The 72,089-nt window shown below is 36.7% G+C and overlaps 1 long non-coding RNA gene across 1 annotated transcript; it reads left to right on the top strand.

Moving 5' to 3' along the window:
* The first annotated feature begins 849 nt into the window (after positions 1–849).
* On the top strand, positions 850–18,879 carry LOC148185084 (uncharacterized). Its single transcript, XR_015774651.1, has 3 exons — positions 850–950; positions 17,526–17,643; positions 18,605–18,879. It is a non-coding gene; the product is annotated as an uncharacterized LOC148185084 (long non-coding RNA).
* The last annotated feature ends 53,210 nt before the right edge of the window (positions 18,880–72,089 follow it).

Below are 72,089 nucleotides of genomic sequence, written 5' to 3' on the forward strand. Positions count from 1 at the left end.
CTGCTGTGGAGTCTTCTAGACAACCACTAACAAGGATCCACCATGGAGCTATGAAAGAAAGCTTTTATAGACCTTGAATCCCCTTAAAGAAACCTGCTTCCCCCTGCAAACCTGTAAAAGAAGTCAGGTAACCTTTTACTCTTCATGAATGCTTTCCTAAAGGAGCAGAATGAGAGCAGCTGTTGTAAGAGGCACTGCCAGTCTTCAGCAGGGTTTAATTGTTATGGCAGATGTTACCAGGTAATGCTATCTAACATATGTCTGCTCAGCCACTCACGGGCAGACTTGTGCCCTGAGTCTACCAGAAGCCGTACAGCCACCTACATATGGCACACAGCCACTAGACATGACTTTTTATCACAGATTATTGGCCAGTTCAGGGCTGTATTAACCATAGTCACAGGGCTGATAGTTACTGAGAGAGTAAACAGGAAAAGCTTCTTTCTGCTTGCATACTCTCCTCTCCAAAACAGCAAAAAAGCAAAGAGCACTAGCAAAAAGAAAAACCCGTTCCCCATTGTCTTTCATAATTACTTTTGTTGTGAGTGAGACTTAAGGATGTTGATAGATAATTTCAGTCATGCAGGGTTTGGGGTAGGGAATGCTGTACAAGCAGAATCTAAGAGTTTAATCTCTATAATTGGAAGGGTTTTTTGTTTTGTTTTGTTTTAGCTAAACAACAAGACTCTTGAAAGAGAATGTTGCTGTACTATTTAACTGCCTTTGTGGCAGTACTGGTGGCTGGGAAATGAAAACAGGCAGTGCTTTGAAAATAGACAGATGTCACATTACTTAACTCTCCCACAGAAGCCTACGCTTCCAGGTTGTGTGTGTTTTTCAGGCCTGAAGGAAGGATAATCATCTTAATGTTTTTCATGAACAGAGTTGTCGCTGGGGGCACAAACCTGTGCCAGGCTGGAATGCTGGAAGTCGTCATGGACTGCTCTCAGGTTTGCGTGGTTTACATGTGCTGATTTTGAATTTTCAAAAATGGAGAAAGCATTGATTAGTAAGGATAGTTATGCAACTGTGAATGATTTAGTCTATAACCTTGCATATGTATTTTCTTTTGAAATGGACTACTATAAATAAGGTTTCGGGTATTGTTTTGAAAATATGAAAGCTTCTGCATTTTGGCATTGATATCTCTGTTTAAAATAGCTTCTACTACTTACTCCTGATTAAAATAAACTTGTTAAAAAGGCTATGAACAGCATAATAGCATACAGGTTATGTGCAGTGCTATTGTTTGTTCAAATCCTACCACTGTAATTTGGTGGCTGGAGAGATAACTAAATCTATTTTCCATGTTTTAACAAAAATTCTTACCACAAAAAACTGTTCCTTTCATTAGTGTTTATATCAAACATGGTCCTTCTAATCTAAATTTAGCCCAGTGTTTTAACAATTAAAAAAATAAGCTTAACACATTTCTATTTTTTTATATTAGTTGAAATACAATCTATTTCATACCACACCTCATATTTTCTTCAACAGGTGCAAAAAACACAGTCATGTACTCTTGAAATGTAGCCAATTCAAACACTTTTAAAAAGGCATTTTTTCATAATAGTTAACATAGGATATGCTGCAAAAGGGAGCAATTGGTCAGAATGATCCTGCTGTTTCTGTATTCAATTTTCTTCAGCTGATCTGCTAACCCCTGTTCCCAGTTCTCTTAGAGTTAGCAGTTGTAGGTGTTTCTCTTTAGTGTGTCACTGCCTGGGTCTTAAAGCTGAAGTCCAAGGAATGGAAATCAACTCTCTAGAGACACCAAAAACAGTTCCCTGATAGCTGGTTTAATAAGATATTTACAGGAAATACAGGGAACCTCATGATCTAAGTTTCCTCAAGTAAGGATAAAGGGCAGCTTGATGAAGCTATAGTAGTTGAAAAAGCTGGTAGGAGTGGGCAAATTAAACTTAGGGGTAGCTTTACCTTCATTGCAGGGTTTATGTTGTGACATAAAAGTTTATTTGGAGTCTTGGTTCATCCTTTAAATCTTAGACTTGTTGAAGTTATGTTCATATGTGTTATGTACTGAATCTTTTAATATAATGAAGCTAGTCCCAAGGTCTTAGAGCTAGGCTGTTCAGGTCTTGAGCTGAAAAAAATTATATATTTTTCATCTCCACTCTCAAGTAATAGAACACATCTGCTCACCACAGGGAATAATGATAATATGACTAATTCAGTAAATGATGGTGTGTCATCTAAGAAATAGACCATGCTGCAGGCTCTGAGCTTTACACTTCTGCATATGCCCTTTAGGCAAAGATAACCTCTCTGTTCCCAGGGCTTTAGTGAAGAGGTTTTCCTTTTCTGCTTCCCTTTCTTATAACGCTCCACCAATTTCTGAAATTATAGAATTAGCAGTAATTATAGGTGGGCTGGAATAATGAAGAGATGTTTTTAGATGATTGTCTTAAAATTTTCTCTTCTAAATGGCAATAGATCAACAGATTTGTATCATTTAAAGAAGGATACAGAACAATGCTGTCACCCCCTTCTACAAGCAATTAATTTATCATTTTAGGAAGCTGATAAAATTAAAGAGAATAAAAGAAAAAAAAAATGAAAATTATTTTTTTTCTAGCCATATTTTTAATAGTGAGAGAATGGAAAATGGCTATTATGACAATTACTTTTGTTAACTTTATCATCATACAAGGTGAGTAAAATATAAATATCACTAAAACAAATATCCAACTTTTCCATCTAGTCAGCTGAAAAGGAGTGCTTGTGCAATTTTTAAATTTATGTTCATAGTTTAGAAGTTTTAAAATGTATTTTCAAGCCTTAGAGATCTTTTTGAGCCTTTGAGCACTGAATGACAATTGCTGACAGTTGTCTGCTTTTTTATCTCCAAGAGAGACGTAATACTCTCTTCACATAAAAACAGCAATAGAGAGATTTCTAGCTACATATTCACCCAGGTTCAATATACAATCTTTTAATATTTTCAGTGAAATTTTATGTGTGAATATTAAACATATATATATATGCAGACATAAATGTCTACTCCTAAATACCTAAATACAAGATGACACACACCATCCTGACACCCTGTCTTCAGCCAGAATCACTAGTGCAGACAGAATTCCACACACATTATCCATGTAAGGTATGATTCTCTCAAATCCCTTTATCTTTGGTAGAGCCAAGGAGTGGCATGACTCTTGACTGCATTTAAAAGGCATTTGTAGGATTGGCTGTTGCTGCCATATGCCCCAGACACCAATTGTCCCTGACAGTCCACCAGAGCCATAGCATCAGTCACGATCTTGTATCTGCTATCAGCGATTGGGTGAGCTGCTATCTGCTCATCATTTCTACTGCCTCAATAAAGCTTTGTTTTATGATTTGTCTTGTAAGATTCTATTACTGTTCAGCCCACAGAAGGCCATGTATTTCAATATTCTTCGCATTATGTAAGAAATTCATAGATGTGGTGGGTACAAGATGGTTAGAAAATTCATTCTTATTTCAAAATCAAGTAATGTTTCCTTTCTGACATCTCACTTCCATGTATTCTGAGTTCCTAGTACAGGGCCTGAGGCAGTTAAAAGCTCTGTAGTCATGTTCATTACTTCATACAAACTGTTAGAACATATGAAGGTGAGTGGTTCACTCTGTGGTTTTGTTAACCTGCCAGTCATATATCATCCTGCTTTAAGTCCTGCCTTGTATGAAAAAAAAAGGGCAGCAATGTGTCCGTGCAGCAAAACAGTGCTCTGCACTTTTTATGGACATTACTGGATGTTATTTTCATGTAGATACAGGGAATGTCTTTTCAGCTACTAAGCCCTTAAAAGTGACAGCTTGTACTCTCAAAATGCTCATTTAAACAGTAAAGATCTTGAATACAGTGTCACTATAAACTTTTCACTGGATGACATTAACAGAGATCAGGTTAGTCCTAAGTGATTTGGTAAAAAACCCAACCCTTCCTCAACAGCTTTCTTGTGATAAAAATTATCACAGGTTTAATAGGTATGCAAATATATACTTTATTCAATTGCAGAATAAGGACATAGCTATCAAGTACTGGGAACAAGGGCTTTATTTATAAATAAGGCAAAGTGGAAGGTGGTTTGAGAGTCTCTATAAATACTAATGTTCTCCATGTTCCAGACTCATGATCCAGGATCTGGCGTGTTATGTACATATGCCTCTGAAAGGCCTCATTGACAAAAATGCAACTGATGTAGAATTTGGTGTAATTCAATTGAAATTGAGCTGAATTATTTAGATGCCTAGAGTTTGCTAGTAGTACACAAAAAGAGACCTTTCTGTTCTATGAAGCCCCTTTTTGGGAGGAAAATGCTCTAGCCAGAATAGTTTGCAGGCTACTGGTTTGGGTTTTGTGCTGGAAGAAGGAATATACTTTCAGTAATTACCATCAGACTTCAGAGGGCAGAGAGTCAGATGAAAAAATCTGGAATGTACTACATTGAGCAATGACCATATAATTGTCAATAAAATAACTCAGATGCCTAGCCTGCCTAGCCTGCCTAGCAAGGGACCTGATACTGCACATCAGGTGGCTGCTTTTTGGTTTTAGGCACATAAAGCTTTGAGGTTTCAAGACCCTGTGCTGTTCAATACCCTGTCCTGTGCTGCCTAGCAGTTGCCAGCATGTTGCCATACAGGGTGACAGATGAGTCTCCGAGATCTGAAAATCTCTTAGATCTGAACTATGTCCCTGGCTCACACAACAAATATAAATGTTTTAAGGTTTTTCATGTCAGATTAACCTACCTAACTATTTTCTTGAGCAGTATAGTCCTTTAGAAGTAGTTTTAAATCAACTATGCGACAAATAAAGAGACCTTACATACTTAGGAAACCCCAAGACAGACTTTTTCATTTACCAATAACTATTTGACTTATAGCAGCTACACCCTTTAATCTAATTAAAGGATTACTAATTACTAATTGCCTTGGTACCTAGCTTAAGAATTCCTGACACAGCTCTCCAGAAGTTAACAAGGTCAATATTTTATAGAGCTGTTGGATTTCAGCTACTTCACAGGGAATTAAAATATTTGTAATATATGAAAATGTCTCCTGTAAGGTTCCCTAGATTCCATAAAATCAGCAGTTATGATGACTTCCAAGGCTCTCAAGAAACTGCTAAAAGGAATTGAATGGAACAATCAAGTTTTCAGAAAACTGACTTACTAAAAATTATGGTTCAATGACATGAGATTATTGGAGATCAGCTGTATTCTGGGCCAGCCTTGGGAGTCTTTATTTTGTTGGGTGGTGTTTTTTTTTGTTTTTTTGGTTTTTTTTTTGTTTTTTTTAAATTTAGTGGGGCCAGTTCATGACAAAAGGAGTTACAGCTACTAAGTCACTGTCATGGGGTAGCTTTAAGACAGCTTGGAAAGAGGAGAAGTTGAAGCTGCTGGTGTCTGATGGGAGTTTTTCCTCCTGACCAATTATCAGTCATTTCCAAGAATTGACAGCAGATCTGACCATTAAAAAGTGAATTCAACTTGTAAACACCCCCTTAAGAAGTACAGACAGAGTTCTCTTGCCCTCTTTGGTTTCCGGCTTCTGAGGAGGTAACAGGGCTCTGTGGTAGCCTCTTTCACTCTGCCCCCCCCCCCCCCACCACCTTCTCTCTCGGCCGAAGAAAAGAAGGCCGCAGAGGACGAGAGGGAAGGGGGGGGAGGAAAGGAAAGCAGCCTGGTTTAGTTTTCAGTTTCTGCTGCTAGACTGAAACCTGACACCATGAACGCTTGCATCTTTCCTAAAGCTTTTAATTCTTTTACTACCTAGATAAACATACAGATTACTCCTTTTCTCAGAAAAACAATTAACATAGAGAAGACATCATAGAACCACCAAAAACATTGAAGAAAAGAGTTAAGTTTAAATAAGAAAGAAGGAATAAGGAGATGCTCTACAGCTGAAATATCTTTCTGTTAAAGCTATGGAGATGGGCAATAGTAGTTTAAAAAACTCCTTTAATTCACGACTAGAGTACGGGAGGAATAGAGTGTTCAAAGTGTGGACTTCTGAGAGAAAGAGTGGTTGTGATACTGTGAGTTGCTGGAAATGAGTAAAGTGAAGATTTTGAAGCCTTGGAAGGGGCAAGAGAAAAGCTGTTTTTCCAAGAAAGCTCGCAGAGACAGATGAAGAAGACTTCTGCCTTTGAATAACTCATCCTTAAAAATGATATCCCTAGACTCAGTAACCCATGCGCACCTCAGAGTGATGTGGAAATGGGAGGAGTGAACTCTAAAAACTCCATAAATTAGCAGAAAGAGACTTCTGTTTCTCTACATAGACTGAAGAAAAGACTCTTTCAAAAATTGTGACTGTTTTTGACCACCAAAGTTCTAAAGTTTTTTTGTCTCTATGTTATCATGTGTACAAAGAAATAGTCAAGTAGTGAAAGATAAAAGAGTTTCCTGAAAGTTTATTCTAGTGTTCTTATTCTTGTAGTTTGTTAATAAACTGCCTTTATTCCTTTTAAATTTTAAGCCTGTTTTGCTCTTATTCTAATCCATATCTCACAGCAAGAAATAAGTAATTTTTTTAATTACTAGTTTAAAACCACGACAGTCACCAAGGACTGGATTGTCTCTCTGAGTTCTTTCAACTCCTAGTCACTAGTGGACTATTTAACTTAATTTGATCTCATAGCTACTGTGAGTTGAAAGTCAGCCGAATTTCTGTCAAGGCACTCTTCTATTTTTCCTCTAACTCCGTGTACACAGGGCACTTAAAGAGATTACTGCCATCTTTTTCTTCACACTTCTTGCTCCAGTCAATCCCTTTTTTGGAATGCACATTTTACCTTAGGAATGCAGGCTGATAAGGTAGAATGGATAACCTCAGAATGTAGCACTGTGTGTCCCAGTTTGACCTGGAAAAGAGTTAATCTTCTCAGTAGCTGGTAAAGTGCTCTGTTTTAGATTGAGTATGAGAATAATAATAAAACATTAAGGGTTTTGGTTGCTTAGGTTGAGCTTACCCAAAGTGAAGGACTTTCCAGTTTTCCTAGCTCTGCCTGTGAACGGGTGCTCAAGAGGCTGTGGAGGAGCACAGCCAGGACAGCTGACCTGAACTGGCCAAAGGAATATTCCATACCCTAGAGCATCATACTCTGTGTAAACTGGTAGGAATTGGCTGAGGGATGGGTTGGGAATTCATATGCTGGTGGTGAGCAGTTTTGTTTCTCTTGGGTATTGTTATTATTTTAAACTGTGATTATCTCAACCTGCAAGTTTTACTTTTTTTCACTTCTCCACCTCATCCCACCTGCAGGGTTGGGAGGAAGTGAACAAACAGCTGTGTGGAACTTAGTTGCTGTCTGGGGTTAAACCACAATACTCCCTTTTCCAAAGTTCTCTCCAGAGTTCCAGTCCCAGAACTCTATCCTGGCCAAAACCAGGATTCTGTGATTATAATTTAATGATCTATTAAGCCTTGGACCTCAAGGAAGCAGGTGCTTTGAACACCTTAGAGAAATAATATATGAATCCAAAATATAAAACATAATGACATTGTGGAACATAAAAGGGAATTTGCAGCCTGATAAAGACATATTTTTTTCTGTCAAATTTCAGTGCACAAAAAAAAGGATCATGTTAGGCTAGCCATCACCGAATGTGGTCGTTAACTTCATCTGATCAATATCTTACTGCAAATGTCTTCTTTCCCAGTCTTAACACACTGATGATATTGACAAATCCAGAATTATGTCATTCTTCAGTGAAATTACTCCAATAATTTTTATCAGATGCATTTTATCTCAATGCAAATCTACCTCAGGTTTTCCTTCCCTGTTGATGGCTTGCAATCACTTCCATATGGTATGAGATTAAAATGGGCTGCTCAAGGGAATGAAAATAAGAGATATGGCAATTATGTCCAATAATGAATGTTTAAAGAAGATAAATCAAGACATCCTCTGTAGTCATTTACCATTGAACAAAGGAAGGTCAAATATGTTATGCATATTTTTTAGGTAAAACACAGCTTAGTGGAAAGCCAGAGTCATCCTAAAATTCACAGAGAGGTTTTCTCTATATAGATGCACTTAAAAAAAAATTAAAAAAAAAAAAATTAAAAAATGCACTTAGCAGAAAAATCAAAGTAAAGTTTATTGCCTGGCTGTTCATTCAAAGTTACTTGTGACAAACATCATCAGCCACAAATAATATACAGAAAATCTCACATTTCTGTGTAAAGACATCTCTGATGTTGGGTTGATGCAGCAAAACTTTGGATTGTATCTATTTCCTCTGTCATCAGCCTGATAATTATAAGATAAAACTGATTTAGGCAGCTGGGGTGATGACTTCCAACAGAGCTTATCTGATACTGCTTCAGGAATAGTCTGGAGACTTCTGTCTTTGGATTTATATCACTAAATAATCCCATCTTGAAGTTTGTTATCTAAGTCGAGCTGACCTATTGGTCATGAAACCAAACGTCAAATAAGAACAGAGAATATACTGCGCATTTGATTGATTAGTCCACCAGTTTATTTTTTAGTATATAAATTATTCAGATTCACTCCCATTCTCTGACCCTTTTGAACTGAATTTCTCCTTGTAGAAGAAAGATCCTGATGGAGAAGTAATTGAGTATTCCAGGATGGGTCTCTCTGAGTTCCTTTTGTGAGAAGTGTTGTGGCTTACATAAATAAATGAGAGCTTTATCCTCTAGCATAACTTTTCAAGTGTTATGATATGGTTGTTTGTCCTCATTGCCTCCACAGACATGCACAGCATTAACTCTCTCTGGGTTTCATTGAATTACCTGCAAACACAGGTGTAGCCTTCCAAGACATAAGTCAGGTCCTTTGTATGGAAATAAGCCTCTGGTCACCTGATGTGAAATCCAGCATCACTTACCACTTCAGCGCCTAGATTAGCTGACCAATCTGCCACAACTGGTTGCTCATAGCCATCACCTGGCATAGGAAAAGAAAAAAAAAAAAATCAGCTTTCAGTATTCATTATAAAATCACCCTTGGGGCATGATCCCACTGGAAAGCATTATTTTTTATAAAGAAAGACACTTTTATATTTCACCCCTTTACAAATGGTAGGTGATTCCGCCTCTAAGCCAATAGTCCTTCTAGAAGTGAAATTAAATTTAAAGGATTGTGACAACACGCGAAAGTTGAAAATTAATGAAGGATTTAAGGAATTCTTCATCTGCATGTGACAAATAGAGTAGCTGAAAAAAAGTCAAAGCCTCGAGTGCTCAAAGACATTTAAAAGTTTAACTGTACTATTAATCTAGGCCATCATCTGCAACAGCCCCAAATTGCTATTAATTCCATTGAATTTTGTCTTTGAAATGGTTAAATTTTAGGCAGTTCAGAGAGGAGAGAAAGCAAGGGTTTTATGTAGCATTAGGTCTGTGAAAGGAATGATGGTGTGGATAAGGTGAAACACTGATACAAGTTTCACACTTGGAACAGAAGTGGGTTTCATTTACCAGAAACAGGTAAAGCACTGGTTTAATGCTGCGTATAAACAATGCATCAATCATGATCAGTATGGAAAGTCAGTAAACTTATGGGAAAGTGAAGTGACATGCACTGAAACTGATGTTTAATCTGCAGAGAGAGGCGTTAATGTTTGATCAGTCATAATGTTATAAACTGTGGTTCATTTTTATTAAGAGATCCTCTGTGAAATAGAGCACTTCAGTAAAATGCAATTTGTTGTTTCATTAGCGTTGATACGGCTGTCCTTTCTTCAGAACCCAATACACTGAGAGGGGGCAAAAGAATCGCTGGTGGTAGGAAGGAAAAGGGCAGTGGAAAGAAATAAAATTTGAAATTTCCATGTTAACATTTTTATAGAAAAATTTTGAGCCTCTGGGTCTTAATCAGGCATGACCAATACTGTGCTGGTTGCCACAGAGTAAGAGCAAAGCTGGAAAGGAGAGGGGAAAGCAAATACCAAGCACATATCATCCTGAGTATAAGTTGTAAGTTTTGTCAGACTTTTTAAGATACTAATATTTGTCAAAAGATCGTTTTCTTACAAGGTTTACTTCTTCTTTAGGTGTCAAATATATAAGGCAAACAAACGAAAAAGATAACCTTCTGAACTTCCATATTCTATGTTTGATATCTGTGATGATTATTGGTACTTGTCTTTCTTAATATGGGAAGGGCTACGCAGTTGTAAATGTTGCATGAGATAAGGAGAAAACTGATGGTTTGCTGGGCTTTATTATTCAAGAAAAGATATCTCAGAAGTTGCTTATCACCTGTATTATTCCAAGAAGGATAACCCAGGCTTATGAGCCAAGTAGAAAAGAATGTGAATCACTGTACATGAAAAACATCTGATTTCGGTATCCAGAAATTGCAGGTGTGGCACTGTACTAGGAGCAGTGAAAGTAACGACACAGACTCTCTTCTGAGTTGCACAAGAGAACAAGTTTTATTATTCCAGATCTTCTTTTATAGACAGGTCCCAGAAAGTCCGGAAAGGTAAAACTCTCACTGATTATTAAACTACCACATCACCATCATTGGACATTTAAGAACAACACCCCTTGACTGTTGCTTGCAAGTAAGCAATAAGGCAACAAACAACACCTGCAAAGGTTGTTTTCCTTCTCCAAGGACTGTTTGGATTCCTCCTTATGATTTCCCAGGCCACACTTCTCAGGCCAGTCTGAGAAAGTTATGTGACTTGGTTTCACACAGGCTCAAGCTAATGCCTGAAGCATAAAATCTCTTATTTGACCGTTGCCAGCTCCCACATGCAGGTGGCTCAATGGCCACTAATATAATGTGTACAAATTTTTTCCTGCTAGTCATACATGTAATGTATGCAAAATCCTTCACATATTTCAAATAAGTGAATCAGGAAAAACTGGAAAAAGATATGGGTAGCTGATATTTCCAAGATGATAAAAAAAACCAGTAGAAAAGCCATTGAAGGGGGCCTGTGGCTGATTGAGCCTGCAGCATGGCTCTCAGAGCCAAGCTTTTCAGGGTACTTAGGCACCTAAAGATGCAAAGAAGTGCCTAATGGTTAAAACTTTTCCACCTTCTTATCTGCATCTTTAGGTGCCTAAACACCTTAAAAAATGCATCTCTAGCTCCTAGGGATACAAACCATGCCAGGATTTTGAGCCACTTGTTAATGAATCATCATTAAGAGCCAGTTGGAAGCACTTGCACGCTTGCTTGATTTATTTTAGATGTTGGGTCTTCATTTCCAGCCAAATAAATAATTAGGTTTGGAATAGATAACACTGAAGTCTTAAAAAGGTATTTTTAATGAGATTTTGTGTGTGGTATTATGATTCAAGAAGATGTCCCAAACAGTTAACATGCTTTCATTCTGAAATTATGTTCCATTTCCCAAGAGATAGCCTTATCAGTTTATCAGGTATTATGGAAACAGATTATTCCAGCCTCTTTCAGACCTGTTTCCATTTTGTATAAATAATTAATTGTTCCCTGAAGCAGGACCTTGAACTAACTATCCAACTTCCTAGGTGTATTCCCAGCAGTTGAATTTGCTTTACCTTATATAAATAATGAATACATCTACTATTACTGTATGTTTTAGTATATAATTTAGTATATTTTAGGCAAGTCTCTTAGCAGAGGATATGCTTGCACAGAATTTTTGATATTTTTAGCCAAAAGCCAAGGTTTTGCAAATTTTCTGGCTGTACTTGTGCTACAGCTAGAAGACCTGCTGCTTTTCACATGGAACCAAAGCAATAGGGATCTATCTGAAGATTCAAAAATTAATCTGTTTAAATTTGAAGTAGTTTTACGTTCAGAATTATTTTTTTAAATTATAAATATTGCAGGCATTTTTTTTTAGTAACAATATCTCTTGCTATCATAAACTTCTGTTTTTTCTGCTTAATTCATAATTACTTATTGTATGTTTTGTTTTGTTTTGTTGCACATCTTGCTTCTGCCAAAACTGTAAGCTAAATTTAAAAATGACCATAAACCTCTGACTATTTTTTGCATTAGGAATCCTGACTGTGAGTCAATTTTTCAGAGGCTTGTTACTCATGTCATTAGAGCAAAAATAAATGTTCTGTCCGTATTGAAAAGAAAATGGAAATGTTTATGAATAATAGACATTAGTCTTACAAGGAAGCAAGGAGTCTGTAGGCTCTGTCTCTTGTTAGCTCCAAATGAGATAATCTACTAAAATTTATGTCTGAAGTCATTACAGGAAAACATGTCTGGTCCAAAGACTGTTATCTTAGTCTAAAAGCACATAATATAGATGAGAAAAGTCATTGTCACTGAAATAATGTGGTTGTAAGATCTGATTTTTCATGATCCATCAACACTAACATCACTCTTCCCCCCAACCTCAAACATTGGATAGCTTTTTGGTATTTCAAAGTTCCTACTTTTTATGTCGCTGCTGGTTAGTGAGAACAATATGCTTTGGATGATCATTGAGTTAGTAAATGACTTCTGGGTTTCAATACCTTGTTTGTATGCAGTTTGTAACTGAGCAGAAGCCACCGCAGCCCAGTCAGACTGATTAGTAAGGGTATGACTGCACAGCTGAAAAGATGGTGCAGGATCATTCCTGAGCTTTGAGATGAAGTCTTACAAACTAGTTTGTGCTTGCAGAGTCCTTAGAGACAGTCCAACCTAGAGAGGTTTGTCTGGGAGAGGGAAAGAAACAGAACAGTTCAAAACAGAGAAATGAAATGACCTAACAAATAAGAGATGCTGATGTTTCTTAGCTCTTCATCGTTCCCTGGAGCTAGGTTGCTAAGTCAGACATGCCTTTCTGATAGAAAACACAGAGGTGGATCACTTACATCTGGTTATACCCACTAGTCAGTGTGGAAGCCGCTTAGGAGATTGAAAAATACTTTCACGTATCTGGTGTGATCTGAACTGGTTTCCCCTGGTGCCTAAACCACAAGCCTGGAGGACATGCTAGGGTGGCTAAAGTACCTTTTTAAATGATCCCAGCTGTACAGTCTTTGAGATAAAGAGTAGAGTCAAGAAACCAACTCTTCTGATGGGTCCTGGATACAGGACCCCGGATAGCTGAATGGGATCTGATGCAGTTGTCTCTGATGTGTTGGTGTTGCAAGTGAAGCTTCTTATCCTGTGGTGTGAGGCCATTTACTCCTGAGGGTGCCTTCATCATGGCACAGCTGGGTATGATGGACACAGAGAGATGTACACCTGCTCTTGTCAGAAAGTTTTGTTCCCATTTTGGGTCTACAGTTTGACCACAGAATCATGCTCCATGCACAAGATAGGCTTAGGCAGCACCTAAGAGGCTGGTGGAGGCATCAAAATGTGAAAGATTTTCTGTCAGAAAGAAAACACCCATAGTCATATATCAGGTGAATGGGACTGTTGAAAATGTCAGCAAAGTGATAATCTTGGACTTCAGTTTCTAACATTGCAGTTACATTCCTAAATATGTTTATGATTATGTATCAGTCAGACATGGCCAAAGTATAACATATTTCTTTAAAAAAGTAAACTCCTCTCTGTACACTGGGATTCATCACTTTCCTAGGCTAAATAATCCTTGTGGAGAGATCCACAGCAGGTATAAATACCTCTTTTCTAAATAACTCATTTCCTCTCTCCTTTGTGCTTGGGAATCTTCTTTTACTGACCGTCTCATCTCCTCTTGCTGGATAATCTTTTAATAGCCTTAGTCATGTTCTGGGTTTTTTTTTTTTTTTCTTATCAAAACATAGGCAATAAGTGAACTCGTGATGTTCCTGACTGGCACTGGCTAAGTGCTCTCAACCATCATCCATTTAAAGGCAGGTTTTCATTCTGCCAAGCATTTTGCTGATATCTGTAATCATCAAGATTTTGCTTTCCCTATATTTAGCAGGAAACATTTTCTCTGCTTTTCTCACTTCTAAGCAGTTTGGGCCACATGTGCAGCTAAGAAGTTTGCAAATCTTTAGTTGCTCAGAATGGGGAAGTTAAGCTATTTCCTGCTGGAACAGGATCAGTAGAGTTTCTAGGCACTTGCCAATGGCCTTTTAAGGAAATTATTTTAAACAGCCTTCTGGACAATGATCTTTTCAAAATGTAGTGGAGTTCAGGAACATTTAGAGGTCATCCATTCCCCCATTAATTCTATCTTGCTGAGAAAAATGCTGAGGGAGGTACAGCATAGTAAATACCTTTTCCTCCATCAACAATTTTCCTTTTTGCTACCAGCAAATACTGCTGCAATTAAACCACAGTTGGATGCAAGAGTACAATTATGCACTCTGCATTACTGTAGAAAAGAAATAATTACTTCAAAATAAATGTAGTTGAGATACCCTAGCAACCTGAGTGGTTTTAGGTGCATACACTTTGAGACAATTTCAGATGAGCGTTCTGCTGTCTGAACTCATCTTAGAAGATATTGCAATGTAAAGTTACATATTGGGTCATTCAAAGATTAAGAATTTTGGCTGATAGTCTTAGAAAAGTACATTTTTGAAAGCATACTATTTTATTTTTCTGCTACCTTTTTATCAATGGGATCTTCAGACAAACAATTGACCTACATCCCTGTTCTCACAGAAATTTACAGCTGGGCTAGTTACAGTTTCATGTGCTCAAGAATAAGTTCTGTAGATGGGGGAAAAACCTCCTATTGTCCTCACAGGATTCTGGAGCAAATCTTTTCATTTCTCAGGACCCTGATTTAAGGCAAGATTTCTAAGACATTAATGAGATTAAGTATTTTTTCAACTTTTCTCACATTCCCTTGTTCTACAAAAAAAAAGTCTGTGCTACTAGTTCTAAAGTAAGTATTTCAGCTCAGAAATGCATTGACTAAGTGTGGAGACTCCTTTTGTATCTCTCAGAGCTCCAGTATGAAGCACTTGAATGTGAAGAACTGTATAACCTCTTTAATTTAGAACAGTCTTGTACCTCCCAAACACAGCTAGAAAGGCCTAATTATGTGCAGAAATTTTCTTGCATTTTGTTGTTGCTGTGCTGGAGGCCAACTGAGAGGGGTCCCCGCTGATACACAACATTCCTGGCATGGTGGAATCCAGAGCATCTAGTAGACTGTTTTTAAATTTTCATGGGAAGTGAGCATAGTGCCCAGGTATCCCCCAAAGAAGGTAATAAAAGTGAGTCAATACGCTAAAGACTTGTTCTTTTCTTGAATATTTAAAATGATAATAGGAAATCTAGAGTGTCTGTATTCATCATCACTGTCCTTTAGAGTGCATGTTATGTTCATAATTATTTCCCTTGCTAAAACAAAACAAAACTGAAAGAAGACACACACCAGAAAAAGACAAACTTCCCTGTGTTTACCACTCAAAGGTTGTTTCGAATTTTCTGACTGTTTATGCATAAACCCAAATAACTGGAAAAGTCCCTAAGAGGATACTAGCTTCACAAAACTCATATTGTTTTAATGCAGTTGGTTCTGTAGGTTACCTAGTTCCAAAGTGACCCTGAGTTTTCAGAGGCACCGTTAGGAAAATCTTGTCACTCTCCATTGCATGAGTGGTCATTTATGCTATTAGGGTAATAAGCAGAATAGATTTAACATGATACAAACACTAGATTTGAGTAAGCTTCTGGGAAACCTCTGCAAATTCACAAAGTTAATGGCTTAACCTCACAATTCTCCAATGGAAAATAAATTTTAATGGTTTTATAGACTCAATCCATATTTCAAGATGTGGATTTCCCTTAACTCCACACTACTTGACTCCTGTTAAGTGCTGAACTTAAACAAATAAAAACTTATTTTCTCATATGGTTCATAGAGCTATATTGACATGCTTTCTTCCTCTGTGAAAGAATAAAACATTATTCATCAGATACTCGGAGCAAAGAGGCTGGAAATTATAACATAAGAAAGGCAATAAAAGTGCCAGTAAATATATGTGAATGGAAAAATGATGTGAAGACACAGAAAATACATATGACCCTTAGCAGACTAAAAACAGGATTAGAGGGTATTAATAAACATAATATCTGGCTAGTGCCTGCAGGACAGGGGAAAAAGAATAAATGTTTGGATTTTTCCTTTGAAAGTGTTGAAGTTCTGCATGAGCAGAATCCTTTTGCACAGCTTTCCTAAACTACAGAAGCCAAAATTGTGAATGCAGTCAGTCTCAAAAGAGCTGTTACCTGCTTCTCAGCCAAAGCTCCTACAAGCTCTCATCAGCCCAAGGGTGGTGATGTTTACCCTGCTGCAAGTTGCCTCCAGGAATTTTGTGCAGCAGTATTTTGTTTTGGAGATTAGAGGACTAGAAATGAGAAAAGTTTTCTTAGGAGGTTTTTAGCAGGCTTTAGTAACATCCTAGACTTTAATTATTACTAGGAAAAACAGCCTGTGAAATTCCAGGAAGCAAAGATTACTGTATGTCCTAACAAAGCCATGATTTGTGGTAAGAATTAGCTCTGAGGCGATAGAGAGAAATTCTGATTTTGACATTCTGGTTTGGTAGTAAGGAAACAAATCTCTGGATTTTAGCTGCTCGGCTGCGGCACAAAAGTGTTTTCCAGCCGATCGGTGCGCAGGACACGCTTTCGTGGCTTTCTAATCTTCTTTTTTTGCCTTGTTCTGACTTTGCTAAACAACACACATTGTATTAGCAGAGCAATGCATATTGATGTTTCCTAGTATTACAGTGAAAAGGGAATACTGATCTCCTTGCTCCCGTTATATGTTAGCATTATCTCTCTTCAATGGATTACTTGGAGTTTATAGGCATGCCCCAGAGTGATTTATAATCACCATCTTTAGTTGTTCTGTCCTTGCAAAGAAAATACTAAATAGTTCACTTGCATGTCTTTGCCATTCTTAAATGAAATTACATTAAATATAATGATGAAGTGCCATATTCTACTGTCCCTTATTGTGTAAAAAGTCCTGGGAATGACTGGAAATCATAGTATTAATTTGTATTTGTAGCAAAACAGAACACAGCCTGCAAACAATCAGAAAATGTCTGAAAATGTACTGAGAGACCTTTCCCTTTCTTAAGCAATAATTTCAAGCCAGGATATTCCCCATTCACCTCCTTCTTATGGCTCTGAAAGCTGTGGCATGTTTGTTTCATACCTGAAAGCTGTGGCATGTTTGGGTGTTAAGACCCTCAGCTCCCATGTCAGCTTAGGTGAAGGAGGCAGGTACTGTGTTTGAAGAAATTACAGATAAATGAGTCATATTCAGCTGGAAAGCAAAACCTCTGTAACCCTGTAGGAAGAGGCCACTCTAGTGGGAAGGGCTTGATTTGGCTCACTCGGGGAAGATGGTATTTGCTTTTCTTTCCAGACTTTCATACACCGTGCTTTTTTCTAAAAGCAAAAGTCTTCAAGAAAACTTGCAAGGCTGTCTTTCTGTTTTTCTTGTCTTGCTGGGGCTGGTTATTGCTTGTCCCTTGTTTTGGTGGGTTTGTGGGCTCTTCACTGCAGAGCCTGATTACAGATCCTGTTAGATGATAATTAGCAGTTCTGAGTCACATTTTTCTATCTTAATCCAGACCTCTCACTTGCTTGATCTTTCACCTAACATATTTTCTTGCAGGGAAGAGAGCCTCCAAGGTCTGGAATTCATGGTACAAAGCATTAGAGACTGAAAGAGATGCTTTAATAAACTGCCACGGTCATGCTACATAGCAGAAATAAGGATGTGCTGCTGAAAGGTTTGCTTTAATGTCTAGACTATAGATGTTTTTTCTGGATAGCACTTGTTCAGATATTGATTGTGGGGAGAAAAGTCTCTGTTTTCCAAGTCAGCTTTTATGTGGGAAGCAGACAATGTGAGAGCATCCTGGATATTTGAAAATATAAAGTCCTGATAAGATAATACACCTCCACTTCTATTAATGCTGCTATTGAAAGCCAGAAAACAGAAAGTGGCAATGAGTATAAGAAATGCTTCAGTTAATGTAAGGGGAGAGCTGAGAAACAATTCCATTATCCACTTTATTCTAGGGAATTTATGGTGAGAGCTGAATGCAGTATGTGACAGATTTCAAAGGACATAATTCACTCAATGAACACTAAATGCCTTTACCAAAGAAATTCATATGAAACAGTTTTATGACTGAATTTCAGTATGCAGGTATAAACAACATTGCCAGTGAAAAGGTTCTCCTTGGTGGTTACCAGGCTATGGTGTTCTTTGAACTCTCCTTCTCCAGAGAATGCAGTACAGTGCTCAGCACTGAAGTTTAGTCATGATCCTTCAGTCTCATACATATGTCATTCTTGTGCTCTATTGATTTTATACAATTTAAGGAAGATTTTTAAATAAAAAATGATTTTCATCCTTCTCTGTCTCTGTCTGCAGCATATTTTGAAAGCCTTGTTAGATATTCAACTACATATATATATATATATATGTGTATATATATATACACATAGGGGTGGCATTATTTGCACCTTATTTCCTTACTTTGGATATGCTTAAATGTATAATACTGCAAATGTTTTAAAAGCAGTTTTTGGGGCTTATCTAGGTACATTAGATTTCTGCATCATTTCATTTGCTGCAAGTGGAAGCTTGAGAAGTTAATGTCAGAAATATCTTAAAAGAATACTTAAAATACAGATTTCAGCATACGTTTTTTGGGGTTTTTTTTTTTTTTTTTGCCTAAACAGAACGAGGCAGTGAAGACAGTGACTCCTGTGCGCCCCTCGGAGCCGTGCTGCTCGTCGGGCAGGAGGTGGAGCTGTTGATCAGCGCTGCTCATCGCTCCCAACAAAGGGATGAGGATGCTCCCACCACCGCCTCAGCCCTCCTTCACCGAACTTAAAAGAAACAGCCATCTGGAACTTATTCCAGGATTTGAATTCAGTCACTTTACTGCTTAACAGTGACCTGCCGAACAGTTTAACCATGTTACTTTCCCCCCTTTTATGCAAATCAGAGAAAACAGCCGGAGAAAATAAGAGGTATAAAGCAATATGTAAAATTTTGTTACCTGAGTTAAAGCACAGTATGATCTGTGAAAAGGGAAAAAAAAAAAAAAGGAAAAAAAAAAAAAAAAGAGCAGCACCAAAATATCATTTGGGGAAGTCAGAGAAAGTGTGTTATAGATAAGTGAGAAAAAGATTCAGATTTTTTTTCTCCAGATATTCCTAGACTTATAAAGGTTTCCATTCAGTACAGATTTCATATGGGAAAAATTTTTTCCTCTGCAGTAAAGTTCTCTGTTCTATTAAAAATATTTAGTGCCTTTAGTGCTGGTGTAACACTGCAGACATCAGGCCTAGGCTCAAAAAATATATTAATAGAACAAGAACCTGCATTATGATTTCCCTTCCTCATGCTGCTCTCATTATGTAGGAGAGTAATGCTTGAGATCAGAGCTAAAAGACTGCTTGTAGGCAGCATGGACATTTCTAGTGATAGCCTTAGTCAGGATTCACACTGCAGTGGTACCCTTTTTTCTCTTGTTCTCTAAAGCTAACTTCACTTTCAGCAAACTGCTCCAAGACTATTATATCCACTAGGAGCTACAGGCTTGCTTTTCCATGTGACTAAATGGACTCAAGGAGCATTGATTTTTGTCTACACAGTGTTAGGACGTTATTAAAGGACTAGACCATAATTTGGAGTCTTAGATGATAGGTTACCCAGATGATGAGTCCAGTTGTGTGCTACTTCCTCCTCTTGCATGCAGAGTCTGTAGGGACTTCTTCTTCTGCACCAGTCTCTCATTCACCTCACATCCCATTCTTCCTTTCCCAGAAGCATTACTGAGCTGCCCTGAGGTCTGCAATCACAAGCACTCATACCCTTTTTCGTATTACTTTTTCTTCCTTCCACTATTGAAGGGGAAAGAAGGAAGGTGCTGTGGTTCTCATTCCCAGTGGGACCTAATCCTGCAGTGTGAGAATTATAAAAATTGCTCAACTAGACCAGAGCCAAGGGTCACCTTGCACAGGATCACATGGCCACCTGGCAGGGGCAGAGCAAAAAAAAGTTTAAGAAAGAGCATAAGTGTAAGGCAGTCTTTCTCCAGAGAGAATAATCTAATTTTGAGGCAGTCAGCAGTATATGATATGCCTAAGCAAGTGACTGCTTTATAATTCCTACTTCTCTTTAATATAATTAATCTTCAAATTCCTTTCTACTTTTGATTTTCACAGCACATTGCAGTGGTGGGTTACAGTTCACCATTTAATGGGATGATATCTTATTCTTTTTATATTTAATTCCTAATTTTTCATTACCTACCTCTTCCACACATTATATTTCTCAGCTCTATAGCCCCTTTTCATACTGCCTTCAAAACTGGGTTATCGACATTGCTCTTTGTTGACTCTGTGAACTGTTCGGGACTCCTAATGTACGTAGAGAGTGGTCGCTGCCATGTACCAAAGGAGAAAAATAAAACCACAGCTTGGAAGGTCAAAACATCAGTGTTAGTATCCACAAAAAGTAGTATCCTCAAAACTGTGTGCATGCATTGACTGAACATCTTAAAAACTCTTTGGCACCAAAGTGTCCTAATTCCTTATTTAGAGAAGACAAAGAAGAAATGACAGATAAGTCAGGCTGCTCACCCAAAATCAGAGTGAGATTGGATGTGGATGTCTCACAGAGGTCAGACATTTTGCAAGTTCTGAACCTGTAAAATAGCACTATCTGCTGGTGCTCCTCACCCTTCTGGAGGTATTTACTTTCCCTGCTGCATGTCTTCATTACAGAATTCTTACATTTGGGTTTGGCATTTTGGGTGGCAATAACAGAAAAGTCTTGACTCCAATCCAGAGGACACTGGATGCCCATGAAGAAAATTCTGTTCAAGGTGACAAGGTTTACTCTTTCAGGTGCAAAAAGTTTAACAGCTTAGTTGCTGTGAGATCCCTAGCTTCTTAGCTGGGCATCCACTAGAGAGATTATAGATGAGAAAAGGTGACATTTCAAGTAGCTGCTTGTATTTGAGAACCTTCAGTGCAAATTACCAAATATGAGACTTCTCCATCAGGAATCCTTGGAGACCACTGTTATTTTCCAAAGTGTTTTCAAGTGCTTTCAAAAAATAGGCTTACCTGACATTTCTCTATGCAACTACTCCTTCTGTCTCTTTGCTCCTCACCTGTTTTTCCTGTGACCTGTACTTTCACTTCTCAAACTGATTTCACATTTTTTATTGAGAAAGAATAAAACATGTAAAACTATTTATTTTCTTGGTCTTCTTCTTTCCGGAGGACTTGATCAGTTCTGTGGCATGAAAATAAGTTTTCCACCAGATTTCTACTTCTGCTGTTCTACTTAGTCTCATGATATTAAACATAATCAGTAGAATATACATTGTACTTTTGACTATCTGGTCTTTTGCCCACAAAAATCATGACTACATATATATATATATATACACATAAACAGAACACATGTAAGTGTTCTGAGGACATAAGCAATCATACCAGTGGTTTCAAGATCAAAATCTTTCTGTATGAACCTTTGACTCACTGGTTAAATTAGATTGCATTAGACAAAGATGTGTTCAAAACCAAACCCTCTTTTTTGGGCAGTGCCCTTCTGACAAAGATCAGTAGTGAACCCTTGCCTCTCAAATCAAGGTTTAAATAACATTAATTGCAGGTTGAGGACCTTCAAAACATCAGGAAGCTTCACAAAAAATGTAAAACTGCACAGTAACATAACTGAGATGTGCTATGTAGAAAGCTTTGGTGTTGTGAAGCCAGCATTCACTCCTAGCTATGCATAACTAGGTCTGCCCTCCCAATCTCTCATTCCTTTGCACATGGCTGAGAGTCATCCCCATATCATGGAGTGGACTAGGTGGACTTGATAGCAAAGCATTTTCCAAGACTGACTTAGGCATGCTGTTTTTAACTTGCAGCTGGTGCAGACCTGGTAAACTAAAGCTCAGAATGCTGCAAGTTTGGTGGGGTCACTGCCATTTTTTACACCCTTGCTACATACTCTGTGTGATTTGCTGTGAGAAGAGTGGCAAAAGGCATGAACTAAATATTGGTGCTTTCTGCCTTTGAATATTGTACAATTTTCTCCTCAGCAATGAGATAGTTGTCCTTAGAATGATGTCAAAAACAAAAATAAAAATATTAACACTTTTTAACAGCACATTCAGATTGAAAATGACATTTTTGGTGTAGCTCACTTAGGATTTTTGAAGCAGTTCACATAGGAATTCCTATCATTGGAGATATTCTCATTCTGAGGTAATCTGAGGTGTCAAAGCCTCTACATGAAGGATTTCTTCTGGAATTCAGCTCTCTTCTTGGTCTCAGGATAGTATGTGCAGGATATTATTTTGGAATTATCAGGTTTTGGTAAATTGCTAGAGAATAGTCATGTTTTTGAGACACAGTGGCAGGCAAAACAATTATTTTAAGTTGTAATGAATTTTTTTTTTCTCTCATCCATGTCTCTGTATGTTGCATGAGAGAAAGAGGGAAAGAGATGTGTGGCTACTGCAACTGGGAGAAACTGATCCAAAACTCTCTCTACTAATGCACTATTACAGATGAGATTTTAAAGGAGTATTCTGAAAACTCCAATATATCATTCACAATTTTCTGTATACAATATTATTGGTGGATATTCTGCATAGCTCAGCAAAATCTCAAAATATCTTTGGGCTTGGTCTGAAATTGTCCTGGAGAAAAAGCTTATCTACATTTCATGCAAAGCTATAGGATAGCACCTGTCTTGCAGAAATGGAATGGCAGTGTGTGCCTCAATAAATCTTTCTTACCTAATGAAACCAAGTTGTCTGTTGGCTTTTATAAAGGATGTCAATTTGTGAGGTATCTGTAAAGAAAACGAAATACTTAATGTTTTGATTTTGTAGTTCTAGACTTCAGTTTGTCAGCTGATGTTTTCTTTTGGGAGGGGGGAAGAACATTACTGCTTTTATCTTTTCCCCTGCTATTTGGCATTTTACAAAGACCTATTCCTTGTTATGTAGAGGTTCACACTCATATTAGAAAAAGTTGTGCATGAGTGAATAAGAACATCAAAAATGATATCTGAAATGAAGAGTTCTATATGTGTCAATTTCAATAATTACTATATCTTACAGCAGCATTTAAATTTTCTCCATGAAATTGCAGTGACATGGCATGACATTTCAAACCTCTGAACAACTGGAAAATTCCCAGAAGAGTTTTCATTCAATGTCTTCCAAAAGTGCAGGTCTTCCTTGTATCAGAAATACTGATATGTACAAGTTGATGATTTGACCTACTATTACTTTTAACATTCCTCCAGAATATTTTTTGGGAAAACCACTAGTTACTGAATTTCTTTTCAAAATTTAAAAATTATTTTTCACAAAAGCTTTGCTTTCATCTGTTGACTATATACTTTTTTTTAAGCATGCTTTCATGGTAAGTTACTTTAGTACTTGCTGCTTACGACATAAATAGAAAATGTTTCTAGACACTAAATATTAATCTCCTTATTGCCACTCTTTGAACAGAAAAAGAATGTGCACTGCTAGAGATTCAGCCTGGATGCTGTATTTTCCCATGATAAATATCTTTTCCATTTCTCCAGCCCTGCAAAGTACTTTTGTCCTTTATTTTCCACTAATGCTTATGATAAAAAATTAAATTACTGTTCATCATTTCAATAAGTTTCCCTCAGAGAATCTCTGTTAAAGAACAAACATTTAAAAGGAATGCAGAAGCTTTAGTTTTATACACAGCCCTACTATATTATTCATTGCAATGCATTTTTAATGTCACAGAAAGAAAAGTAAAATATATTTTAATTTCTGGGACTAGTCAGCCAAGTGATCCAGGGAATCGCAAATTCACAAAGGCTGAAGAAAAATGCATATAGTGCAAAATAAACCCCACACCAAGCCCAAACCTTTCTAGCCTCCGGTAACCCAAAGGTTTTCATGAGAGATTTGTGAAAACTGTTACTGGTTGAAAATCTCCTGAGACTGTCACCATGGTGCACAGACGCTGGGAACCTCTGACCTAGAAGCATTCAATGTGTTTCAGACACTCTTTTTTCAGTGAAGAAATAGGTCAGCAAGAAGATAATAAAAGAAAAAAGGCTGAAAACAAGGCTATAGCTATTAACATAGCTGTTGGGATTACAGTAAAGTTTTCTCCTGCCTCTTCTCCCTCCTTTTACTTATAAAGAAACAAATCTTTCTTCTTTTGGTACATTTGTTCATAAACAAACTAATTTTGACTAAATAATTGCAATGATTTAAGCGAGCTTCCTTTATATTGTTTGAAACCTGGATACTATTTTACAAGAACAAGGAGTGAATAATATTCTTTACTTTGTTTATGAATTGTCAGGGCTAATAGTTTTCTTTGTGTTGTATTCTCTTGGAATTCAGCCATTTATCTTCAGTCGACAAGAGTTACTGCATCTAGTGAGGAATCGATTTACAAACCCCTCTGAACATAAGACTGCAGATTAAACCTTATGGACACTGTTCTTCAAACATGAACACACCTTTTATACTATACAATGGTGAAATAGCATCATTGTTTGATATAATAAAAGAAAAGCAGAGCGGGATTTTCAGCTTTTGTTCTGTGATTCACAACAAATCGTCTAATCAACTGTAATTTTCAAGCATGCATTTTGAAGTTTTCAAATGTGTGTGGCTAATGGATATTTCCTCAGACTAAAAAACTTAATTTGCATTGTAGTCTGCCAAACATCTGATAGCAACCCACCCATTACATGAGACAAAACTGATCAGAAATTCAAGAACAATAGGAACAATTAATTTTTTTAAAATAGTGACAGTGAGGGCTTAATCATTTAAAAAACGTAATTATTTTAATGGTGAAATCATCATATTACAAAAGCAATTCTTGCAAATTCGTAATTTATTATTTCAATTGTCCCTTATGGATTATCAAAATCTTATTTTAATAGAAGAGAGGAATGTTTGTCAGTGCAGGTAGTTGAAAATTCTCAAAAGGCGATGTTAATGTTTTAAAAAAAGATGTTATTCTGTTGCTTGACAAAGATACTAAAACCAATGTATTTCTTGGTAACATTACTGCATCGCTGCTCAGTCATTTCTTTCTCTCATTTTGTCAAGGGCAAAGTTCAGAATTGCCTTGAGATGCACAGTTTGATTACAGGCTGCAGGTGGATTTCTCCTGAAGATATCAGAAGGTTTTATGGAATTCACCATTTACCCACACTGAAAGGAAGAGAGGGCACTTCATTATTAGTAAAGGCATTGGCTGTTGAAAATAGGAGAGTAGAAAATGCCATTGTTCATGGAAGCCCTGTGGGAAAGAGGGTTAAGTGAAAAACCCCCCAAATTTGAGATTCCTAAATTGGTTATAGTTGAAACCAAATTCAATTTCTATGAAAGGAAAGTTCTATGAGGAAGGCATTCGAGGTGACATTTAGATCTTTTTTCAGCCCATTAATTGATGGTGTTGAAGAAATCACATTGTAGACTGTACAAGAAATATTCAGGGAAGCAAAACTAAATGTAGGAAAGAAAATTATTAGATCTAAGGACATAAATAGCTGGATAAGCTTTACAAAGATTAAGATACAGAAAGAAATCATAGCTTTGGGGAAAGCTGCGAGTATGATTACATCATTGTAAGGAATGAAGGCATTTCTAGAATGAGACTCGTAAAAATAAAGAAAACTCAATTTAAAGAGATCAGGAATCTAGAACTTTAAACTAGATTTAAAGGGGGATGGGGACAAGGCCAAGAGAGATAAGATGGGGGAAGGGGAGAACCATAGAAAGGGAAAACCTTGAGCAAGTGGAAGCAGCCAAAGACAGAACCGCAGGACAGAACTATGGAGCATCCCTATGAAGCTTTACTGGGATACTGACACAAATTCTTCTGTAAAGTGCCTGTACTTTAAGAGGGGTCCAAGAGAGTTGGTTGATATTCAAGGACCACACAGACAAAGATGATTAAGGGACTGGGGCATCTCTCTTATGAAGAAAGGTTGGGACACTTGGGACATGTTTTAGGCTTGGGAACAGACAACTGAAAGGGGACCTCATTAATGTGTATAAATATGTAAAGGGAGGGTGCCAAGAGGATGGATGCATGTTCTTCTCGGTGGTCTCAAGCAGTAGGACAAGAGGCAATGGGGGCTCAGGCAGAAACTGATTCTCAGAAAGTTCCAGCTGATCATGAGGAAGAACCTCTTTACAATGCAGTGACCAAACACTGAAACAGTTTGCCCAGAGTGGGTGTGGAGTCTCCCTGACTGGAAATATTCTAGAACTGTCTGGATGCAATCCTGTGCTATGTGCTTGAGTGACCCTGCTTGAGCAGGGAGATTGGACCAGATGAACCACAGTGGTTCCTTCCAACCTGACCCATTCTATAATTCTGTGAATAAAGAAAAATTGAAAAAATGTACAAAATGGTAAAGCTGAGAATAATGACAGTGGCTAAAGAAAAATCTGGTGCTAAAGAAACTGTTAGTCAGTATTGGTGGAATAATGTATGAGGGCAAGAAGACATAGGAAAGAAATGGCTACCATTAATAGTTGAACTGTCTTGGTAAAAAGATTCTGCTGAGATGCAAATCAGGAAAGTCATGGTGAGCACAATAATTTGCAGATAGGAGCCATTTTAAAGAGTAGGAGGGGAGGACAGCTAGGGCAACTTCAAACCAGAGTGAAGCTGCACTGACTGGGTATGTATGCTCTGCTGGCTGCTGAGGAAAGCAAGAAGCCAACAATGATATTTTTCCTTTTCATTGACTTTTGTTTCAGTTTGGTTGGAAACAATGTGGAAAGCTGCAAAGTCACATGGAATTCAGATAATATAATTGAAAGCATGAAAGTTATGTTTGAAGATTTGCAGCATTGTAAAAAAATAAAATAAAAGAAAAATTAAACAAGTCCAAAGCCTGATATAATAAAAAGAAGCATAGAATCACTGCAGCTTTTCATCATATTCTTAAACTAGACAGTAAGAATGACAAATAAGGTAGAGGGCATGACTTGAGATAATCTAATGTTAAGGTCCTTAACTAACAGAGATGACATCACATAGCTGAAAAAAATGCTTGAATTATTGATGAATCAAATTAATAATTAACCTTGGAAGATTGGTTTGGTCAACTTTGACTCATAATAAATGCCAAGAAGATGAATTGGCTGCAACATGAAAAAGAAATAGGAAGGGCAAGTGAAATGTGCCATCTGTGAAGTCAAAGAATATGCAAGAATCCTGTGTGCGCAGAGAAACCTTGACCATTGCTGAGGTTTCCTTACATATGAGAATAAAAGAAGATGTGCTTCACAGGCACTGAGGGAGCTACAAACTGATAAAAACTTTACCTCTCAAAGTGCAAAAATACCAGATCTGTGCACTGCTGGGCACCATTACTCTATGGGCCAGAAGCAGTTACTTTACGGGAGAGAAACAACTAAGGAATTTGGCATTAGAACAATTTGAAAGATGGAGAGCATTATAGAATGCTTTGGATTGGAAGGGATGTTAAAGATCATCCTCTTCCAACCTATCCTGGAGAGGGACAACTTCCATTAGAATTTGCTCAGAGTCCCATCTAACCTGGCCTTTTACCATTTTAAAGTAAAATTTGAAAAGATTAGTGTTAAGTGAGACAATATTGACAATATTGTGAATATTAAGTATAAAGATTGTGAATATAAAGTATGAAGAAAAGGAAAAATCTATATGAAGCCAAGGAAACCCACTGGATATATTGAAAAGACATAACTATACAAAATGCTACACTAAATCATAGAAATTCACCAAAGAGCCTAGTGCTCAGCTGTCTGTTACTTGATATTAAGTCAGCAATTTATAAAAGAAAGTGGCCTGTGCAGGAGTGACCTATACAGCCACTCTTGTCTGAAAAGATATTCTGTGATGAAAACATGAGAAATGGACAAAACCAATGGATAACCTCATTCTCTGAACAAATGATTTAACTTTTCAGCACAAATGGAGTGGAATAGTATCCTTTGGGATCTTTTCCTTCTTCAGACATACTGTACTAGACAGTATTTGAATTTGTATTTGAATTAACTTCATTATGTTTTTTTATGCTTCTAGTGGAGTGGAATTTGGCAAGGGGAGCCTTATTTTCCCCTCCTAGTTGGTTTTAAACAGTGAAAACACAGAACCTCTCCTTCTGGGGAATCTCATATAGGGGAATTTAAAAGACACTTGTGTACCAGATGGATTAGGATACCATGCATCACTTGCAGGATTCTTTACCCTGGTTCTGATGTTGGCTGGTTTTAGAGTACAGGCAAATGCTGCTTCACTCTATGGGGATTGACTTGGAGCGTAATCAATTTACTGTAGAGATGAGATAAAAAGAAAATGCTTTCTCATTTTCACCAGCCTGCACTTCTGTTCATATGGCATTAGCTGTCTATGTAAAATATACGCCTTTTTAGACTTGTGCTTTTTGATATATTCTCTTTTCTGGAAAAAACTCACATATAGAAGTTGGGGAAAAAGAAAAAAAAAGTAGAGAAAAAAAGAAAGAAAGGACCATGTACTAACTTCTTAACAGAATATGTGTATTCTATGGATGTTGCAAGGGATACCCACATAACTGGGCCTCAAGAGCGTGGTGAACTTTGTGGCAGGGTGTTTCACATGCAGCAGTGTTCTTTCTCCCCTTCCTTATGTCAGTGTACATCATAGCAGGTAATTTAGTTAATATCCTGCAACAGTTAGTCCTTCAGGTATATCAGCATCTGATAACTGCTTTTCTTCTCAACTTTCTAAATTTATGTATTTATGCTCTGAAATGAATGGCATCATCTCTCTCTCCTAGCACGGAATTGTCTTAGGCACTTCTGCTGCCTTGCCCTTTTGCTGTGAGAAAACAGGTTCCTGAGCTGTAAGAAAACTGGTATCTGATCATCTCTTCATAATTTTTGGTCCTACTAACCATCTGTGTTTTTTTTCTGATTGATGTGAGGCCTAATAACTACCCAACACATCTGAAATCATTCATATGAAAAAAATTTAAAATAGCCAGATGTTGACAAAATCCTTTTCTAAGCATTACTTAATGTTTTGTTTTTATTTTTTTCCTTAATCCGCCCCGTCACTGTTCAGGAAGGATCCACAGAATCCAGTTGTCCTGAATGAAGTGATATATATTATCAGTTTAAGTCTTGCTTCAGCTGCCAAGGGTTCAATAATGTAAACCATGGCTCATAACAACTAGAGGGAAAATATTAAATTGAGAACACATCTCTCTCTTGTGGTTTAACTGCAGTCAGTAACTCAGTCCAACGCAGCTGCTCTTTCACTCCCCCACCAGCAGGACTGGGGAGAGAACTGGGAGAGTAACGCAGAGAAAACTCATGGGTTGAAATAATGACAGTTTGATAGACAAAACAAAACCATGCAAGCAAGCAGAACAAACCAAGGAATTAAATCACTGCTTCCCAGGTGTTCAGCCACCCCTAGGAAAGCCTGGCTCCATCATGGAATATTGGTGCCTTGGGAAGATGTACTGGTTTTAGCTGGGCTGGAGTTAATTTTCTTCCCAGTGACTGGTATGAGGCTGTGTTTTGGGTTTGTGCTGAACACAGGATTAATAATAAAGAGAAGTTTTTATTATTGCTGAGCAGGGCTTATACAGACCCAAGGCCTTTTCCACTTTTTTTACAGCTGTGCTAGCAAGGAGACTAGGGGTGGGTGAGAAGCTGGGTGAGATGAGAAGTTACACAGCCAGGACAGGTGATCCCAGCTGAACAAAGGGATATTCAAGACCATATGACATTGTGCTCAATATATAAAGTGGAGGTAAGGAGGAGGAAGGGGGTGATGTTTTGAGTGATGTTGTTTGTCTTCCTAAATAACTGCTATGTGTTTTGGGACCCTGCTGAATGTCAGATGGCAGAAAACCTGCCTGCCAATGGGAAGCAGTGAATTAATTCCTTGTTTTGCTTTATTTGTGCATGTGGCTTTAACTTTTCCTATTAAACTGTTTTTATCTCAAACCATTATTTTTCTAGCTTTTATCCTCTTAATTTTCTCTCTGGTCCTACTGGTGGGGGTGTGAGTGAGAAGCTGTGTGGGGCTTGGGTTCTGATCTGGGGTTAAACCATGACAGATTACCAAAGTCATCACTCTGAATATCCCTCCCTTCTTCTTCCTCCAGCTCCATATGCTGAGTATGACACCATATTGTCTGGAATATCCTTCTGGTGAGTTGGAATCAGCTGTCCCAGATGTGTCCTCTCCTATCTCCTTGTGCACCACCAGCTGCCTTGGTGTTGAGGTGGGGTGAGGTGCTGAAAAAAACCTTGCTGCACAAGCCCTGCTCAGCAATAAGAAAAACATCCCTATTTCCAACACAAATTCGAAACATAGCCCCATGCTAAATCCTGTGAAGGAGGTTAACTCTGTCCTAGCCAAAACCTGCCATTGCAAATTTAGAAATGCAACTTAAAGAGCCCACCACATTCTTTCTGTAAAGGACTGTGCTTGTAGGTACACCATTTTGTACCATCAGCTACTGGTGATTTTTTAGTCTTCTCACTCACTTAATAGAAAAAACACTTTTGCAGGGCTGGAAATGAACACCAACTCACACATTACTTAAAAGTTCAAAATATTACTTTGAAACTTGCTACATACATTCTGGAAAATCTGTAATATTTGCCCTAAAACATAACCAAGCTAAACTCAAACCCATTTTGTATGGAGAACATTGACAGCCAGCTAAGGGGAGCTGATAGGAATCTTGATACACGGCTGGAGATCTCCAGGACCTCAATGGGAATAAATGCAAAGATCAAGGACAGTCAAGTCCTTTGCATCCAATTTGTTTTATTTCAAATCTGCATGCGTGTAACTCTGACGTACTCACTACAATATTTTTGAACAACCCTTTAAGGCCCTGGTATTCAATGTGTAAGCTTGTTTTAGGCATGCTGGTTACTTTGTGCAAAATCTTGGTCAAGCGGTCTCAAGACTTTAAATTTTATTTTTTTATTCCTTTTGTTGCACACTGTCTGTAAATAAACAGGTGTAATTTTACAGATGATTTATTCAGAATCATTAAAGTGTGATGCGTGACTTCACAACAAGTCTGCCCTGATTGCCCAGCGTTTTTTCTATTTGATTGCACAAATTCCCTTTTTCTAGCTCTGCCCCATGAAGCATTTCTAAGCAGAAAGGACAAAAATCAAGTTACAAGACAACAGAGAAAGTATTTTCTATGCAAAATTTTTGACACATCATGGACATGTGATTTTCATTCCCTGTCAGTATGCATTTTTCTGAGTAGAAAAATGGTCTGCCAAATATGGAGCTCAAGAATCAGAGAAGCCTGAGCTTTAATTCAGTGTTCCTAAACTCCTTTTGTTGATGACAAGTACCCATTGCAAACTTTTCATATTTTTTTGTCACTGCGCAAATTTAGAAAGACTAGAAGCTTTCTAAAGAAAAGTATTTTTCATTTTCCAAACAAGTCATCACTGCTTCCAGCAGCAGTCTGGCACCTTTTGCTTTAGATAGGCAATGAATAAACTACATAGTTTGTACTGTTAGCAGCAGGTTTTTCTTAAATATTCTGTTCATGGAATATTTAATTGCAAATATTTTATGTGACAATCATTAAAAATATATTTTTAAATCTTTTAAAGCCTTCTCTACAGGTTAACTCAAAAGGTTAAGTGACACTTCATGCAAAAAAACTCATAAAATAATGATGAAGAAAACATGATTTTACTTGCTTTTTCCTAAATTTTTTGATATAAAAAAGAGATGTAATAAATAAACAAATAAATAAATATATATATAAAAATTTTTTAAAAACCCCAACCATGTCCTAAATCACCAGAGTATAAGTCTGAGATTTCTGACAAGAACATTATTCTCTAAGTCTTTCACACCGAGCTTCCTGACCTGAAGAGGTTACTTGACCTTCAGTCTTTTGTGATGCTAAATGCCAGTAAAAATGTGCTCTGGGAGTTAGAGAAAGGGAAGATCTCTTAGTAGTTCCTGGTAGCTGAATGGACAAGGTGTCACCAGGCTAATTGAACTTTTATCCCAGCTCTATTAGTCACTTACCCCTAGGACTGAAATCACTTGTCTTCTATGTTTTCTACCTTCCTCTTCAAGTTTTGGGCTGGATTGTCTGATAAGGCTAAAACAATTTTGGAGATATATATTTGTAGAGAGCTTGCTTGGCATGATGAGGGGTTGATCCATTTCACATGGTTATCTACAGCTGCACAGGACAGAAATCACAAAAGCATTTAGAAGATAATTAAAATTTTGTTCTTTGCAATAAAATTGCATACCCACTTCACCTTATTCCACACCCTCCATCTTGCAGTAACTGACCCCTCTTTTGTGTCAATGCCAGATTTTTTGGGGAGGAGGTAGGGGAAATAAAGCATTTTTTAACATTAAAAAATTCACTGCTGCAGAGATACAAAAACATTTATTTGGATGATTCAGAGGGACTGAAGGATGGAGTAGGAAGCTGAATTCTGAGGGTATGCTGTTACTCAAGTGTCTGTGAGAAAATGCACGAACCATAATGAAAACTTTGTAGATTTATGTCTCTCTATATACAAGCTGCTGGCTCACCACAGCAGGTAGCTAAACACCACAGAGCTGATTGCACACTCCCTCCCCCCACCCTCTTTCTAGCAGCATGGGGAAGAGGAAATGGAAAATAAAAGCAATAAACCTGGGGAGTCAAGACAATATTATTATTATTATTATTATTATTATTATTATTATTATCAACAACAACAAAACAACAACAATAATAATAGTATCAATCATTACTACTACTGCTACTAGTACTAGTTATAGTAAGATAAAATAAAAGAAGAATAAGTGGAAGAAGAGAGGAGAAACAAACTAAGTGATGCAAAGTCAACCACTCACCACCTGCCATGAGTAGACTGATGCCCATCCAGTTCCTGAGAAAAACAGTTAAGCCTCCTGAGCCCTCCTGTTTGTTGGGTGGTCTGCCCACATGTCTCCTCTCCCAGCTTATTGCAGAGCATTCCAGTTTATTCACCTGGGGACACAGAGTGAGAGGCAGAGGGAGACGTGACACTGTGCAAACACTGATCAGCAACAGTCTGGAAGTTTGTGTTCTATCAAAATTGTTTTGGTCAAAACTCTAAAAGTAAGCCCCATATGAGATGCTCTGAGGAAAATTAACGGTATCCTGGTCCCACACAATTTATATAACACATAATTAGTAATTTTTTTTCCTTCTGGCAAGACCAAAGTCAGAGTTATTGCACATCTTTCCTCTATAGTAGCTGATAAGCAATTAAAAGTAATCTAGAGACTGCAGTTCCCTTGCTCTTCTCAAGGTGATTGCAGAAGAAGCATAGAATCTCAAATTAAAGACTTTGCATGAAAAAGTTTGCCCTTTTTAAGGACAAGAAGCATCTCACAAGCTGCTGTACGAAGTGATTACCCATATGGTTCCACAGAAGTTGCGTTATACCTCAGGTCATAAAAATATATATTTATGTTTGCTGCAGTGTACTAAACTATCTGTTTATACAGCTGGGTGATATTCTCTGCTCAGATACTTGAAAAATCAGTTTTATTTTGTGAAAAAGATTTGCAAATATATAATATTGATGGAAGGGATTTTTTTTGTATGTTTCAAATGATCTCTATACAAAACCCTTCAAAGTACGCTCAAGTTCAAAGTGTTTTGTTTCAGTAGTATGGACTTGATAAACAACTGTATATTGAAAGTCTTCTTGGAGAACAGCTGAAAATAAAGCTCACAGAGACTTTTCATCCCACTACCAAAAAGTTTCAACCACCCTAACCCTCTTTTTAATGTGTAGATTTTCCATAACATCACACTTTCTCCACACCCTGTTATCTGTTTTTAAAGCCTACAAATCTGTTTTTAAAGCCTACAAACTTGACATATTCTGAAAATAATATTTCTATCTCCTTACATTTTCTTTCCCCATGGATACATGTCTGAGCTCCCACTGCTCACAGCAATTTGTAAAGCTTTGTGTCTGCTGACAGATGCTATACAGAACTCAGCAAAATGTGGTATCTACCCAGCACTGTGGGATCTCAAATCACCTCATGCAGATAAGCTCATTTGTGTTATATGATTATATCAATAACATGTAGGAAGATGGTTGAGAGGCACGAAATAATTAACAGTACCTTTGACAATGCACCCTGAAAATATGATTCCTGGAATACATCACTGCTGTTCAATACTGAAGAGCACAGAAGTTTAAAAAAAAGAAAAGGTTTTGCATCTGAAAGAAAATATATTGGTGCAAATAGACATTTTAAATATTTGAAAAGCTCATAAATTTGTTCCGCTATGCCACACAAATTACTGGTGTTATGCTCAAATAAATATAAATGTTAAATCAAGCAGCAACTTTTAGAAAAATCAGTTTTAATGTATTTGTTTTCTTAGGCAAATAAAACTGTCCCAGAGGAAAACTCACAGTGCTTTCAAGTTCTTCATTTCCTTGGGCCAGTTCTACCACATCCTTTCTCTTCCTGAAAGAAGATCACACCATTCTGAAGGTGTGACCAAAGTTTTTTCTACTAGGCACTGAAATAGATAGACATTGTGTAATTGTGTTGGGAGAAACAATTCACTTTTATGTAGAATTTCTAAAGAAACTTCCATGTGAGCAAGTAAAAGTTGATGTTTTTTTTTTTTTCAGTAACAGTATTGATTCCTGTCAGAAATTATTGCATCTTCTAATGTGCTGCCAGGTAGAAATTATATTTATGCCCTTGTGGGAATTGTAATAAAAATGGATGATTTGGATGGCTCTGTACATTGGACTAATAGTGTATAAGAGCAATAATGGTTTATTATTACATGCACTAATAACATAGATAAACAGCAAACATAGCTTCTGCATTGTCTATGGACAATATTCTTGTGATATTTATAAATGATGGGAAATAAGTGACAAAATGGTTAAAGACAAAAGAGTTAAAATTGGATATTTTTATGGCATTTTATTTGGCAAAGTGTTTGAATCTTTTGTGCTTTTGATGCCTGGGGTGATGGAATGCAGAATTTTGTCTGATACTACTGTGATACAAATTCTACTAATTAACAACTTACAAAGAAACCTTTTGCACTGACTAAATAGTGTGCTGAAAATACCTAATTCAGCTGTTATACTTTGTTATACTTTGAGAGTGACTTTGGTTCTTTCAGCTTTCCTACCTTTCAGCTTTTCTGCATAAAACAGTTTCATACTTAGCAATCATCGAGACTTCTGAAGTCAGTCAATTTATATTGCTCTTTATTTTTAAGAGAAGGAAAGACCTTTAGTTGCTGGCTGACTCACAAATGTTTACAATGCATCTTTGGTTAAAAAAAGACCATGAAAGTAAACAGGGTTTAACAAATTTTTCAAACTGTGCATTGAATCTTCAGCATGCTGTGACTGCAAGTAACATGTATGTTTTATATCACAATCCTCCATGCTAACGTAACTCAAAGATAAATGCCCTTGATAAACCCTATCATATTCACACTTCGAGTGTAAAGTGTTGAAATAAAAAGCTGATGAAGCATAAAGTGTTGAAGTAGCATGTTATTTTCAACATTTTATCTGTCATTTGCCATTTATTTCAACACTTCATAAAGTACATTAAATACTCAAGTGTTTGAGGGCCTGAGGACAAGGAGATTCCTTTGAGCAGCAGCACTCACTGGGGCAACACCGGTGGGTCAGAGGAGAGGAATACTGAATAGATGTTACAGGGCTAAAGGCTGCAGGGGGATCTCGTGGATATCCAGGGGCAGTGGAAGTGTGGAGCAGCACTGAGGGGGTTCCAGACAGAAAGGTTTTCAGGAGCAACATGAGGTTAGCTGAGGATAGCAGGACACAGCGATTTACCTTTCACACAAGAGTGTGAGCGTGCAGTGGTGAGGGATCACTACAGGCTCACAGCAGCAGGTATATGTGGGAGCCTGGGTTGCACTGACCCCATCAATCCCGAATATGCTGTGGGCAGCACACTCAGTTCTGTCCAATGGAAAATTCATTAGACTGTGCCACCCATGTTTCTGAGGCCCGTTGTCACCTTTTGTGAAATACCACAATGATTTCAGAAAAAAGAGGGTTTAAAGGATTTTATGGCCAATTAAAAACCTGTCTACCCAGTAATCAAATTTATTTGAGGTCTGAATTTAAAGTGTATTAGCTAAAGTGCATTGAATCCTCATGTGAGCATCTTTTGAAGTGAACTAAGTGAAATACTGCCACTGTATTTCTGAGGCTCCCCACATGACTGTTTAATGTTCTCCAAATACTTCAAATTCAGTCTTGTAACTAATTCAAACTAATACCTCTTGGTGTCTTTGATTCGAAACCCTTGGAAACTAGATTTTCAACATTTTTTTCTTTTGGTGAGGCATTTTAGAGAAAAAGGTAGCAGTAGGTGGGAAAGCATTCCCCATTTTTTCATCTTACAGGGTTGCATCCAATACCCATGTGTGTGGGAAGGCAGAAAAGTCAAATGAGTGCTCCTTGGCTATTTTCTTTTTTCCTTCCTTATCACTTTCTCACAGTCTGGCACTATTTGTTCCAGGACCCAAACCAGATACTACAGTCCTGTGGTGTGTGTACCTGTGTGGTACCTATGATGCCTTGGAATGGCTACTTGAAATAGAGGCTAGACAAGATTAAGAGAGCAAAAGCAGGTATTTATTAAAGGTCTTCAAGCAGCTCAGGGTGGTCAGAAGCCTCCCAGTGGCTAGGCCCAAGATGGACGATGGTCAGGGCTTTTTCAGACAGATATAAGTTTGGTCCCTTTACATATCAGGGGTTTATCCTCTAATTACAGCTTCAGGTAATGAAGTCATATACTCCTAGTTAGCTCCCCCCCAAATCCCTTTTTTTTATTCTTTTCAGGGCCTGAGGCTGTAGGGTGTCCTTGAATTTCAGGCCTAGAAGAACTATTTTGTCTGACCAAAATGGGAATAAAGTTAGCTAACACTCTATATGGAGTTTAGAGTAATACACTAATGCAGTACAGGATTTGAAAAATATAAATAGTAATAATAATAGTAATAATAATATTAGTTATTATTATAATTATTATAATATTTATATTTATTATATTTATTTATATTATTATAAATTAAAGCTAAAATCTTAAGGCATCATCTAAGTGCCTAAAGCATGAGAGAGTTCAGCAGGGTCCTAATAAGGCCAGGGCTCACAGGCTTTGTGAAGAGGTGTGTTTCAACGAGAGCAGTACATATAAGAGACAGCAGTATTTTCTCGGGATTCACCATGGAATATCCAGTATTTGGATTAGGCTTGAGTACTTCAGTAGGAGCTCATACTCTTTCCCTGGCAGGACAAGCAGAACTAAGAAACTCCCCCTTCCCACTCCCTGGAGTTTCACGAGCAAATTGAATAGGAATGAAGAGCTCCTTTACCTTAAAGATGGATATGTCTCCATTGACTGGTACTAAAAACATCCATTCATACTGTGGTGTGAATGTGGTGAGCTCCTGGCACAGGAAAAGAATAATTAACACAGCATATGCTCTACAAAAGTTGCTTGAGCACACTTTGCTGTTTTTCACATTTGTATGTAAGTTCAGTGCCAACAAACTATTACTCACAACTTCAGAGAGTGAACAAAATTAAAGCACATAAACAAGCCTAATTTAAGCCTAATATTGCAAATAAGGCACTAAATGAGGCAACCTTGTGCTGGAAAAAAGTGTTTTTTCAATATATTTTGAGACCCAAGAGCTACATTTCACAAAGCAAGTACATTTTTGTACAACATTTAAGTGTAAACCCACTACAACTAAGTTATGCATTTACTTATTTTTCTTTTTTTGGACAAGGCCTTTTAAGACAAACAAAAATTCTGTTGTCCAATGTGTGTGATTTCTCCTCTGGTAAGAGAACATAAGCTGAAATATTTAACATTATTTAAATTGTTCCAAACATGGCAGTTTTTACTTCATTAACTGCTGGGAAATTGAATCTTGCAAACAAATTGAGATGAAACCCTTCTGTGCTGATTTATATTTGGTGACAGCTTATGACATTGCATTCTACAATGATCTGGCACATCATATTACATACTTTGTATTATTCAGCACACTTTGAATCAGGGGGAAAAAATTACCCTGTCCTAATTCTGCTCACCTGTGCAAAATTGCTCTAAGGAGGATTTTTTACCCTCCCAGCTTAATCCAGCCTTTTCTCCCTCTTTTTGGGATAGTGCAATGAAGGTTTTGTTAAGAAGCAGTGTTCAGTTTCCATTTTTTGTATGCCTTACATGGTTTCTAGATAACTTTAAGAAGAAGATTCCCAGGGGCTGCGTGAATAGATCCCTCTGCTCATCCCAGCCAGTGTATGATGATGGCACTCCACTCTCTTTCTTCATTTTTCCTTCCCGTTCCTGACCACATGCTGCTGCTGCTGAATAATTTGCATCAATTTTAGACTTCACTGTGAGCTAATACAATCCACTTACCTTGCAAAAGGACAGTATGGAAAAAACAAACAGAGAATCAAATTCTCTGAATCAGATTCTGCACTCTGTGTGTGAATGAGCTTCAGGAAATATTTTCTGAGTCCTGGAGCTTGTGAAAAGGAGGAGAGGAAATGTGAAAATTGAGCTAAAGTACATGTGGAGAACGGGAGACCTCTGTTTGGTCTCCCCTTCTATATTGGCAATGATACCTTTGACTATCATGGGAACATATCTTACCTGTCTTTGTAACTAATTCCTTGCTTGGTTATCACTCATCTGTAGTTCATACTGGAAAAATTAGTTCACTGTTGTAAGCTGCTCCTACTTGAATGGAAAATCATCCAAGCTACTGATCCTAAATTACACTCTCTTGTTGCTTTTCTACTAATAAGAAATGAAACAGCCTTTTGGTATGTCATTGATAATTTCAGGAACATAAGGAAATAAAAAGGTAGAATTGAAAGTTCAATATTATCTACAAAAAAATCCTGTTGTTGTCAAGCAATATTTACTTCACAGACTGGTGTGGATATGTGCAGACAAATGTATTAGTACTCTATCCCCCTTACACAGAATTCTATTTTACTGTCACAATGAGACTTACTTTGGGTTATGGATTAAATGTTTGGTCCTGGGAAAAACTTAGAAGCAGTGAATTGACTTCAACCAAAGAGCATCTTGTAACATACTCTCAGGCTGCAGCCTGAAAACAGAAAGGTCCCATGAAAACTACCTGATGCTACTGAAGATCAGTATAAAGACTAAACAGTCTCTCTTTCAAAACTTGTCTTTCCTCATAAGAAGTTCCTAATTTCTCTGGTGCAGCAGAGCTGGCTCTGAAAGGCTTGGTGATATAAAATTTCATATTAACAGTTGCTTGACACTGATTTTTGTATCCTGCATTTAAGGCTACTAATTTCAGAGACAGGTATTTCTACTGTGCTGATTGCAAGGAGGCTTTTGCTGTGGAGACTGTTTCAAATAGCATAATAAAATGATTTCCAATCATTCTTATGCCACAACACTCATGGATTTACACCTACTATCAATAGTTTGAGAGGGTTATCTAAACTGTTTTGAAGATAAATGACTCAATACAAATAGAGGAGATTCCAATGGTGAAAACCATACTTACTGCCAAAATAAGTAGTGCTGGAGCCTGAATGCAGCATCACTACCCCTTTTCCCTTGTGACACAAGGCACAGGCCCACTCCAATGGAGTGTGTGCCTGCCCCACACCAATGCTGTCTACAGAAGCACCAGAACATCCTCACACCTTCTTCATGCTGCACAAAGCCCAACTGTTCTTAAGGAAGTCAGGCCATGGAAATCCAATAATATGTAGATGGTCTGTCACACAGGCATTGTAACACCTAGCCATTGGTTTCTTTCTTAGGGGCTGGTATGGCTTCCATACTATGGTGTTAGAAACTATGGAGACAGAAATGAAGAGGTGAGGCCCAGAGCTGGCTGCATAAGGGAAGCTGATGCAAATGTACAGGCTGATTCCTTTAAAACATTAGAGAAAATCTTTCTGTGAATTGAAAAGCACACCTTGAAGACAGCAATTGGTTTACCCCTAGGTAAATATGCCTTTGCTGGAATAATTCTAAAATGTTTAAAGGATTTTATCAAATTTTCAGAATTTCTTTATTTTTTAGAGCTGGGACAGCTTTAACTCCTATAGATCTGCTACTACTGCTAATTATTACCCCCAGCTGCCTTAACAACTCATTCTGTATTTATTGTCACCACTGACAGCTATAAAAGAGGTAGTTGCTACAAAATGCTGATGCTGTGGAAGCTAATGGTATTGGTTTCATCTTGTACAGCTTCTCAGGGCTAGGATAGGGCTTCTGCTTAAACTGAACACAGGGATCTTTGGACTAGTTTTATTCAGTGGATGTTTTCCAGGCATATACTCTTGACTTTTCAAAAGCTGCCACACTAAAGGAACATGGTCAAAAGAATGCAAATTTTCTGGTATGCTCTAAACTGGAAAAACCTTTTGTAACAAGAGAAACTAGGAAAGAAGTTTCTGAAAGACCTGGTCAAAACTATTTAGCAATCTATTTATTACTTTCTGAGCATGGGTTTTACTAAGGATTGAAGAAGGGAGGAAGAAAACCTGAAACCACAAAACAGAAGTGTTGTATGTTGTGTTTCATTTTTATCTATAAAATGGATAAAACCCATCTTAAGGAGTAGCACAATTTATCCCTATGCTAGAAAGAAACAATGGGAATAGTGGAAGGTTTAAATAAAATGTATGTCAGGATACAGGCTTTATGGTTTTTCTGCATTGCCATGAGATAAAGTAAGAAACTCTTGTCTGGTTTAATTTTGTTTTATTACAACTTGCAGATCAAGTAAGATATAGGTAGGTATAAATGAGGTAGAGCAAAGACAATTGGTTCAAAGTGAAGAAAAATTATGTGGAGGTAAATTTCTCAAAGGATGTTGTTTTTGTAATACTCTTTTTTTTTTTCTTTTCTGCCTCAAGGGCAAAATGAAAAGGTCACCCTTTTGCATATGATAAACATGTTGGAAATGTTTGAAGCAAAAGGCTTTATTTTTTTGAGTACTATTGGACAGATTAACATTTCCTTGTTTAGCAAAAACAAAATTAGATTTTTTTTTCTTTAACACTGGGATACTGAACTTCAAATTATCTATTTCTTGCTGACAGTCATAAAGAATATGCAAAAATATTAACACAATTTTGGATAGCAAACCATCAGGTGATACTTGGTCAGTCTTCCTCATCAGAGCTGTTCCAGTTGGCATAAATTCCCTCAGTATAAACTGAGACTGAGGGAGAGAGATAAAGAACAGCTTAATGGCTTTGACATGTCTCTAGTGCTTTTCAGGTGATAAAGTAACTGAACAACTGGCTGAAGAAATTTACTCATGGCAAGTCAAGATATAAACATTTTATAATTTTTAAAATTTTTTTAAAGAAGGGACATGATGTTTCAGTAAGATTTCAGTGTCCACCAGAAATACTAAGTTTATTGTTAACAAGAGCTTGACTTTACTGCATAGCTACTCGTGTTTCTTGTTTCCTTGCTTTTCCTTATGCTTCAAGTAAACCCATTTTGTCTGAATTAGGAGAGGTTTTATTTATTTAATTATAGCTGTATTTCTCAGCTAGACATGTAACTGAAGATGTACTGTGACAATTCTTTGCCAGCTAACTGGACAATAATGTGTTTCCACACAGGCTTGTGGAGAAACAGCAACCATTTGGTATGATTGGACATTGTGTTTCGCTTACAGTCCAGATTAAACTAACATGGACTTTCAGAAGATAGCTACAGCCTGGGCACACCCTCTGCACCTTTATTTTCTCTGTGTTGTTTATTTCAGTACACAGAACATCTGCCACTAAATTGAAATAAAATTGATAGCACAATATCATAAACGTGTATGTTACAGCATGTTACATTTTGGAAACAGCTTGCTCATGGGATTTCTACATGCATGATTTTCTCTAGTTTAAAGTAAAGGGCTACCAAGCTAAAAGTTTGCAGTTACTACAGAAGCATTTCAAAACAAAACAAAATGAAACAAAGATTAAAACATTGGAGTGTCTGGTGAGTATTTTCTAAAAATTTAGGTTAAAATATGGAAAACTTCTAATAAAATATTCATGGATGAGTTCTGTAAGAAGCATAAGTCATGCACAGAATCAGCTTCATAAGTAAAATATGTGTGTATTTAACAAATTACTGATAATCCCTGTGCCTTTAATGGATCCAACTGATCTAGCAGGATTCCAATGGATTCAAATACCAACTTCTAAAAGGTTGAACTGAATCAATATGCATGTCAGACATAAACTGACAAAGATGAATTAAGTTGTTTTATCTAGAACAACCTTCTCTGGATTATTCATACATTACCTTCAACATGTCTCATGTGGTAAGAATGATTCAAGTTTTCTTTTTCGTTGTGCCTGTCATTCTGTCATATTTTAATGCCAACACTGTGTTCATTAGGGACATTTTGCCCAAAGGGTGGTGTGTTCATTTTTGCCTTTCATTCAGTGAAAAGAGAAAACATCAGTGTTCTTGCGTTTTAGCATAACCTCACACCAACAAAATGAGCTTGTGACTTACTGTGCTGTTATAATAAGCATCAATGATTTATAAAATGTATTTTGTTGGAACTTCTAACCCTGTTATTTTTCATTTCTTAGTGACTTTTCTATTCCCAGATTGCTTCCTATGGTGCAACTAAAAGTCAGCGAGCAAAGAGTAGGCTCAGTGAACCAGTAAATTATTATGGTAGCCAAAAGTTCATGAAAAATTGTATTTCTTTAGGAGAGAACATTTTCTTAATATCAGAAATATAAGCCAGTGAACTGATATGACAGTCATGAAGAAAATGCAAGTCAGCTGGACATGTTATATAAAAACACACTCATAAATACTGAAAAAGTGGCTCAGAAATTGTGGCCATGAATCCACTTCATGAGGCATAACTTAATCAAGATCTCTAGGTATGATTGCTGTATCACTGCTATAATCAGTCGTTCCTCCTCACCACTTTATACAGTTGGAACTGCATCTTTTCACCAAAGAAGTCTCCATTTTAACATGAACATTTCTCCAAAATCAAGGAAAAACCTGATAAATGCAAAACTCGTGAGTACCTTGTGAACCTGTAAGGTAGTTTGCAGAGGCTCCAATCAGATAGATGTTTTTCTCTTTAATATACCTTGGAGAGGATGTTTTCCTAGGATGTTATTTATATCTAGGTTGAGTCCAGGAATAAAACATTTGTGTAAGAGTTTTACAGAAATGAATCCATAGGCATCAGAACTCCCCAGAGTTGTCCATCCTAATAAAATGGAAGTAGTCTTTATAAGATTGGATCCTTTGTTCTTTAGAAGTTGTTCTATCTACTTGATTGCAAGCTCTAACAAAAATATAAACCGCCTATTTTTTGCCCCTTCAGCCTCAGATACTGGATAGACTAAATTTTTCAACTTTTTGGTATTTTATTGACTTTGATAACATACAGTATATAGGAACCTTTTGGAGTACAAATCACTCAACTTGCCAAGACAAGGATGGGAGAGGAACTACAATTTAAACAAATGAACAAAAAAAATCATTGGGCATTTAGTCATATGGAAAGAATTTCAGGCTCAAGCTGTGAAAGGACTGGAAGAAGCTCATCTTTGAAATACTTATTTGGAGGAGCATCTTTAAGTGACTTTATATTCTTAAAAGATGACATAAGAATTTTAGAGCGTATTGTAGCAGTCTTCCTTTCTTGGAAACCTCTGGAGGTTTTGTCTCACCTCATCCGTGATATTCTGGCCTGACTAAAGGCAGGCTGCTGGCCTTGTGTAGGACCACTTTATTCCAGTATTTGGGCATTAATACCTTAACTCTGCTCCAGAAGCTCTTAGGGACTAGACCAATACATGCTGTGTACCTTAATGAGGAAACTGGATTATAAGATTTATTTACAGCAATACCAGTAGTGAGAAATAGGATAAAACTTAAACTAGAAGAAAGAACAGACTAGACCTGAAAAAAATCAAGTCATGGAGAAGCCAGAGGTCCCTGGGGAGAAGAGTTAAGAATTAAGAACCTTTCATAAGAAATAGATTAAAGATTTTCCAAGTACTGTCAGCTAGATTTGTGGGTGAAAGGCATATTGTTCTTTGCATTCTCTCATGTGAAATGTTGCTGTCTTTTTAAGCAGTCTGTAGGACTTATGCATGCTTCCAGCTCATCAAAATCAAGTGGCCATAGAGCAGGAAAGACTAAGTTGTAAAGTTGATGTATTTGAATCTAACACTAAAATTCAACAATAATCCTTTACTCCTTGAGTGTGCCTCTATTTTATTAAGTATTTCAGTGTAATATAATTAATTTATTAGTAGCAATTAACATACTGGTAGCAATATCCTTGAACAAGGGCTGTAACTCAAGAAATCATGCTTATAAAACAAGCTACTGTGCTTCTAGTGACTCCTGCGTAATGGGAGACCTGATACCCAAATATCTGGAAGTCACTATGAAGTGAAAATTTTATTTATCAGGAACCAGAACAGGATTAGTTATACACCAAGTATTCCATGTTTTAAAGAGCTGCTATATCATATGCACAGTATAAGGTGACAAGAACATTTATAGGATCTTTGATATATTTATTTAATAATTTTAATAAATCACTTCAGGTGTGCACAGTCCCTTTGGCTTCTTTGTGGTGATCTGACACATCTTAGGAAAACAAGTTCACAGTTCAAGAAATGCCGCCCAGAGAGTCCTTTAAAAAAAAATTTGTGTATTCCAGCTGGGAAAAAGAAGTCTAAATGTTTTCCTTAACCTCAGGCTTCAATTCTGATGTACTGCCATTACCAGTACTGCAGAAAAAAAATTGTATTTCTTATTGTACTGCCTTCTAAAGCAGTGTCACCAGGGAAATATCACACCTTTCTTTATAGGCAACTGTCCTATTTTATATGTAGGTATGTCATAAAGAATTTTGTACCTGACAGTCTTTCTCAGAGTACAATACTTTCCACCAGGTCAGAGTCTGCTTTTATTTCCCTTATATGATAAAGTGTATCACCTATTTACCACTCTTTTTTGTCCATTTATAATTTAATAACATTTTTACTCTCCTGAGCTTTAAGAAATTGAACAGCTTCTTCTCACTGTGCTGGTCATTGTTCTCCACTCTCTTTTTACCTTAAAACCTGTGCAATTAGCTTCCGTCACCTTAAAAGCCTTTCTCACAACACATTGCTCCAGTTGTTGAAGCATATGTAATTACATCCAACAGAACCTGTCCTGGGGCAAGCTGATTTCATGCAATTTTTATAACACCTTTTTTCATTATTTAAGCAGAGTGAAATCTTTAGGACAGTGTGATTAAAATGAAATTGGAATATTAAAGGCAAGGTATTTTGAGAAAAGGCAGACTCCTGCCATCTTTATGACAAATAGAAATTTATATCTTTATTTTTTGTAAGTAAGAAAAGATCCAATCCACTTGGCACATATATTGGCCACATAGCCAGTACCATAATCATTATGATTTTTCATGAGATTATATTAGAGTTTATTAGTACTTTATGGTTTGGGCTGTAGCTTAATTCAGTAAAAATAGAGCCAGTGATTAAAATGACATTACAAGCCTGTCTAAAAATCTCTTCTGACTTTGCTAGAGAAAATCCATACAAAGCAAACTGAGAAGCTGAAACAAGTCAAGCACATCTTGTGCAAGCATTTCCAGTGAGGTGTTTCCTCAGTCTTAAGAAGTCTAAATTGCCATGTTCAGAATACATGGATAAATGTTGTAAACTGATTACTAAAGCTTGCTGGGATGGGAATTTCTGCTTCATGGGACATTCCAGATTGGATGAGAACAAAACACCAACACTGCAGTCTCCTGCTTTGCAGAACAAACTATTTTGGGCCCATAACCTCATCCATGATCAGGCAAACTGGGCAGGCAGCCTGCCAGGCATCTGGGGAGCTGGGCAGCAGGTAAATCAGCCATCAGGCAAAAATAGGGCTAGGCAGGCAGCCAGGCAGGCAGCTTGAAAGTCCATCTGCCACTCAGACAGCCAAGAGGCTGGCAAGCTAACACATTGGTTGTCTCCCTGGCTGCCCAGAGGGACAGATTGGGAGCTGCTCAGCCAAGCAAGCCACCTGCCTGCCAGGGCAAAAACCAGGATAGTCCTGCTGCCTGCTGTTGCCAATGGCTCTGAAGGAATGCATGTATTCCCATGGAAAGTGCCAATTCTAGCCAATTCTACTCTCTTGGCACCCAGCTGTTGCAGGAGAATATATTTATCCAGCTTCACTTCTTACAAGAGATATGTGTATTTAATATATTGAGTTACAGACAGCTGATTGAGAGACTTGTTTGTCTACAGAAAGACTCAGGCACAATTTAGGATTAAAATGATGAAATTTAATCTACCTACTGCTCAGTTGCATTTAAATCACTACTCAAATCTGGGTTTTCAAGGTGCTCTGCTGTCGTGCATTTGGAGGAGTATGTCATGTTCAACAGCTTGCCACATTCTGCCATTTAATTCCACAAGGGAACAAAGAATAAGGCATTTTTTTCTGCCTCAATTTCTGCCTCCATTTTATCTGGTATATATTACTTTATACCTAGATGTTCCTAAAATATGTAAAGTGGATGGCACAATGATGATGAAAAAAAGTGCTTCTTGTTCAGAAAAGGAGTTATTCCATTTACTAAGGGCAAGCCAGATCTGTGTCCTCCTTCTGCCTGAAGTATTTGAAGCTTATAGCTAATTTTATAGGAGGACATCATAAATAAAATGTTTGAAGGAAGCAGATAGTGGAAAACTGTCTGCCTAGAAGTGATGGTACTATGCTACAAATTACTCAAGATCAGAGAGATGACATGGAAAGACTGTGGCTTTCACATCTGCTGGGAGGCTGGTATTCTGATTCTTCCTTTAGGGATGTCTTTGTATGTTTTAGTATGGGTTCTCTGCATTTAAATGAGGACTGTAGTAAGAACAGGGATGGAACTCCCCTCTGCCTATTTGCAGATAAGTCCTTTCACCACTGGGGTGAAAATGTTTATCTTTTTTACCTGAAATTCTTAATTTCTCTTAGTGATCCAACTTCAGTAGTCAGGGTAGAAAGCACTATCCAGTCCACTCTGGTTTACAGTCTCAGGTAAGGACTCTGCTTTGAATCACTCATGTGGGTTTTAGCACGAGGCTCTCACAGATGATCTGTTCACATAAAATTTGTTCCTACTGTTCCTACTTGACGTGCCTTCAAAGATTGACCTCTCAGAAAGAAGTTTTGCAGGTTTGAGTCTAGCAGAAGACTCCTGTGCCCTGAGTAAAAAGCCTCAGTTCCAAAAAAAGGCAGCCCTGGAGACATATTTGGGCGTAACTGACAAATCCTTGAAATTATTTCATGCAGTGGTGACAATCCCTAGGACTCAATTTGTGATGCCTTTCTCCTACACCCCAAATTTCTATGTCCATGTTGCTCTTGCAACAGGGTAAAGAGGGTGCAATAGGAGCATCTCCAACCACTGAATTTCTTTCGTGTATCTAAATGTCTGGGGGGGTGGTGGGGGACCAGGATTATACAACGGTTCATATTTCAGGACAAGGAGAAAAGCACTATTTGCTGTAGTTCAAGGTTTATTAGCACTCTTAACTGGTCTCATATCAGCATCCCAGAGCTTCAATTCAGTAGCACACTGTGAGGGTGCATGACCTGGAGTCTTGCTCACATTGTTATTTGCAGCATCTGTGATCTAGATGTGTGTTGACTAACCCAGACTGGATCTCATATCTGCTCATGAAAGACTCAATATATTTTGAATTAAACATAAGGTCAAAATCAGAAATGAGTGGGATGAAGAAGGAATCCTGCTGGTTTTGACTTCAAATAGGAAAAGAGTCAAGGGACTGACATATAAGAAAAAAGATTTAGGAAGACAAAAGAAGACGAAACATGCAAGAAGTAAACAGAAGTAAACAGAATAAAAGCATAAAAGGAGGTTAAGGTTTTGAAAAGAAAAGAATGTAGGAAACATGGGAATCATACATGTAAGAAATATTTTTCCATTTCTTGTGTCTGAGAAAATCAAATGCCATATAACATTATCAATCTGAGACTATAAGCAAGCTTACTATAAAATAGCTAATAAACCAACAATATAGACTTTTAGATTATTATTAGAAAGCAACCTCAATACTGACTGGAAAAAGGATCAAAAGGTTTGGAGAAAAGAGGAAGGCTTTTGCATAAACTTAGAATATAACTTTCTTCACACATTACTTAAATGTCATTGTTTGATAAACATGTTCATCCCCCATGCTGATGTCCTCAGTCTTCTTTTGAGGTGTCAGCATACTACTGCAACATTAGGAAATCATGGTCAATATTTCAAGATAACAAGTCTAACTTTCTAAGCTTTTTCTGGTGGGTAATGAATATGAAACCTTTCTCTTAAAAAATGCATTTAAATATCACAAAACCATAAAGATTTCCTATGCTTTCGAGTGCTGGACAAGTAGTGACTAGCATTTTGCAAAGCACAGGTAGGAGTGTGTTTTCTTTCCCTTATTACTGCCTGTTACCTAGCTGACTCGTGGGAGAGAAAGAGAGTCTTGGGACCCATCCTTGGACAGAATGTTCTAAACTTTGCCAGTTTTATGTGAACACATTAAAAACAGTATGCAAACTTTTGTTAAAGTCCTAAGAAAACAGCAATTGGAATGGAACTTTCCTTATTCTGGAGGATGGAGTCTGAGGCAGCTCTGGCACTCAGGGAACCCATTCCTCTCTTCCCCAGGCACACAGAAGGCACAAACACTTTTCCTAGCCTCTGTGACTTCTGTCCCATGACCCACCCATTTCTGATTAATCCATAAACGTGTGGATTAATAGGAAATGTTCCTCCATCACCCTAGTGTTTTACTGCAAGTGAAAGAGGCAAAGGACCAGACGAGGCTGTAGTCACAGACAGTAATGCAGGTAACATAATAAGTTCATGGCATAATTATATGATGTTTTGGGTTGGTTTCTTCAGAGTTACCACATTACCATAATACTATACATTGCCAATTGCTTCCTTGTGCCATTTTTGTAGTGCAAAGGCATCTAATCTCTTTATAACTTTGCAACATATTCATAAAAGTGAGGATGTGGAGGTTGTTTCTAGATGTTGATGGGTACTGTATGGAGATATCTAAAAGACTGCTACAAAAGCTGAACACAACAATAGAGATGACATATTTTGACAATTTTTCCTTCCTTACAATAGGAGTCTAGGTGTAAGTACTTTCTTAATTAAAGGTTGAGTCTTTTGTGTTTCTAAACCCCTAATAATGGCTTTCAAGAGTTTTATGGAGCAAAATGCTGGATATACTTTCGTTCTTTTGTGAGTCAAGAATTTTGTTGTTCGCAAGATTTTTCTTGCACTTAATTAAACATTTTTATTCTTACAGACTTGTTTTTTACCTCCTATTTCATGAGGAGAGCAACGATAATTCTGAAGATAACACCTCTGTTTCAGCAACAGTTGTGGTGTTAGATACTGCAATACTCAAGCAGGATGTGATATTGATCTTTTACCATTATTTGGGGCAAACACAATTAGAGCTCTCTTTTGTTTGCATTGCTCAGTAACATTACAGGTTCTGACAGTTCTGTGAGCATCTCAGAAGAAACAAAGGAACTTGTGAGAATATTGTTCAAATCGAGTTTTGTGAAGTACTGCATTTTTTTATATCTTGCTTTGTACTGAAGTGTAACTCACCAGGAAAATTCCCATCTCAGCTTATTTACAAATCAGTAATATTCTACTTATACCAGTTCTGAACATAAATTAAAATCTCTTGCTGAAATTTGAAAGGAAATGGAAGAACTATTTAGAAAATAGGTAAGATGCTCAGAAGACTGGAAACAGAAAGCTTAGAGTCTTTTCCTTACTGCCACTACCTTATTTCATGACCCTGAGAAAATCTTTTCATCCTCAGACATGTTTTCTCTGTAGTCCTTTGCTTTATCTAGTTAGACTGCAGACTTCTGGGACAGAGACTGTGCCTCTCTTTCCCTGAGAGGTATTTGTTATCATATTGGTTTAATAATCGAAAGTGACACATTTATATGCATAAAATGGATAGGTAGTTTTACTAATACATTTAATGATACAACATATTGTGAATTTGGAAAGTTTATGATTCATGACAGGACTCTGACTTCAGAAAACTGAGGTTTAAAGATGAAACATCAACTCTACAACAACAGAGTGGAGAACTTGACCCAGGAGTGCTTCTGTATAGCATATATTGTGTAATATTTTCAATAGTTATCTTTTTTCTCTTGAAATGATTTGTGCCAGTTTAAAAGAATCAGAAAGGTCTTAGGTCTCAGCACATAAATACAGGCTTAAATCAGTGCCAATATATACATGATTCTGTAATGTCATAAGAACTTATAATGTTTTTGAAACATTAAGCATGGTAGTATTGTTTCCTCAACTGACATTAGGTGAGCCTAACATATTTGAGTGACAGACTTAAAAAAAGTTCATCCAGAGTTCATTGTTACAGGCACTGATATCACAAAACCTGCCTGGACATACACCCATGACTTTCCTCTCTGTGAGCACACCACTAATGTATTCTGATGTGATTGTGTCGCTTAAACTCTCCTATTCCTCCAATTACAAAATGATTAAGACTTAACTGCAGCACCTGACAGAATATTTAAATAATTAATTAGAAAAAACACACAGATCACTGAATGAAGCTATTGTTGAAAGAACTCCAGAACACAACTATTGTATTTTTACTGCGCATGCATAAATGAAAATCTGTCTTTGGAAAGTGTCTGTTAATAAAGATTTGCATGTAGTTCAGATTCACAGACAAAACAAAAAACTGACTGTTGGATATTAGAAACTAGGTTCCATTGTTATTGTCCCAAACATTTTTCCAATTTCTCTTTTTAATTTTAACAATTTATTTTATAGTCTTGTTCTATTTAAGTAGAAGCTGAACTGAAAAGAAAAAATAGATTTTATTCCTTTATCTTCTTTGTTACATGCATTTATTTGTATAATCCTATAGTGTTCTCTTCCTGATTCATAATTCATGGATTAAAGGACCTTTACTACTAAACCTTCATTTAGGGCTGGGGAAGTGGCAGAAGTATGGATATCAACACATTCAAAATATAACGTATGCTGCACAAAAAAGGAATAGTTGAAGAGATTGAAGTCATATTGGTCTTGTTTGAGCCCAGTTAAGGAACATCTGCAATGTAAGTAACTTTAAAAATGGTAAAAAAAATGGAATAAAACTAAAATACTTCAATTAAAATTGATATTATAAATGTCAAGATTTGTGACAAGACAAGGTGTCTTGGAGTAACTAGCAATAAGTCTTTATTGACAAGCACTCCACTGACTTGATGGCTTCACTTTGTATAAAATGGTTTTATGCAAAAATAATAAATGAAGATTTTACAGAACATAAATATATTTACCAGTTTTAGAATCTACTTATTTTTCCTTTGGTTGCATGTATGGTGCTTCAGTTAGCTTATTCACTAGCCTTGAGAGAAGATCATGAAAATCCTTCCACTTCATGCTGAATTACGATCATGCTGGCTCACTCCTGCACCATATTAAACAAATTAAATTAGGTGAGCCATCATAGAAGATGTCAAAGTTCAAATCAACAGATTCTCAGTTTTTTTTTTTTTGGTTTTTTTTTTCCTTCCTGAGATAAATATTAAAGTATAATGGCTTGCATATTTTTTGAAGATGTATTTCTGAGATAAATAAAATACACAATTTCTGTGTTCAAGTACTTTTGATAAAGGTAGAAGGAAATACAGCAAAGTTGTGCACTTACAGAAGTATTGCAACAACATAATGGGATATCTCCTAAAGTGGAAAGATGAAATAAAATAAGGAAGACACAGATGAAGTAGAAGGAGGTATTGGCTTGCTTTGATCTTTTCTGTGTGTTATTTCTTTTATTTCTTGAGACATAGATAATTTATCTAGCCTTTTTTGTGCCTTTTTAATTTGAGCTGGATTATAGCTTGCTATCTCTTTTCTATATTGGTCCATAAGAAGAACGTTTTCTAAAGCCACAGAATTTGAAAAGCACTTGAAAACTCATCTACTTCATCCCTGCATGAAGGCAGATGAAGGTGAACTCTACCTATATTATTCCTAACATAAGTTTTTTCTGACTTCCACTGGGAGTTTACAGCCAATCTGGACAATTCTTTCATAGTCTTTAAGATGTTAACAATTAGCATTATGTTTACTTATGTTTACTCTGAAGCTGAAGCCCTAATCAACTGCTTCTCTTAATACTTTGAGATGCAATTCAGATCATGAGTTCCAACGGATTCGAAGAAGTGTATCTATGCAAGTACTTTAAATCTGCTTCTGTAGTAGGCAGTGACCATAACCCCATGCCATTTATACTTGATATTCACAAAGTGTCATTTTATTATAAGAAGAGATTAAGTCTATTCAATAACATCTACCTCTGGAATACACTTGTCCTATTAGCTTCCAGTAAGATAACTGAGCACTACCTGATTTCTACCTGTATTCTCAAGGGTCGCACCTGATTCTGCATTTCCTATTACATTGTTAGTATCTCATCTACTTACTTTAACTATTTACAAGAAATAAATGAAAGAGGTAGACTTGAAAATCTGAGCATTTCTGCACCACGAAATTATTCTTTAGGAAGTTCCATATATCTAGAAGATGTTCATTTCTTCTTTTTAATAGTCCACCAGATGGTTTCAGTCTATGGCAACAGTTTGTGGTTTATTGCTAATTGAAACATCAACACTTATGTACAAGGAATGTGCAGCGGTGCCCTCTTTAAAGCTTTGGATTTACATGCTAGTGCACTATGTGCTAATGTTTTCTTCGATACGAAGAAAACCCCAAGCAAATAAAACCAGAAAAATCAATGCTGGCAGATCTTCCTAGAAATTGCTCTTTAGCCAAAATGGGCTGTCTTTAAAAAAAACCCTTTTTATTATAGATATAGTCAGGCAACATTTTTGACATAAAAGAATAGAAGGACAGAAGCCTTGCTTTTATGTAAAGGACATGTACTTTGGAAATTCTGCTGTTCTACAGCATCTCTATTTGTTAAAGAAAATATCCAGTTTGGAGGAAGTATAGTAAAAGTGTTAATTTCTGAGGGCTTGTTTGCATGGGAAGTCATACATCAGATACAATATAAAAGATTACTTTCAGGTTGTTGTCTTACATGAGTAAGCTCTGTCACTAACATGTTCCTTCTGACCACAGACTAAACTTCTTATTTTAATTTTCTCCTCCCAAGACACTTGGCAGGGTCTTCTTTGTCCTTTGCATCTTGGTCAAAAAATATTGCTACTACTGCTCACCAGTTTAATCTACAAACAACTTCCCATCCTGTTCCTCCTATGCTTCTTCACATTCTCTTCCCTGTGCATGAAGAGGAAGAGCGGTTTTCAGTTCCTTCTCCCAATTTTTCAGGTCACCTAACTTAATGGAGTTGACCCTGTGTATGTTTAAGATCTGCTCTTGGAGTCTGAGGCTGAAAGACACACACCACATAAATTTTTTGTATCCCATGGTCATGCCTTACCTCAAATTACTGAGCTCCTACAAGGGTGGATCTTGAAACCCATTACATTCTGTCCTGTCTCACTTCCAAAGAGCAGTTTTACAGTCCCATTTCACCCATGCCCCTCCTGCAAAAAACAAAGCAGTTTTCATAATGGCTGTTTGTAGTCTTTGTGTTCATTACCTCCTTTCTTAGCTTTGTCTTTACATGTTCCTATTTTACAAACACACTGTCATGTCTATTTGCATCCTCCCTTCATTTGTGGTAGTTTGGATTGGCCCAAAAATCAAGAAAAATAATTTTGAAGGAAATGGAAAAGCCCTTTGTGAGACTGAAAGACAATATAAACTACTTTTGCTGAACTGAGGATCATTGTAAATTTTTTTTTACAGGAAATACTGACTCATCATACTCCTAGAACATGTTTTCATTATCCTTTTATGCCTATATGGCTACATGAACTTAAACGTCATCCATCAACTTCTTTTGGAGAAAATGGATGTGTATGGATATTAATTTAAAGATAAATTCTGAAACTCAGTTTACCTATCAGGTATTATCCTGACTAAGTGTATGGTGATAAATAAAAAGAGAAGGACAAGGAAAGAAATTTTTTTTCCACAGGAAATAAAGTAGAAGTAATGCAAAAGTAGTTCCACACAGGAGCAGGAAGAATTTTTTTAGGAACAAGACTGTTGACTTCCTGGCAACGCAAAGTTTGGCAAAAAGTGTATTTTTCAACTCACATTTAGACTCAAAACATGCCTGTCCCTTAAGTATGGTGGTTTGAAAAGCCTGGTGGTGTTGGATATGCATAGTGAATCAGAAAATGATGACACAGGGCAATGATACTTTCCAGCTGGGTTTGAAACAGCCAATTTCCCTCAGCCACCACTGAACAGTCAAGTCTGGAAAGCTGATGGAGCTAGTAGAGAAAAAAAATACACATGGTCCTTTATTGGTTTTCTTCATTACTTTGCACACTATCTGCTTTTATCTACTTTTAAATAATGGCCTGTTTGAAGAAGATATTTTTAATTCAGTGTAATCACTTTCTGTTGCAGTGTGCCATAGTCAAGAATGAGAGGACATATAGGTACCAAATTAACTTGCTGGGGCATGACCTTTACAGATCCCATAATCAGGTCCTATAATCATGAATATGAATAAAAAATAATAAACTGCCTTCATAAATCACCACAGAAAACAACATATATTTCTTGTTAGGCAATATATTGGTGGGTCATAAGAAGGTTAAAGCTGTGTAAATACTTGTGTGACAGCTAATCTGCTTATACAGCAAATTTAAATAGTCAGTAACATGTGATTTAGAAAAACATAACCATTGAACAGTTACTGTGCAATTATTCTTGTTTCCCATCAAAACTCTGCAGATCCTGTACAAAATCATAAAGTATATTTAATTAAATAATATATCAGTGTCTAGAGAAAGATCTATGCAATGGCCGTCTCTTTTCTTCCTGATGAAAATGCAAATGTAACCATTAACAGTTTATAAATGAATCTTAGCAAGAAGTGGGATAATGTACATCCTGCTTTAAGCTAAATAAAAGAAGGATTGTTCCATAAAATTTATTGACATTAAATCCCAAATAATTTTTTAATTTGGAAATTTACCTTTAAATATTCATCTTTCTCTGGGCTTTCTCTCAAAAAAAAGAACATTTCTTTATAACCTTCTATGATGACAGCTGAAAAAACCCTAACAAGTCAGAGAAACTGGTGTTTGACTTTTTTCTATCCCTTCAGAATCCTGAAGTTAAGCAGTGAAATGAAAATTCACATATCACAGCCTAAGCTTTTATCTCAGAAACAGAATGCAACTTAAATAGGCTATTGAATATTACTGCAATGCAGAACCACATATTTAGATTCAATGCAGGACAAACACTTCCGCTGCAAGACCATGTGATGGAAAAGAATGAAAAAGGCTTGTCTTTCCCACAGCCTACAAAGTGAACAAAACCCCCAGAGTCTGCAGTTTGCTAAGTGTATTAACCTATGGACCTCAATATTGTAAACTGAAAATATGGATCAACTCCAACACTTCATTTTCACAGGACAAATAGGATTTGGATTAAATATTTCTGAGGAATCTGTGGGAAATCAATAATGTTTACAGAACTAGTAAAGTTTAGTTTGGATGCTGAATCTTAAACCTTTTGTTTATAAGTTCTTATCAGTAAAGCCTTCAAGGTAAGCTTTGTTCCTGGAGTTTTGATCTTGTTTATGTGACTTCAATTTTGAATGTAACAAGACTTAAGGAAAAAAAAAGGTGGAACTGAAACTGGCTTAATGCGTTTTATAGATTTTCTGACACCAAATTATTATTACTGGTCCCCTGTTGACACTATTGCACAAAGATGTCTTAAATGCAACTTCAAACCATTTGATTGAGATTTTTCTATAACAAAGTTAAACCCCCAGGTATTTGTCAATAATCTCCCTGGAATTTTGAGAGACTCTAAGAGACAGGAAAACACAAACATTTAATGTTCTGAACTGAAAATAGATCTCTGCACTGAGATAGTCAAACAGAACCCTGCAAACATTTGCATGTACAGGAGGATTCACATCAAATAATGATCCAATATTTAAGATAGATGGGTAATATATAAAGATATGGGACAGTCTTAAAATTAAATTTTAGAGAGGAGTTAGTGATTGATAGTGTGGCATAAATAACAGAATTAAGCACATCTGCTTTACATAGTGCTAGGTGATTATTTTATTTTGAAAGATCTTGCTCTGAACCACTCATTTGGAAGGAAAGAGGAGAACTGAAATGAGAAATGACTTCATTTACATGCTTGCAGAGCTGCTTCTCTGTATTGTGATAGTGCTGCACACAGTAATCAACAGCAAAATCAGACTAAAAAACAACCTTAAAGGTCATGCAAATGCTCAAAAATTGCAACACTATTTCCATCTCTGAAAATGTGGTAGATTACTTGATACTGAACAGTGAGTTAGAATAGCAGCAGATGTGAGGCATGCTTTAAACTAATAAAAACCTTATTAACTAATTATTTTAGAGACTGGTTTTGAAATAGGAACTTCAACTTGCTTTACATTTAAGTTGATAAACCTTTAGGACTGGGTGTAGTTTATAATTCAGGGGTTTTTTTAACTAGTACCTCACATAGATGTGTGAACCTTATATATGTGAGTATGCTTTTATTCCAGAAGAAAATGTTTACTTTGTTGTCTGTGAATATGTCATACAGATCATATTCTGCTTTTGAACTTTAAGTTGTGGTGCTGCATTACTTCAATTCCTGCAATATCCTGATTGCAATCCCTGCATACCTCTGAACAGAACAAACTACTCTGTGGACACCTTTGTTTCTTTTCCTTGTTGTTGAAAGGAGCCCAAAACAGACAAGGCACACTAGGTACCTAGTTTTTAGGAAATCAGTTACCAAACGAGAAATTCTTTGCACCTGCACAGAATTTAACCCACCACCAAATCATGTTCTAATTAATTTTCTTCAGAATAGTTTTTGTATTTTTGCACTTTTTGTAAAACACCTTTATCTCTGGCTAATTTTGTACCTATATATATATATATATATATGTGTGTGTGTGTGTGTGTATATATATATATATATGTGTGTATATATATATATATATATATATATATATATTTTTATCCTCCTGTGTGCATCCGTATTGGCATTCCCAAACTGGAGTCAAACCAGAGCCCTTTTCCTCTGTGACTTTTTGTCATCTTTTCTTTTGTGCTCTCTATGAACAAAGAAAAAGGAAAGGCTTAATTCATTACATCCATGTTATTTCACAACAATGTGAGGATAAACCAGGTAGTGCAATGGCTAAGACATGGATGGGAAGCTAGCTGGCTTTTTCCCAGAAAAAGACAGGGCAGCAAGACAGCAGCTGAGAAAAGGCTGTGGTTCAGTTTCATCAGGGCCTCTGCTAGCAAGAAAAAGAAACTGTGTAGAGGAGTGAAGGGTAGAGGAAGGCAGTAAAAAATATTCTGTTCTGTTAATGCAGCCAAAGAATGATGTACAATAATTTCAAAAACACCCTCAGTGACATCATGCCCGTATCAGCTGACAGAAGACTGGATAAATGAGATGGTCATCTATGCTGCCACCTTTTCCCCAGATTCCAAGGGATTTATTTGCTAAGAAATTTCTATCTGTTTTGGAGATGCTATCTTGAAAGTAGAAGGCAATGTCCAGTCTTGGGAACTGTCTAGATGTCTATCACCTGCTTGTTTTTAGGCTAGAGTTTACAAGCCTAAGGTTTGGAAAAGCAAATATGAGCTTCCATTAACATACAGGAGAAGAGAGCCAAGGAAGGAAAAATACCAGCTACAAGTAAACTTAAGACAACTTAAAATCAACTGAGAGATGTAGTGGAAGAATACTTATGAGATGTTTAAACCTATGGCTAAATCTCTTCCACTTTTTTTGGGCTTCACGTCTGGGGGTCATATGATCTACTTTTAGAGATTCTGTAATTTTAGAAAGCTAAAATGTGCACATCATTCAAATTAGTCACCTTGGGCTCCCTTTATAGTTAGAAAAGAGAAGTAAAACATTTTCATTAGGACTGCTGTGGCTTACTCAGATCATGCATATCATGAATAAATCACCCTCTAGAAGTGTAGATCTCTCTCCACTGCAAAGAGTTCATCAAATTTGGGTAGATCACATTTGGAGAGCTACAGGTGGCCAAATGAATCACGAATCATGCCTCCAAATCCCCTTTGTGTCCTGAAGTACCATGGAATATTATATTGTTTGCTGGTGCTCAAACTGTTCATTGAATAGATCATAAAATATTCCATGCTATAAAGAATGTATGTGTCACTTGGTATGACTTTTGAAGAAAATGACTTGTGAGAATATACCAGTATATTGTCTTAGTAGTTCAGCTAATCATCTCTTATATCATTTTATTACAGTGAAGAAAGATTTCTGTCTATAAATTAATTTAATTTCTCAAATTCTTACATTCCACAAAGACCAAAAAGGAGAGAAAAACTGTTTTCTTTCATCCTAACTCCAGCTAGATCTATCTAGCTATGTGATCTTCAGAGCCCAATCTTTTGTTTCTGGCTGTACTCCAAAGACAGATACTCTGAGAAGGGGAGTTTATGAAGGATAAGTGGTAGATATGAAACCAGTTCATAGCTGTAACCCATGGAGTACATAGCACTTTATTCACTTAGTATTTTCCCATGGCAGGCTCCACCAACCAATTGAAGCTAGCAGCTCGCCAACAGAGAAAATTTAAAGGAGATGAGTGTCACTTTTTTGTCTTTTTCTTCCCTGTCACTACAAAAAATCAAAGAAATCATCTGAGGCACAACCACAGAAATGCACTGGCTTAATTTATAAGAACTCATTCTGTGAAATAATTAAAATGGACTTTTGCAGTCAGAGGGGAAAACAAGGTGTAAGTGATTAATAATTCTTTAATAAGAAAAAAAATCCTGGTTTACTAATAGCTTTTGTGTGGTTAATTAAGGCTCTGGTTCACAAAACTCAGTAACCTTTTAGAAAGTGGATTCTACTTTGTAAAATGAAAGCAGGATTGGGAAACGGTGAAGAAATCATGTATTCCCAGATAGGAATAGGCACTGGAGATTGTACAGGTTGTAAAAATCATTGTTCCTATGATGTGATACCTTAGTAGCTCTACAGAAGATTTCAAGATGATTTAGTCAGTTAAAAGGGAAATACCTAATTTTTAATAACTCCTAGAGAAATGCTCAGCAACAGTCTCTGGATAGCAGCCATAAAGAAAAGGGTCATAGTATCCAGAATGTTCTAAACAGAAAATTTATTTCTTGATTCTCTTCCCACAATATTAGTTCAATTTATAAAGTTTTTCTCTATATATATGAACTATAAAGTTACTTAAATCACTCAGATGGGCATTTGCTTTTACCTGGCCAGTTCCCCAAAAGCTCTGTTGATGGCCAAGTGATACTACTTAGTGAGCAACTTACAAAAACAACAAAGAACTATAATAATTTAAGTGCTTTTCTGGATACCATCATTTAACCATATCTGTACACTTTATTTTGGCTGCAGTTTCTGTTACACTGAGGCCAACAGCACCATTTCAGTCCAGGCCTAAGAGAGTTCCAGTGGTCTATGTGCCAACTACCAAGCAGCTGAGCCAAGAGAGGAGCAGTTGTGTTAAAATAGAAGATTACACAAATGTGGAGGCCATGGGAAAAGAAAACAGAGGAGGCAAAACACTACAGTTCCCAAATAATAAAGAAAATCATAAAAACATGTTGGCAATTGAAAATAAATTATCTATATGTATATATCTGTATCTATGCATCTCTATATATCAGGACATACACAAATATATCACATAGCAGTGAATATTTATGTCATACATAGAGAAAATTATAATCCATATAGTCTACATAGATTGTGCACAAATGTAAACTCTCCCTGTGTTTCTGTGTGGGTATGTGGGTATACACACACACACACACACACACACACACACACACACACACACACACACACAAACATATATATATATTTATATACACACATATGTATACAGAAAGAGACATAGAGAGAGAGAGAGAAAATGGGCCACTCCACTGAGCAAGCTCACACCAATTTACATAATGGAGTTAAGCAGGATTCACAATTCTAGGAATACAGAAGTTTAAAACTTCAAAGCTGTTATATAACCACCACTCCAGCTTCGTGTAGGACAACCTACACTTCTGTCAAATAATACCTAGGCCATACAGTTCAGCTCTCTGTGCCTTTGGAGGGGACCTTGCTCTGCAGTGGAGCCATGTGCAGCTGTTTTTGTTCCTACAGAGGCCTTAATCCCAGCCAACAAGGACAGGAGAAGAAGAAACTCTTTGTGCATCAAAGGAAACCGCTTTAAACATGTTCTACTCTCCTGCTGCATAGTCACGGTTTGGATTAGGAAATAATAGGCTGTAGGCAGCCAGAAGTCAGAGCTGAGTAAATTTTTAAGAACTTTAAAAGGAAAGAAGAAAGCTTAGAAGCTGTGCATAATTTATACCCATCTATCATTTTCCATTTCTTGATAACCCAGAACTGTGAACCCAGGAACTAAAGTGACTGCTTAGGAACATCATTGCAGATCTATTTCTGATAGCTGTTATTGATTTAAACAATTTCAATTTGTTTTGTTCTAATCTCACATATAAAACAATGGCACCCAAAATGCTTTTGTATAACTTTTCAGTGAAATAGACACTTTCCACAATTTCTAAATGTAGCATTAATCTTGTTCCAGGATATTCCTAGGGTTGACAACTTTTCATTAGTATTCTTACCACAGAGTGTACAGTGAACTGATCTTTAAATTAACTACAGACAAGCCTGAGTTACAAGAACCAAGTCAGAAATTTGCTAAAGTTTCTTGCTGCCTGGATACAGGGATTTTGTTCTTACTCTTTAATGATACAAGAAAGAGTAGAAATAACCCATTATTTACATGAAACAAAAAAGCACACAGAGTCATGTTTTATTTTAATTCCCATATGTTTAAAATCTTTGCACTGTTTCTTACAGTTAATTTTTCTTATCTGTGAAGCTAGCATGAACTAAACAAAACTGTGAATATAACAAGTTGTATTCAGTATAATTTTCATTTCCTACTTATTTTATTTTATTGCATTACATGTAGTTTATAAAAGTCAATGATTTAAATAATACAATTTTAGGTGTATATTCAAGGTAAATTAGATCAGATTAAATAAAAAATGATGGAGGTCCATCATAGGTGAGATTACCAAGTTCTGTTTTATGATAAAACAAGTTCTCTTAATCACAATAAAAAGGAAACTCAAGAACCACATTAATATTTATGTGTGTTCCTTGAAACAAGTTTATTTATCAGTAAATTACTTTTACCATTTCAGAATGCATATTTGTGTCTAGGGAAGGTTTAAATTCAATGCTTATTTTGAAATTACAGACTTGAAAAAAATTATGAAAAGTCATCAGCATAAGGCAAAATTTTTCCTTCCAAATTGCCATTTACAACCAGTCTTATCTGTAGATAAGTTTACATGGTCTTAGAAATGGACTTTTTTGATGTTGAATTTCTAAAAAAAGACCTCATCAAAGACTGTGCACCGATGCACAGATATGGAATCTGGGGGAAATGCCCACATGCAGAGGACAATTTAGAGGTGACAGCATGTTCTTATGTCATGAAGGTAGAATTTGTTTTTCAATAGTCCACTTAATAAAAAGCTAGCTTGCTTTTACCACAGAAAATTTCTGTGTTACTATGCAGCACAGAATACTTGAAAGACTTTTTTCTGAATTGTAATTAACATTAGAAAATACTCTTTTTTTACTTAAAATTATACTTATGTACTTCACAGATTATAGTTTTCAGGCATTTCAAGGAAATGTTGTTTATTTTTAAGCTATACATCTACCTCAGATAAGGAGAAAAAAAAGATAATTCAAGAATAGAATTGTCTTGTTTTTTTTATTAATACTATAACTAAGAGAAAATAACAAACAAATCTAGTGCAATCTTAACAGTAATAACATCACTCAACCTCTTTGCCAAAGATGGCACTCACCAAAGGGATTGTTCATAAAAGTTTTTTAGGTCTGACTTTATTATACCACTCATAATACAAGTTTTTATCTCTGTTGTATTAAGGGTATGACACTATTACACATTTCCTTTCTGTATTTCTAGTCACATGAAAATTCTGAGTTATTTTTGGAGGACTGGATTCAAAATGTACCCATTCTAATTGCACCAGCTCACCAAAAATATTACCACACAAAATTGCCTGGGAACTGAAAAGTGTAGTTTGGACAGTGTTTCCTACTGTGACAGACACTTGATAATCACGTCTTGCTGGTTTGTGTGCAATAGAGTTCCTACTGCTAACAAGTTCAACTACTGAGCAGTTCAGCTGAAATCCATTTGACAGCAAAATCTGCCAAAGGAACAATTTTAGAACAGTGAGTTGCCAAATGACATCAGGCAAAAAAGAAGATACAAAAAAAAAAAGCATTTCTATTAAATAAATATCAACTGAAAGACAAATCTAAGAGAAACAAATAGCTTAGGTGACTAGAAAATGTTTTAACAACTGTATATAACCTAATGTGTTTTATAAAATGCTAGCAACCGTAGAATCAACATGTTGATACATCATAAAGATCTAGAAGTTTCAGAACTAAGACAGATCTCTTCTTATTTTCCTTTAGTTTGGCAATCTAACTTTTAGTTTTCTGTTCTATCTTTGGTTTTTGATTAGGCTTCAACCTAGTACCTTTACCGTTCCACATTAGCAGCTGAAGCGATGCCGTTCTGCTAATTAGTTGTAATGATGGCCTGCCTCTTGTGGTGTCAGCATGGTCTCTGCTGGTGCCTCTGCTGTGTTTGGGGATGTAACCTCTGCTGGCACAAAAGCTGTTTGCTCTCCATGCAGATAATGAATCTGGGAACGTGTTCTCTGGTGCTGCCTGCGTCTGCCTACCAGAATGCATGGGGTCCTGCCTGCCAAAGCTCATCTTTGGCTTCTCTGGGCTAGCACATCAGCTCCGGCCCAAAGTCCTGCAGAGAGTAAACAAGACATCTGCATAGAGACTAAGAGGTAGAGGTTATTCATGTCGCTGTTCAGAATTGGTCTTTAAAAGACTGACTTTCCATATTCAAACTCATTTGTCCAGAAGCAGTTATGTCCCCAAATGGTGCAAGGGTTGAAATTCTCTGGTCCCCAGACACTGGGGATTCATGACTGCTCAGTGAAAATACTAGGCAAAAGCTAAAAACTAATGACTGACTTCAACAAACCTAGACAATTCATGTGATGTATTTCATTTGTAGCAATACCCTCCAAAGAGATGAATCTATGCCTTGCCCAAGAGCCCTGAAACACAGATGGTAACAGCACCAAGTGGCAAGAAAATCATGTTAATCTGGGGAATATGTGAAAGGAAATAATGGAGGTTTTCAAGTCAGCAGATGTGGAAAAGAAAAAAAAGGTCCAGTTTAATGGCATTATTATTTTACCAGGATTAGAGGCCAATCTGGCTGCAGTCTCAGAGTTCACATGGGCCCTGTAAGTGGACATAAAGTTAGTTTTGTTACAAGTAATTCTTGTATTCCCTGTAGTATCCCTTTTATTAAGTTACAGCCATCTGTTTTTTTACCCAGGGAGACTAGACCTTATGAAAAGCCACATATGATGATTGTTAAAGAGCAAACATACAGCCCTCCTATTTACCAAAATGGACACTTTGAAATTTGTTTTGTGCTCTGCCAGTCATACAACACAGGTCACGTTCAAGACCAGCAGAAAAATGATCTGGAAGGGTTAGTTCCAGTGACTAATGAGATTCACCGTAAGAATTATCAACCAACATTAATATTTATTTCTGTGTTACTTGCTAAAATTTAAGGCTAGAACTCTAACTAGCATTTCTACATTTTTAATGTTTCTTTTAATGAGGAGAAGAAGATGAAGATAAAACCAAGCTGAAAATTTGCCTTAATCACTTCAGAAATAATGGACAATTCTATCATGATGGTAGGACTACACATGCTTTTAAGTGATCTTCAACAACCTCCTCATAGTCCCAGGCATTGCTCCGCTGGTCTTGTTGAGCAACAAGCCATGGGAAAGCAGTGATCTCACAGCGGCCTCTGTTTTTCTGCTGGATATCAAATATTTGGACAGTGTCTTAATTCTAGAAATGACAATGGAGTCACCTTTGAATCTGTGACTTTTACTCAGAAATAGTTAATTTATGCAGCTTATTGAAACATGGCTAAAATTGGTGTTGACCTTTGTAGAACATGACTTTATGTCATAGCAAAAATAAGCCCCTAAGTCTATAAATTGTTATTATGAGCAAGCTATAAATAAAGAGCTAGATGAAAATTATGTTATTTTGGGATATGCCAATTTATAGTGACTGAAGTTCAAGCCATCAAAAAATTATAACCAAATACATGGAATTTCAAGTTCAATAGGAACATTAACATTTCTCATTATAGGAATGAGCATGTTAACAGGTTTCTGTAACCATAATTTTAGAACAGCATAAGGAATGAATGAGTCTTTACAAACCAGAGCTAAATCTTAATTGAGGTGTGTTTATGTTAGCATGAAAGGTGTTCATCTTTTCTGGGCATACTTTATTCCTGGAAGAAGAGCTGACTACTCATATCAGAATACTTTTATTCTGAATATACCATCCCTTAACTAGAATTGTTGCTAGCTTTAAAAGTTGGCCAAAATATTCCGTTTACAATAGCAAGGAAATGCCACTTGCATGCTCTTAAGATGATTCTGCTGTCTTTTCCTAAACTGAATGTTAAATTTTCTATTTATGGACTTAATAAATCCCAATGGTGTGTGGTTTTATTCCTATAGAAATTATGAAACCTCTATTTGGCCATTAAAACATTATGAGGGAAGCCAACAGTTAAAGGTACTCCCAAAATCTTATGAAATAAGCAGTGCACTGAATTATCTATTTTTTTAAATACTATACTCAGAGGGGAAAAATTGATGACATTCTGTGTAGAAATAAAGCTATATAAATTTAAAGAAAAAGTGAAGCTCTTTAAACAGCATATCCACAAGGAAATATGAAGGTGACATTGTTTACCTCCATCCATCAGTATGAAATAAGGCAGTTTCACAGAAGCATAAAGCACAATAAGCACTGTAAATCTCCACATTGGATTTCATACATATATTTAGTGCTGATTAGTGGTTCAAAATTATTTGCTGACAATATTTAATCATATATGCCTGTGACTATGAACTTTTTACTTAATATCTTTGAAACTCAAGTGAGCATATCTGTAATTCTGATGTTAAAATTTGATATGAAATTAATATTTCAATCTCCTAGTATTAACATCTGAGCTTTTAAACCTTTTGAATATTCCTAGGACATGGATTATAAGGAAAGTGAGCTTAAAGTTAACAGTGAAAAGATTCAGCATGATAAGTGACTGTTAAGTGCCTTCACTGCAGTTCACTGAATCTCCTGATTAAATAAAGCAGTGTTGCCCCAGCTGAAATACACTGTAGAAGGCAGTGTCAGAATGATGGAGGCATGAGTAGCAGTAGCCAGCTCTGAATTCAGAAGAAATGAATTCTCATTTCTCTGCAGGCAAAGAAAACTCAATGAGGCAGTAGCTTTTACTCATATTTCCAGTAGCAAAGAGAAGCCCAGTTTTGTTAGCCCTGTTAATCAGTGATAAGCACAGACCTTCAGACAGGGAACCTGCTATTTTATCCTGTAGATTTCACTGTGTGATGTTGCTCTGACTTTAATGTCCCATCTCCCCTCTGTTTAGAAACCAAGTGATGAAGCCACAGTTCCAGTGGCAGATGCTGAGGGTCAGCAACCCTTCTCATCTACATCTCACCCTACATGCAGTAGTCATATCTTGAGAAGGACAGACAGGTTTGTGACCCCTTTACACCAACACCAGTCAAGTAAAAAGAACTCTTCAAGTCCTGAGCTTGCTCCACAGGGGGTGGGTCTTGTAAGCACCCTGTGATCATAAAGGCCAGTTTGCCAATGAGCCACTGTGCCTACCTTGTCACCTGTTTCCCAGAAAGCTGACAAGTCTCATGTTTCCACAGGGATTTCCCCAATGAAACCACTACATTCATCTTTCCATCAGGGCTCAGGTTTGTTCCCAGGAGTGCCTTCTCTAGGAAGACATCTTTCAAAAACTACACTTTGAAAGTAGCAATCCTGGTTCATCTTTCTAAGAGTAAATGCATGCTTAAGCTTATTTTGTTCATGTACCACTGGGATTGTAGCAAGAGGATAGACAGTAATGAATAGTGAGGGCATCAAATTTCCGTGGCATGAGTGACACCCTGTAGTTGAATACAACTGAGCACAGACTGTGGAAAGAGGACAGAAAGTAATAAATCGTGAGGGCATCAAATTGCTGTGGCATGAGTGACATACCTCTGTGGTTGAATACAACTGAACATAGACCATGGATAATCAGATGTCTCATACTGAATATCGAATATCACACTACCAATTCTGTTCTACAATGATATGTAGATCTGGATTTTTCCAGATTTTTCCTATTTTTTTATACATATTTCTCCATGGTATGCACGGGACTGCCATCTGCATCTGAAAATCTGGATTTTCTTCTGGGAAAGAGCATAAGAACTGATCATAATTGCTTTGTTCAATTGCTGTTTATTCCTGCTTTCACTGATTACAGCCACTTTGCAGTGTCTCACCCTGAAATAAGAGATGCATTTTTCTAGTACCACATTTTCTGACATTTTGCTATCTTTTAAAAGGATTTTTGACACTTCTGGGAATTACAACCAGTGCAAAGAGAAGCAGTTACAGACCATGAGGGATGAAGATATATTTCAGATCTGTCAGACCTTTCAATTTTTGCAGTTTGGAAATGAATCATCTGTACTCGAAAAAAAGAAATAAAATTGCTGAGATAAGCATAAATCTGGTTCTCCATAAACAGCAAAAGCATTGCAGAAAAGTGTCAGGAGAGTAAGAGTACAAGAGTAAAGTCTGTTTTGTGAACACTCATGTTCTGCAACATTTTCAGCAAAGCATGAAAATCAAATGAAGTTAATTCCATTCTATTATATCAGATTTATAGCCCAAATCTCAAAAAAGTGAATCCAGTATCAATTTGTGCATTCCCATTTTTGGATGAAATTATCTACATGTACACGCATTGGGGAATTTCATTGCATATCTGTTTTGGAATACCACAGGTATATAATTTCACACTAGCTCAGACTTGAATTTTTAACTCTGAAAGCCAGTGCTTGATCTTCTGGGTGTGTCAGCATGTCTGTGTGACACACAAGACTTTTTCTGCTGTAAATATTCTGCATTACCTGTAGAAGTGTTCATTAGCACTAGAAGTGTACATTGCTGTTAGAGACAAATAAAATGTTTCGCTATTAATTGTGAATGGGTAGTTATATGTACTGATGTATCTAGAGAAATATGACACATCTAGAAATAATATGACAACACTTAAAATACTCATAGAATAATCTCCACAGTTGGTCTCACAGAATTGTAGACTAGGTAAAAATATGGGAAAAGTCTCTTGGTGATGACTAAGGAAATTTAGGTGTTTCTTTTTCTGCCTATATATTATTAAGTTGACTACACCCTTTTTATCTCTGTGCTCATAACTGTGTCACTGCACTGCCAAAACCACTGTACCATGATTTCTTCCCTGTCTTACATTCATTAGCTAGAATTTACTTGATTTTCTTTTACCACAAATTGTTGTTCACTTTTCCTGCTTCTGATCTTCCCCCCGCCCTTTCCCCCCATTCACTTGCTCTTTTCTTGGGTCTTTCTGATCTTCTGCCTTTTGAGCTTCTCACACTGCTATTTTTTGCATGTCTCTTCCTATGTTTAGAAACATTTCTCATTCCTTGCTCATGAAAGCCTTGTCTCCTTCTTCTAAAAACCAATTTCTTTTATCAAGACTACAGTATTTATTTTTATATTAAAGCCATTTTTAGTATTAGATGATAAAATTTATTAATTTATACAAACTAAATCTGTAATGAATGTATTTTACTTATTTTTTTAGAGAAGTGTCATAAGGCTTTGATGTACCTAAAAACAAAGGTTCATGTACAAAAATGTCATAGAAAGATGGTGATTTATCTCAGTTCTTCTTCCCAGCACACACCAGAGAAAAATGAAGATATATTTTAAATGGACAGGAAAGGGTGCAGAGAGATACAAGTCTCTGATTCATTTGGAATAAAGTTGATTTTCAGCTTTATTCTGCAGCATTACTTTAAAGCCCATAAAGAGACTTTACACTCAGAATTGCAGCAAAATATTCATGATTTCATAAATGTTTACTAAATATTTACAGTATCTGTTGCTTGTAAGGCACAAAAGGATAATATTTGTATTTTTAGAGGAAGCACCAGAAGAAGTAAATTAAATCTGGATGTGTAAGGATTGAAAAAAAAAGCTGGTTAAGCAAATAGACTGATATATGAATAGTGATTCTAACTACATAAACATTACAGATTATTTCAATATGACTGTATGGGAGCCCTACAAAAGCAAAATGGCTCTGAGAAGGGGAACAGGATGGAAAAGTATAGGAAAAAGAATGAAAGAAAGCCTGAAAAAATCAGAAAGATATAAGCAATATGACAGTGTGAAAAAACGACAGGTAATTCTTGGAAGACAAGTTTTTAAATGATCCTTGGAATCATTTGCTTTGACTTACAATTTAGAAAGTGTATGGCTGCTTAATCCATATGAATTTATGTTGGTAAGAAACACAGGAAAAAATATCGTGGCTTCAAAGTATTGCTTTGTATTCATAAAGGGAGATTAACTAAAGGCTGGACAGTATCACCAGTTTTTTCCTGCAAGAAGATTTTACTTTTGAAAAAGACAGTTACTTTTAGAGGCTGTCCAAATTCCTGTATCTATGACAGATTTTTTTTATTTTTTGAAGTGAAGAATCCATATTTTACTGTTATCCATATTCCTAATTTGTCAATACTGATAGCAGTTATAGTGGAGGGCTGCAGAGTTATGTTTGAGGTCAAAGCTATTTCTAGGCTTCTGAAGAATGTTTATAAGATATAAACTTCCTTATTTATACATACAGCTAAAACTCTGAACCAGTTGCTATCATTTTACTTCGTGCTTATTACAAATGCCTTTTTTCCTCATCTTAAGTATAAGTGATTCTCTCAATATGTGATTCAGCAGAATACTTCTGAAGGATCATACTGCTGGGATGTTGAGATCATAGCCAATGAAATTGGCTATTAAGACCTCTGGGGCCTGTATTCTGCTTTTGCATGTTTTGTGCAAAACTAGTAAAGTTTTTGCAATTATTTTTTCTTTAGTCTTGGTTCACCACCATCATTTGAGTGCAAAAATAGTACAAAGGATGAGAAATGAAAAAAGGAGGTATGGTGTCGTGTATGTTATGCGCAGTCTAACTTTTTTGTTGAAATTAGAAACCTTGTTTATGTGAAACATGAAGGAAATAATAGACTAGAAGAAAAAAACCAGACACATTAGAATTTTTGACCCAGATATTCCAATACCACCTACTTTTAGATTGGAAAAATAATATCCATGCCTTCTTTGGTGCTGTTACAGCAACCTTCTTCTACAGGAAAAATAAATCAGAAATATAAGAATATAATATTTTTGTTTAGATTTTTCTTTGTCTAGTTTCAGTCTGGGAGATGAATAAAAATGCCATAGAAAATTGTAGAACCCAACACCCACATGAAAATATTTGCATACCTTATCTTGTTTGGAAAGTGACAACTGTACAGTTAGTATTTCCAATGGATTGTCCTAAACAGTATTCCAAAGCCATATATAATTTGCAGTCTAGCCACTATTCCTATTACTTCAAAGAGAGCAACATTTGAAACTTTATAATTTTATTATTAAATTGATCATAAGAACAATACATCTCCTGACTGACAAGGACAATACTTGTGGAATAAAATACCTCAACAAAATGAATTTTCCTAATACGCTGTTCAAAGTGCTATTTTGGCTTTCCTTTAATTTTCAGCACTTCAATCATCTATATGTGGATAGCTGAGCTTGAATTCATCTCAGTTTACTGCACTCATATAAAATCTAAGAACTGTGAGACACCCAACTGTGTCGACTGCTGTAATTGACAAAATAACAGATCTATCTCCAGAGAACAATTTATTATTCCCACCTTGGAACCGTATCACTTATTCTCAAGACATTTTTATTTCTTTATATTGACTACTGAGAGGTTCTAAGCTGGTTGACATGGTTAGAATTAGGAGACATGGTAAAATACATTGTTTACATACACAACATCTCAGGGCAACATGTTCCTGCACTTAATCACCCTCACAGTAAGCAAGTGTTAACTGATTTTCTGATAGAACATTTGGTTCTTCAGTTTTTGTCTATTGCTTCCTGTCCTGTCACTAAACACCACTGAAAAGAGTCTGGCTGCATCTTCTTTGCCCTCTCCCTTCTGAAATTGATATACATTAACAAGACCTCTCTTGAGCCTTCTCTTTTTTGGCCTTAATAGTCCCAGTACTTTCAATTTTTCCCCACAGGTGAGATGGTCCATAACCAACTTAGAGGACCTTCATAGGCCCCTTGCCACATCTGTCTTGTATTGAGGAGCTCAGAAATGGGCACAGAACTCCAGATGTGGCCTCAGCAGTGCTAAAAGAGGGGAGGGATGATGTCCCTCAACCTGCTGGCTATACTTTGTGCAATACAGCCCAGGATACTACTCACTTTCTTTGCCAAAAGGGCACATTGCCAAGTCATGTTCAGACAGTTCACCAGGACCTTTTCTGAAAGCTGTTTTCTAGTTGTGCCACTGCTGTCATGTGTTGTTGCATGGGGCTGCTCCTCCCCAGGTGTGGGACTTCACTCTTCCCCTTGTGGAACTTCATGGTATTTGGGCCTGAGTTGGCTCTAGCAGCTTCTAAGGAGCATGACTTGATGTTCTTGTCCCAGGTATCTGGAGTATTTGTTGGAGATGCCCCCTGATTAGGGAGAGTCAAGCACTCTTTTAGCCAGTGATGAGGAGAGATCTTTGTAAGAGCCAGGATTAGAACAGAGCTTCCTGAGTTGTTCCATGGCTTATAAATTGTGCTTTTGGAGTTTCTGAGCCTACTTGGAAAGAGACCTTCTAGGTAAGAGGCCCAGGACATTAATGTCTGGGAATGCTCTGAGAAAATAATAAACAGAAGTGTTCAGTGCTTTTGTCCCTCATTTCTTTGTTTGCACTACTTTTAATGCAAAACATAGGAATAATGCCCCAGTTGTTCTGTCATCATATTTCTTTTATTATTTCAAATTTTTTTAAGACTTTCCACGACTTCTGAAATAGTTCCATCTGTGGCTGATCTGCCCTGATGTTGTATAAAAGTTATCAGAGCTCTCTGGGACTTTCTAGAATCACTGTTTTAAACTTCCCTAAATTACCATTTCAAACTTCCCTGGCACAGTATTTTCACCCTCATTCCTGTCCCTACAAGATTCTCCTTCATTCCATGTCCATTGGATAGCAGACATTAATTGGGTTGAAATTTTTACTATGCTCATTTTTACTATGCACACATAGAACATTAACTGCAGCCTGCAATGGCCATTTTCAGTTCTACATTAGTATTTATTATGTGAACACAGAGTATTTTGCTGATGCTCTAAAGAGATATTCCTTTTTTCAGCCAATACTGCTATTTAGTGCAAGTAAACCACTAAAATCCATTTCCTTTGTTGAATTGATAAAGACTTAGTTAATATAGAAAAAAAAGTGATGACCTTTCACATCAATGATATTGCTTAATTTTGAAGATTTTGTTATAACTCTATATATAGATTTCACATTTTCATAGTACAAGAGATTTTGGAAAAAAATACTTTTTTTTCTTCAAAACAATGGTAGTGCCTCAGATCTATCAGTCGTTCACAGTGTTAAAT

Source organism: Pseudopodoces humilis, chromosome 1 (assembly GCF_049639895.1).
Source record: "Pseudopodoces humilis isolate 2021_Gansu_Grassland_sample_001 chromosome 1, ASM4963989v1, whole genome shotgun sequence".
In the NCBI taxonomy this organism is placed as follows: domain Eukaryota; kingdom Metazoa; phylum Chordata; class Aves; order Passeriformes; family Paridae; genus Pseudopodoces; species Pseudopodoces humilis.